The following is a 72,089-nucleotide window of genomic DNA, read 5'->3' as shown; positions in this document are numbered from 1 at the left end:
CCCCTGTCCACCAGTGGCAGCTGTTGAAGGGCTGTTGGAGGACACCCCTGTGGGCTGTTGGGGGGCTGTTGGAGAGGACCCCTGTGGGCCGTTGGGAAGGACTGTTGGGGGGTTGCTGAGGGCTAATGCCTCTCCCTACCCGAGCCAGGCTGCCTGACCTTTGTAGCAGTGGCCTTCACTCAGGATGTACCGACCTCTGACAGGAGGCCGGTCATCACAGCAATAAGCCCTGCAATTGAGAAGTCAAGGGATGTCAGGTTTTGGTGAAAACCATTCAATATTTGGTGAAAACGATTCCATGGTAATGCTAAATAAAGCCAATGGTACATGAATTCATTAATTCCTTTCAACAAATTCTGTAGTACGTGTCTGCATCATGGAGAGATGCTTCAAGCTATGGGAAGTTCAACAAGACATTAATAAAGCAAATACTTAGGTGAAATAATCAGATGGTACTACACACTCACCAAAGTGGATTTTGTAAAGGTAAAACTACTTAGTACTTCAGTATCTTGAAATCATTCTGCTTATAAGTTTTCTTGAGTCCCCTGCGTATACAGATCATATCCTTCAACTTGTTTCTCATTAATCACAATATTATTTCATAATTAAAAGAACAAATTATACTTTTAAGAAATGTATGGATATTTTATCTGACCTACCAGACTGTCAGAAATCTGCAAAGGAAAATAAAAGCCTGCTCAGGACTAGCTCATCCATACTTGATTTGACCATATGTGGCTTTCCCTAAAGATGTAAATGGTGACTAATCCTTTATTTGTTAATCTGAAATGCTTATACTCAAATAAAATATTATTTTTTCAAACACATTAATATTAGTAAGTCTGGCTTGGTGAGTCAGTAACAAGTGTCATACTAAGGGAATGGAATCTCAAGAGATATAAAAAATAATTAAGTACTTGCAGGAGGCTCATCTGTTTTTCCACTTATGCACAGGAGATTTACATGCAAAGCTCCCATTGAAGCCACTTGTAATTAACATTGAGCAATATAAGAATACAGAAAATTGGAATGCTGAAAAAAAGTAGCATTTTCCAGCCATTAAAATGTATGGCTTAATTTGTATCTGCAGATTTTTTTGTTTATAAAGTTTGGGGTTTATGAAAGATTTAGAAAGGATGACTCCTGAGAGCTGAGACTTTCAATATTATCCTATTATTCTAGGACAGGTTCAGCTGAAAAACTTTCACTTTTAATCCAAGAATAAAAAGTTCCTTTCTAAGTGCTGCTACGAATCTGGATGCAATTAATTTGAGAAGCAGTTCCAACTATGTTTGCTGGCTTAAAAAGCAAATGGCTTGCACAAATCTGGTTAATACTTGAAACCAGAAACATTCTATGTGGCTTTGAAATTAACTTCAAGTGTTTTACCTTTTTTTTGTTACATATGACTATATTTACACCTTGTAGATTTACGTAGGGTGATTTTTCTCTTCGCATGGGAATTTTGTGCTGAGATAAATAACATTTCTGCAAAACTGATTGAAGGGTAACATGCTCCTAACCAAATAAAGAAAACAAAATTAAAATGAACACATGTTGACAAATTTACAGTTTGCTAAAGCAAGCATTATACTTTGTTAGGGGATATGAAGTAATGTTTCTACAAGAATTGTGACCCTAAATCATTACAAAACTAATCCAAGGGTATTCAGCGATGACTGGGTAATATTAAGAGGAACCGCGCTTTCCCAGTTTGATTTAGAAGTTCAAATATATTTAAGTAAAAGTCTTTAAATCTTTAAATAGTGCATTCACTGGGTATAATAAAAAATGACTAGAACACGCTAATCAGCAAAGCGACTAGATCCACCTGAATCCTACAGATTTTCACTGAATTATTTTTATCGTAATCACGTGAAGGAATATTTGTAAGAGATGAAGGTTCCACTGTGTTGGGAATCCCAAGAATGACATGGATAAACATCTATGGACTCAGAAGAACTCTTCTGGCAGTTATGAGCCTGCTAGAATAGGAACCAATAGAGAAAAATTTTTACTCACTGGTACAAAATGAAGAAGCCAGAATCAAATGCATTTTTGCAGCAAAACCAGTACCCGATTTGAAGAAAAACAGTATCTTGCCTCATTTGGTGTGGTGCTTAAGTACTAAATTGTGGCCCTATGGCAAAGACTATGCAACTGTATGTCCAACTTCTGTGGCCAAAGCATCCTGACACTCCTGCAGGATCCAGTGGAGAAGAGATTTCTTGAAGAAGCCTTTGTGAGTGTTTTTTGCAGAGATATGGGCAATAACAAGCACCCACTAATTTTCAGGAAAAAATGGTGGAAGCCAGTGTTTCCCTGCAGCCTCTGAGGCTCTCCTTAGCCAAGCCAGCTCAAATGCCCCTCAGGTATCCCTTCGCTGCATGACTGCTCCCATTTGTCTACAAAGCATGCTGAATCTTCACATGCAAAACACAGTGTTGTGTTTTCTGCCTTTGCTTTATTTCAAGTGGTTCTCTTCCTATCATGAGCGCAGCCTGGGACTGCACTCTGAGCCGCTTTCACATTAATTACAGTGACACTGATCAGACTGCATTAACTTGACTGCACCATGGATGTGACATACAGATTGTCCCCCAATGGATTCTCTGTTATACAGCAAACCGAAGTATTTTCTCTTCACGGAAATGACCTAAGGCACATAGGTCATGGTCTGTTTTGATCTCTCAAATTTACAGGACAGGATATGCTGTAAATTAAATTTTATTTTATGAGCTCACTAGAAAGAAAACAAACACAACAAACAAGGGTTCAATTCCCTTTGCATGTGAATTCACACTTAATTTGTGAGCTTTCTAACTCACAAGTTTTCTGTTTCATAACTCGCAACTCGTAACTCTCGCACATGTGAGTGGAACAGTTACCTACCAACGGTGAGAGTGCTCATCTTTCCCATTCTGTCAGGGTGCAGGCATCTCCTGTATCACAATGGGATGCACGGAACCCTCAGCAGCCCAGCTGCTGTTGGATCCGCTTCCAAGACATTTTGGGTATGGATGTAGCCCTGCTGTTGAGAAAACACATCAGTTTCAAGAGAAGAACAAAAAGACTTAGGAACAGGATTATACACATAAATGATAAGATATAAACCAAAAGTAATAATGATGTGTTGTAGAGATATGGAAACTTGTGAACAAAACCTAAACATACTGCATCAGAACTGACACTACTGCAAATCAGACTGTTCCCTGATAAAAAAATCACGGTCCTTATGAAACATTGGCAGGACTGTTCTGCACTCTTTTTCATATGAGCTAAATACTTTTATTATTCCTTTATTAATGCTTTAGTCAAATTTCACTATGTCAGTGTAAAATCCATTTATGGTTCTTTTCTTAATTTGCCAGTACCAACAACAGAGAAAACACCCTCAGGATTGGCCTTAATTGCCAACGTTACAGTCAGCTCAGCTGTTTTCTGACCATTTTCTGCTGGGACCTGGAAGGCAGCCTAAACATTATCCAGAGGTCAGCAACAATTACCATGGAATACAACAACTCTTATAAAAAAAAAAAAAAAAAGACATAAAGCCATGTAGACTGTGTAGACTGGACCCTTATGATATTCAAATAAACATCACCTATTGTTACACATTAAAATTCTCCACTTTGTGAGAGCTAAGCTTTTGCCTGAAGTTCTACAGGCAGAAACTGATTCTTCTAAAATAAACCGACAAGGCTGTTCATGACCCTGCCTTCTGCAGGATTTGTCTTCTCAGTTTCATTTAAGATGTAACAAAAATGCTGACGTGTGTCAGCTCTGCAGACTTAACCGAGACTGAATTCCTAGTGTTATGCAGGGCTAGTCTAGAACCTAATAACGGAAGTCAAAGAATATCCTTCAAAATGTATTAATAAAGAAGAAAGATGGATTTTATCTTCTTTAAAAGCACAGCTTTCACAGCAGTCTACTAGTCAAGCTACTGATGTTTGACTCCACTAAAATGTTCCATGTTCTAATCTTTGAAAAAGCCAGAAGGGAGAAGCACATACTGGCAACAAATACGCAGGCAGGTACCTGCTCCAGCTCTTGTTATTTTTTTAGAAAATGAATGTGTTCCACGTAGCACTCTGAAATTCTTCACAGAAAAATATTTTGCCAACTACGTTGGCAAAACTTTGTTGATACACAGTTTACAATGGCTTCCATTATTCCCTATTACTGAAAAATGTTAAAAGCAGCAAATTTGACTAACTAGCCTGAAAGTAGACAGCTCTCATCCCATAGGATCTCAAGAGGTTTTAAAAAAACAAACCTAGGAAAATATATGAATAGGAAAAAAGGAAAATTTAATAAGTTGTTAGCCAAAGATGTTACCTCAAGAAGTCAGTATTGTCCTTCTCCCACAGAGGGTTATGTATTTGCCTTTATTCCTCAGTCATTGACTGTCAGGAAATGCCCTTTACCATTTGTCATTACAGGTTATTTACAAACTTGATGGAATGCTGAAGAAGGGTCTGGGCAATCAGATGATTAAATATTTTGTGCCTTAAGTAGAAATATTAAGTAATAATTAAAAATGTCATCCATTAATGCATAAATACAAACACACATGCAGATTTTTTTCTCATTTCCATTACAAGATTGCTGAAAAAATATTGAGTTGACAAAGACATATACCACTGACTGATTATTCATGCCCATCAACGTTCTCATTTCTCTAGGCTAGAAGATTCAAGCTGAAAGCCGTATCATGAATGATTTTTATATTCATAAACTGTGTACTCACAATACAGTAAAAGCATTGCTGCTGTTGGTGTAGATCATCCTTAGAAAAAGGGAAAGATCTAAGGGAACATGAAATTTTTTGGTATTAATAATGATGATTATAATGCAGGATTATAGTACCTGTAACACATTGTTTAAAGAAAGATCTTTTCTATTGGGCATCCAGTAAAGAAAAACCTGATGAAGCTGCATACACATTTCCAGTAGAGTGATTTTTAACTCTGTATCAAAAGAAACTTTTGAAACTTCCAGTTTTCTCTGGAAATGTCACACTGGTTTCTACGAGTTAGTCATCAAAACTAATCCAGCATTTTGGAAATGAAACTCCTCAGTGAATCTTTACTTCGTAAGCAAGGTAGCTTGCTCTTAAAAAAGAAAAACAAAGCCTAAGCACTATGTTGCATTTCCATTAATTGTAATAATACCAGGGCATCCTTTCTATTCAGTCAGCAGACCATTAGATCACACACTCTTGTGAGCACAACTCCCACTGTGTCTGAAGGAGGGAAACAGATCTATCAAGGACCCCACTGCACCAACAGAGCTACCATGAGCTTTGTGTTTTGCCTACCTTTGCACTGAAGCTGAGGAGCTGCATCTTTGGTGCGTTTGAAACTGCAGCTGAGCTCGTGTTGGAGACAGAGCGCCCAGTATGGAGTCTCTCCCTCTCTCCACTAACTACAGTCCATCCTTAGAGGGATCAAAATGTCAAACAACAGGACATTATTCAAATAACAGCTGAACATATATAATAATATTTACAGATAAACAGCAGGAAAGATACAGAAACAGCAACGTTTTTTTTACCTGATACGGTCTAGTTTTGGCCAGAACAAACAAGGTATCTTGCTTTTCTTTATCCACATATTTGCCTCAGTACTGCTCCCTCTCACCTCCAGTACTCAGTGGTGTACAGGAAAACTTACCTTACGGTAACCAGGAGATACCAGGAACTGCTCTTCCGTCTTGCTAGTAGGGGATAAACACACACATTATATTTCTCACAGACCATCATCAACTCTTCTCTGCTCTCTTCTCATTAACTGCCTTTGATAGTAAGCAGCACCAAATGCAGAGTAAGGAATTGCAGACCCAGACTCAGTATGAGGAAATGGTTTTTACAGAAGATGACTGATACGTGAAATTCATTTTCAGTTTTCATATTGATGCATCAGGATATTTATTTCTGGTAAAAGAAAAAAAAAAGTTTTATTAAGCCATATAAACATTGTAAATTGATCATGTGCAGTTAGTGTTAGGGATGAAGATACCAAACTATAAGAATAAAAAAACAATTCCAAGTCAGTCCAGGCAAAGAGGAGATAATCCACAAAAAGTATATGAACTCTTTTGAAGAAAAAACATTGGCTTAAAGCAACCACTAGGGACGTAATTCAAGATTTTTAACAAAAGGGAAATCTGGGATGTTAAGGCTCAAGAAACTAAGAAATGTTAGCATCAAATAACCACAGCTACAAAAAAGCATGAAACCCCTAGAGAGGTGGTTGCTTCCACTGCTCAGTCCCTTCAATTCTCTGAGTAAAATTCAGGCTACGTAGAAGCTAATGTCATAAAAGAAAAAAAAAATTGGAGGGGAATAAAAAAAGCTCAAAAGAAAAAAGTCCTGTGCAGATGAGTTCAGTTCCCTGAACTGCTCTTTTGCCCTAATTTTCCACCTACAGATTTCTCCCTGGCAGGGAAAGAACACGTGAGATGCTTGTACATACACAATTTGTCTATAGCCTCTGAGCTGTTAAATCTGATATCAGAAATACAATCCACAAAGGCTGCAAATCCTACGAGATGCTTTTTGTGCTATTGCGGGTGTTCAGATGCCATGCAACAGCAGCCATACAATTATCTCTGTAAATAGCTCATCAGACCCGTTACGCTTGATAAAAACAAGTCAAAGTTTAAGTCATCACAGAATACTCAGCCCTTTGCTTCAATGCATGAATGAGTTTGAAAGGAGCAGGCTGTTACAATAAAAATAACAGATTTAACTACTAGCTGCTTTTCAGGGAAGAAAACATACGGGAGCAGTGTGGGATTAGAAACTTTGACGGAGTAAAAGGTGAAAAGAAACCAAATGAAGAACAACTTTGGATCTTGTCTTTAGTATCGTGGAATTCATAAGCAAATTTAATTAAATAACAGATACAGAATGATCAGACTTCAGTGACGGCAACAAGCTCATGCAGTGCTTATAATTATCATTTATTCTGTGCCATGAGATAGATCTGATCAGGTAAGTCTGATCAGAAATTGCAATCCACTAGCTTGAGTTCAGGATTGTACTCACCACCATTATTTTGCTCCTGTGCTCTGAGTAATTGCAAGCTTCCCAGTTTCCACACTCGGAATTGTGTTTTCTTCGAACTCAGATGACCAGTAAAAAACACATATGGAAAGACAGAACAAACTTAATTATCATTTTAAATTCCCCTTCCTACTAATCTGTTCTTCTCCATTGTTAAGTGGACTTTTGCCCCTACTCCATCAATTAATTTAGCCTGATATCTGTATTGCCTTCTTTATTCTTTCCTCCTGATTGCAGAGCACAGATCCTGAATTTATACCTTTACCAGCAGGTCCCTTTAGTTCAGTGAGACAATATGAAGACCCACCAAATATTTACAAGTTACACTCAGATATTGTGGTAATATAAAAGTACAACAGCAGCTCTTGGAAGCAGTAACCGCTGACCTTTGCCAGGCAACTCTAAACTCCATGGTATGCAATTTTACATGCCAAGAAATAAATCAACTGTCTGCTGCACATGTTAGTTTGTGTACAGGTTTTTGCTGCTCGCACAAGTATTCTTTCTAGCCCCTTTTTATGCAACAGTTAACTCACCTTCTGTATACATCACATTTACAGAAACTGCACAGTTGCATTTAGATACACACTTAATATGGACCATAAACTAAATTTACAATTCCTATGTGGCATTCCCTAATTAATAAAAAAAAACCCCAAACCTAACGAACTCTTAAGTTTTGTTGAACACGTTTCCTCTGATTTGATTTACACTATAATAAAGCTGTCATGCTTGTGCAGCACTTAAAACGTTTTCCGATCCTTCCTCCTCCCGGAAGTCTCATCATCAGTCTGGAATATGAAGCACAGCATCTGCATTAGCATTCACTGTGTGTGGGGCAACATTGACCCAGTGTCTCAAGTGGCTTTAATATTTTAGAGACACATAGATTAAACTCCATGGGAACAGAGCACATAATAGTGCCAGGGCAATCAGCGATGAAATAAAAAAGATGAAAATTTTAAAAAAATCACATTCCATGTGATCACACATCTACATTTACAATAATTTTACTGTAAAACTATGCAACCAGTAATTAGGCAATTAGTGTCATTATTTAAGTATCTCAGAGAACGTTTGCTATGGTTAGTGGATATCTGATAGGGATATCTTAGAGAACAGCTGATAACTTTGTTTAGTTCCTCCATTACCTGCTGTTTAATCCAAGGAACATCAAATGCCATCACTTCGTGGGATGAATGACCTGGATTACGAGTTCCCACAGTTCTCAAGCAGACAGCAAATGTCTAATTGGCAAGATGGAATTTTTAAAGCAGTTGTAGAGACCTGTTTTGAGGTTCAGACTGCTTGACCTTCACCTCTCTGTCTTCTTGAATTTCCAGCTGTGAAACAAGAAGGGATGATGGAGCTGCTGCAATTTTTTTTGTCTAGCTTTTTTGCAGGTTTTGTGAGGTTTTGCATCATTTTTTTTTCATTTTTAGTAGTTTTAGTGCATTTAGCAGTAGAGAATATTCCTTTTGCCTTTTTCTAAGCCACGGGGTACATCTTAGCAGCAATAAAAACAGCAGGGAAGCAAGTCTGTCCCTTGGCTACCTCAGTTTAATCATCAATTAACTCATTTCTGAAGAGGAACCAGAAGATTTTTTTCCCCAAGATACTACAAAAGAATAGAAAAAAGCTGAGAGCACATTTTAAAGACCAGCATATTTTTAAAATTTATAAACAGAAATGAATATTCTTTTCTTATTTTTCACTCCTTTGCCTCTACTGAATATTAATAAGATTTTCCCTCTTCAAATGACTGGAAGGAATTTGGAAACCAGAAAACCAAATTAGGGCTTAGGCAGAATATTCTCAAATTACAAAATTGCCTGTGAAGAGTTTGTTCTCATTGTGAAACCAAAATTGTTTTCTAAGAACATATAAAAATAAATATACATAAACATAAATATAAAATCAAAGTCGTTTGATCTCTATCACAGCTTGGGCTCAGACAGTAAATTTAATATATAAAATTAGCAGCAATTCTACTCTTACTACAGTGTCAGAGCGTAATATAAGTTACGTTAAAAGTTTGTAGCAGTGGCTTTTAATATGTTTTCTGGTACGGAGTTGGGAAGTGGCCTGGAATTCCTACAATAAATGAAATGCTTTTACAACAACCAGACCCAAACCAACCAACGAATCAACTACATTCTTTACTCCAGGATTTTAAAAAAACCCTAGAAATTCTGGTGTTTGCACATCACTGGTGTGAATGGCCCAGTCCCCACCTTGGGAGCCACCACTCAGAACTTGGAGAACAGAATTGTAACTTCTCCTTAAGAACTTGCCAAGGTTTCAGCCACACTCTGTCATTTTTTGCTTCTAGCTGCCATTTTTTGAGCTGGAAATGGAATGGAATTGCTACACCACTATGCAACCCCAACTTGCCTAATAAATTAAATACTCCAAATGAAAATGAATGCATTTTTGATCCACTATTACAAATTGTTTCTCTAAGTCGGAACTCAACCTGCTAAGAGCAAACATTGCTCTTCGGTAATTGAAATGAGTGATCACTTGTCAGGCACCAACATTAGTTATAAGAGTCTTCATTCTCAGATTCTCAAGTGAATTAACTTCACTGACCCAAAACAGAGAATTACAGTAGTGCTATTTTACAGACTGCTTTAACCATTGTCTCCCACTTCATTTGCTGAATGAGAATAAAACTCAATAATTCTGACAACTGTCAGTCAACTAGGATATCCCTGGCAGCTATAATGCAGTCAGACCCGAAAAAATTTCTATGCCATGTGTTGCAAACCACAGGTCTATGAATTGCTCATGGTGCTAACAAAATGCATTCGATTTCTTACCAACAGGACCTGAGCTGCTGAACTTTTTGGGCTATTATACAGATAAGGACAATTTCTTACAACCAAAGTCATTCAATGATACCATTTTAAAGGCTTCTGTTACCATGGCAACTTCTGTAATATGACATGCAACATATTAACCACTCCAAACCCCTTTATTTCAAGGTACCCAGCATTTGTGAGCTGTGGTATCAATAATATTCTTTTTCTCTCCAATACTTTCCATCTGGAAATTTCCTTATTCATTACAAAATTGGGTATTTCAACATCCATCCAATTTTAGAGAGAGAGGAAAATCAATGCTCTTGAAAATAAAGTGATGCCTCATTGACATAAGTCATTATGGAAGGACAACACAGCAGAGCACAGGAAATCCAGGAAGTTCTTAGAATGTGTCGACGACAACTTTCTTCTGCAAATAATAGAGGAACCAACGAGGAAAGGAGCAGTGCTGGACCTTGTCCTCACCAACAAGGAGGGGCTGGTCGGGAATGTCAAGTTCAAGGGTAGCCTCGGCTGCAGTGACCATGAGATGATAGAATTCAAGATTCATAAGGCAGCAAGGAGGGTGCGCAGCAAGCTGGCTACCCTGGACTTCAAAAGAGCAGACTTTGATCTCCTGAGAGATCTGATTGGTAAGGTAGCGTGGGAAAAAGAACTGGAAGGGAGAGGGGCCCAAAAAAGCTGGGTGGTATTTAAGGATTGCCTCCTCCAAGCTCAGGAGAGGTGCATCCCAAAAAAGAAGAAATCGGGCAAAATAGCCAGTAGGCCGGCGTGGATGAACAAGGAACTGCTGGACAAACTCAGGACCAAAAAGGAGGCCTATAGAGGGTGGAAGCAGGGAAAGGTAGACTGGGAAGAATACAGAGAAGCTGTCCGAGTCACCAGAAACCTGATCAGGCAAGCGAAAGCCCAGGCAGAACTAAATCTAGCCAGGGATGTGAAAAATAACAAGAAGAACTTCTATAGATATATCAGGGATAAAAATAAGACGAGGGAAGCTGTGGGTCCCCTCCGGAAGGAAACGGGAGACCTGGTCACCCAGGATGTGGATAAGGCTGAGCTACTGAATGACTTCTTTGCCTCAGTCTTCACTGGCAAGGGCCCTAACCACACTGCCCAAGTCACGGAGGGCAAGAACAGGGGCTCTGGGAATGAAGAAGCACCCACAGTACAAGAAGACGAGGTTCGAGACCTCTTAAAGAACCTGAAGGTGCATAAGTCCATGGGACCTGATGAAATCCATCCACGGGTCCTGAGAGAACTGGCGGACGAAGTTGCTAAGCCCCTCTCCATCATATTTGAGAAATCGTGGCAGTCTGGTGAAGTTCCCACTGACTGGAAAAAAGGGAACATAACTCCAATATTCAAAAAAGGAAACAAAGAAGACCCGGGAAACTACAGGCCGGTCAGTCTCACCTCTGTGCCTGGCAAGATCATGGAGCAGATCCTCCTGAAATCCTTGCTAAGGCACATGGAGAATAAAGAAGTGATTGGAAACAGCCAACATGGCTTCACCAAGGGCAAATCGTGCCTGACAAATTTGGTGGCCTTTTACAATACTGCCACAGACTTGGTAGACAAGGGCAGAGCGACTGACGTCATTTACCTGGACTTATGCAAAGCATTTGACACTGTCCCGCACGACATCCTGGTCTCAAAATTGGAAACTCATGGATTCGATGGATGGACCACTCGGTGGATAGGGAACTGGCTGGATGGCCGCATCCAAAGGGTTACAATCAATGGCTCAATGTCCAGGTGGCGGCCAGTAACGAGTGGTGTTCCGCAGGGGTCGGTACTGGGACCAGTACTGTTTAACATCTTTGTCGGTGACATGGACAGTGGGATAGAGTGCACCCTCAGCAAGTTTGCTGATGACACCAAGCTCGGTGGCGCAGTTGACACGCTGGAGGGAAGGGATGCCATCCAGAGGGACCTAGACAGGCTGGAGAGGTGGGCTCGTGCAAATTGCATGAAGTTCAACCAAGCCAAGTGCAGGGTCCTGCACCTGGGACGTGGCAACCCCAGGCACAAATACAAGTTGGGTGGAGAATGGCTGGAGAGCAGCCCCGAGGAGAAGGACTTGGGAGTGCTTATGGATGAGAAGCTCAACATGAGCAGGCAGTGTGCACTGGCAGCCCAGAGAGCCAACCGTGTCCTGGGCTGCATCAGGAGAAGTGTGGCCAGCAGGTCTCGCGAGGTGATTCTGCCCCTCTACTCTGCGCTCGTGAGACCCCTCCTGGAGTACTGTGTCCAGCTTTGGAGTCCTCAACACAGAAAGGACATGGACCTGTTGGAACGGGTCCAGCGGAGGGCCACGAGGATGATCAGAGGGATGGAGCACCTCTCCTATGAAGACAGACTGAGAGAGCTGGGGTTGTTCAGCCTGGAGAAGAGAAGGCTCCGGGGAGACCTTATAACAGCCTATCAATACCTGAAGGGAGCCTACAGAAGAGCTGAAGAGGGACTCTTTGTCAGGAAGAGTGGTGACAGGACAAGGGGCAATGGTTTTAAATTGGAAGAGAAGAGATTTAGATTAGATATAAGGAAGAAATTCTTTACAGTGAGGGTGGTGAGGCACTGGAACAGGTTGCCCAGGGAAGTTGTGGATGCCCCATCCCTGGAAGTGTTCAAGGCCAGGCTGGATGGGGCTTTAAGCAACCTGCTCTAGTGAGAGGTGTCCCTGCCCATGGCAGGGGGGTTGGAACTAGATGATCTTTAAGGTCCTTTCCAACTCTAGCCATTCTATGATTCTATGATTCTATGATTCATTAGGATAATCAGAAATAAATCTAGGCTTCTCTGTCATGTATTTAAAATATTAAAATATGCTGCCTCTCTTCACTAGAAAAGGATTTCTTTTGTTACTGAAATGTGTCACACTCAATGTATTCAAATTTCTTTGCAAGCTATAGATAAGCCTTACAATGCAGTGGTGAGACACAATATCTTAATCTCCATTATAAGGGTGAAACAAGTATAGAAATGTTAGGCTGTTTGACCATAGCCATATAGTGAACCTGTGTCAGAACACAGTAATTCATCTGCTTCTCAAATCTGCAGCAACCACACAGAAAATCCACCTCAGAAGGTCTGGTGGGCCTGTTCAGATGACCACCTACCTATAGCATTGATTATTAAAATAAACCAGCCTTCTTGGTTTGGAGAAAGAGAATTGGCTGTTTGGGGAGAACAGATTTTTGCTTTTTTCTGAGTTTTCTCTTCCAGTCCCAGGAACAAGAGAATAAAAAGACGATCCAAATTCTCTGACTCTCCAAAAAGATTCAGTCCAGATTTTAAGGCCAAGGGTAGTTTTAATTTTATCTGAGTGTCTTTTCTCATTCCTATCTAGTACGTAATGCTCTGAAGGCCGGCAAAACAAGTAATTACTTTCCACGGAGGTCTTTAATAACTCCTGTGGGAACTCCAGCAGCGTCACCTGTCACAGTTTCAGATGTTTCTGTTTGTGACCACTCACCCTGCTCCACGCCAGAAGTAGCAGAGGCAGCAGATCCGTGCAGGCTCCCCAGACAACATGGTCTTCAGTACCGTCCTGTGAGTTCAAAGGGCTGGGAAGCGTGAGCTCATACTTTTCACTGAAGTGGGCTAGGGAACACTCACCCAAACCATCTTGTCAGCAGAGGTGCAGAGTTTTGGAGAAACAAAGCTAGAACTGGAGAAACAAAGCTAGAACTGGCATAGCAACCCATCATTTAACACAACAAGAAAGCTGATCTCAGCATGGGGCAGTTAATAGCAGTTCCAAAGGAGCCACTCCAGGAATCAACAAGGCAGGATGGAGTCCTCCCAAGAGCTCATCGCTCCTGATTATTGGCAAGGACCTGGCAAAGCAGCTCTACTCCATTTGGGCTTTGCAAGGCATCAAGAATCTTCTGTTGACCAGTTGCTCTGTCTTTATGAAAACCTTGAAACAAGGCAGCCATGCAGAGATGCCTTCATACAGGCAAGAAACTATATCCAGAGTTTCTGCAAATCAGAAAGTTCCAGGGGAAATTTTTAAAAGGGCAGGTTATTTTTGTAGCCAATATTGGTGACTGCAAAGGTTGCGCTAACAGTAAACAAATTTCCAGGTCTCTGAGTTCTCAGCGCTTGCATGCAGTAGTTCAGACTCTAGCCTCTAGCGGGGTGAGGCACAAAAACAAGCTGAAAAATCAAGAAACGACAAAAGTAATGTCCTTATGTGAGAACACACTATTTGTCTCTCATAAAATTTGTACCAAGCTCTGGGAACAAAATATCTGGTGGAAATAGAAGTGCATTTCATGGATGTTAAAAAAAGCTGCAGAGAGAAAACAGAGCCCTATGACTGCATGAAAAAAGCATCACCAATTCATAATCATTCCCAGTGCACCAGGGTAAGAGATTGTCTCTAGATACGGTCAATGGATTTATTACACTTACAACAACAATATTTTTTAAAAAATAATAAATCTTTAAAAGGATCCCTGGATCCCTAGAGTCTGACAGCTTTTATTGGGATTTCTCTGGGAAATATCCTTCTAATGTTTCCTACATAGGTTTTCACGTACACTAGAAACACAGGAACGACTTTCTAATCCAATGATGTATCAGTGCTCAGCACCGGTCTGAGTGCTTATAGAGAAAAAAAATAGATACAGTTATAAATTGTTTCTGAACTTCTTTGAAGCTTATAAAACTGCTATTACAATCTGAAGGAAGCTTGACAAGGTTCATAAAAGATTCATTGCTTGTTGTTGTAGACTTCAAATGATGAATGAGAGAAGGTACATTAAAATTCTGCTGCTGCCGCTACCTCCTCAGGAAGCTTTTGGAGGACAAATACAGCTTCTACTGAAAGGCAACAGGTTTTGAAAGAGTGATTCACCTTTTCCAATACAATTTAACAATCTTATTTAATAATTAACTTAAAGGGACATTGTCTGCTCTCATAAGGCAAAGCCACGATAGAAAATACAACCACTTCCTTCACAGATATTCAAACCAAAGCATCCTTCACAGATATTCAAACCAAAGCACTGGCAGCTATTGTAAGAATGACAGTGCTCTGGGTGACAGGCAGGACTTATCAGCTTTAATTTTTCTCCTGCAGACCTTGCTAACCGCATTTAGGTTTTCAAGGCCAAGGTCAAAGACTGATCACATTTGAGAAACGTCTTCAACATCCCTTGAAAAAAGGCTCTCCAAGGCCTGAGGTGGTTTGGCTTACAGTGACCACCCAGCAGCTCCTCTGAACCCGCCAGCAGTGCTTGTCAAAAATGAATTTTAAATAAACTTGTTAGAAAAGCCACCGCAGTCCAGAAATATTTCCTCCTCTTGCTCAGTATAATCCCATAAGTAATATTACTGCTTGGACCTGCAGATACACAGAGATAACAGAAGAACACTTCACTTTGTTCATTACGTTAACAGACAAGAATTTATTTAACTTCTAGACAGCTTGTGTGTGTATGTGCGTATCAAGGAGCATGAAGTTAAATACCGAAGTATTTTAAGGCTTATAAATGGAAAATAAAAGGGATATAGAAAACCCTTGGATTCCTTTATAGTTCATTTCTTGCAATCTCTTAGAAAATATATACTTGCGTATAAAAAACCCTATCTACTTGAGTGTTGAACTCAAGGATCTAGAACTGAAATATTAAGTGGCCCCATTCAAGGATGGCATAAACTGTGGCGGAGGAAACGAGTTAAACATGTACCCGCTTTGTAGAAATTCAGCACTGTTTAATATGCTAACTTCCTGGGTGGTTTTACTTGCCTTCTGGTTATAAACACTGGTCCCATGGTGGAGATAACCTGCGAACAAAAAACCAAAACCACGTGCACTGGCTGGAAGGCCAGTTTCCCACCAGTAACTTGTGTGACCCCGCATCATGAGAGGTTAGAGACTTACACTAGTACCTACAACCATTCCTGCCTGTGAACACACCTCTGCTGTTTTCCAGCTGGGTTATATCTGTAAAAGTGTATCATCCTTTGCCAAATGGAGACAACTTCTGATTTAGTCTAATAACTAATTTGTGCTAATGCAGGTAAATACATTTAAATATCATATTCCTGTACACATGTGGCTTTCTTTGTATTCCAGAATAAAAAGGATTTTTATCCAATTAGCTGATTTCCATTTGTACCTAGTTAAAACCAAAACCACAAGCAGACAAATGGTCGGGATTAGAACCGGTGTCACCATTTTAGTCTGAGGTTGCACTGCGTTTACTCCCAATGCAACACCAAAAGATGAGTAAAACCAGATGTCATTGTGTGCTAGAGGAAGAGGATTTCCCTGAATTTCACTGAATTTTTAGAGTTGGAAGGGACCATAGAGATCATCTAGTCCAAATCCCCTGCTGAAGCAGGATTGCCCAGAGCATGTCAGAGCATGTTACTCAGGACTGCATCCAGGCGGGTCTTGAAAATCTCCAAAGAAGGGGACTCCACAACCTCCCTGGGCAGCCTGTTCCAGGGCTCTGTCACCCTCATCGTGAAGAAGTTTTTTCTCATATTTGAGTGGAACCTCCTATGTTCCAACTTGTGCCCGTTGCCCCTCATCCTCTCACTGGCAACCACTGAAAAGAGTCTGGCTCCCTCCTCCTTCAACCCACCCTTCAGATACTTATAAGCATTGATAAGGTCTCCCCTCAGCCTTCTCTTCTCCAGGCTAAAGAGTCCCAGCTCTCTCAGCCTTTCTTCATAAGGGAGATGCTCCAATCCTTGAATCATCCTCGTTGCCCTTCGCTGGACTCTTTCCAGTAGTTCCCTGTCCCTCTTGAATTGGGGAGCCCAGAACTGGATGCAGTATTCCAGTTGTGGCCTCACCAGTGCAGAGTAGAGGGGGAGAATGACTTCCCTCGACCTACTAGCCACACTCTTCCTTATGCAGCCCAGGATTCTGTTGGCCTTCCTGGCCACAAGAGCACACTGCTTGCTCATTGTCATTTTGCTGTCTACCAGGACCCCCAGATCTTTCTCTTCGGAACTTGACTCCAGCAGGTCCACGCCTAACCTGTATTGGTGCCTCACATTCTTCTTCCCCAGGTGCAGGACCCTACACTTTTCCCTGTTGAACCTCATGAGGTTCTTCCTTGCCCAGCTCTCCAGCCTGTCCAGGTCTCGCTGGATGGCAGCGCAGCCCTCCAGGGTGTCAGCCACCCCTCCCAGTTTGGTATCATCAGCAAACTTGCTAAGGATACACTCTGTCCCCTCATCCAGGTCACTGATGAATATGTTGAACAGGACTGGACCAAGTATTGACCCCTGGGGGACACCACTGGTTACAGGCCTCCAGCTTGAACCTGCTCCATTAATCATTACCCTTTGGGTCCTGTCACACAGCCAGTTATCAATCCATCTCACTGTCCCCTCATCCAGCCCACACTTCCTTAGTTTCCCAATGAGGATGTTATGGGAGACAGTGTCAAAAGCCTTGCTGAAGTCAAGGTAGATGACATCTGCTGCCCTCCCCTCATCCAACCAACCAGTTATAGCATCATAGAAAGCTATCAGATTGGTCAAACATGATTTACCCTTGGTAAACCCATGTTGCCCACTTCCAATAACCCCCCGCTCTTCAACCTGTTTGGAGATGACATCTAGAATGAGTCTCTCCATTACCTTCCCAGGGACGGAGGTGAGACTAACTGGTCTGTAGTTCCCAGGGTCCTCCTTCTTGCCCTTTTTGAAGACTGGAGTGATGTTGGCCTGGATGAAAGGTTAGAGCAAAGAGGAAGTCAAAGGGTGCAAAATACTGAAATGGGGAGGTTTTAGGATGTTTTTATTCTTTGTATTTTAGTGCTTTTTGTCAGCACCAGATTACAGCGTTACATGCATTCAGAGGCTAAAGCATACTTAAGTTTGTCAGCAGGCCCTAAGGCACAGAAACACAACAGGTCAGGTACCCATCCTGGCGACAGTGGAACAAATGCATTTTGACTAATTCCACTGAATTCAGTTGCTTCCTCCCATGAGAAAAAGTATCAAGTATTTATGATTATAATAGCATCTATATGTGTAATTCCCAATTTCTGCTATGCAGTGCCAGTCATTACTCAGAAACAGCTCTATCTCCCAAGGGCTCATGATCTGAAGTGACAAGACAGAGAAAATGAGGGAGAAAGGAAGCGCCATCACTTCCAGTTAGGAGATGGTGAGCTGAGAGATTAAGTGCCTGCCCCAAGTGACAAAGGAAGGCTGTGTAACGGGCAAGAACTGAACTCTCATTTTCTCAGCTCTGATAATTCAACCATGAGACCTTCATTTCTTAAGAGGGATTATCTGGCTTTGCCTTATTTTTATAGCCTTTCTGTTTAGCTGATTAGAGGACATACCCTGCAGCTAACAGAAGTGAGTGGACCATGCTCAAATAATATTTTGAAGTGTCTAAAGTATTTAGGAGTCTAAGGATTCATCTGTAGGGAAAGTGAATCTAAAGAGTAACAAAGGACTGAAGAATACATTCGCTATTCCACATTAAGGATCTCTGTGGGCACTTCCCGTGCAAACTACCTGTGAAACTGCAGACTTGAGCTTTACAAGGCCACAGAGTGCAAACAGAAGCGCCTGGTGAGGAATAGCTACCATGGGGCAAATTCTTACCGGTTTCTCCTGCACACTGAGGTCTTGGTATACGGACAAGTGTTTCATTTCACTTTCAAGAGGTTCTTAGGATCCTCAGCTCTAATAAGTAAATATCCAAATTAGACTTACACTGCAAAATCATTTAGGAAATTTTGAAATTTTTATCCTCAGGGCAAAGAACTTAATAATTTGAAACACAGTTTCAAATTCAGTGGATATGCTGGATTTATGGTCATTTGAGAACAGAGTCTGAGTCCTTGAACAAACACAGCAATGGTCCATATGACTTCAGCTCCCATCTCTGACAGCAGCCACCTCCAGACATTTCAGAACAAAAGTGGAAAATACTGTGTAATAGATAAGCTGGTCATCAGGTAAACAGGCTGCTGTGCTCAAACCACTGGCAACTGGATGGCTCGTGAAAGCTGTAGGTTTCTAACTCTTCTATAGTTTTATTCTTCCAAATGTAACTATGGAAGTGTTTGCTATCTGTATGAGGGTATAGGTTCACATGGAACAATACTGAGCATTTGGTGTCCTGACATTTGTACCTGTTCTGACAATGCATTCGTTGATTAAAATGGGACACATTTCTTTTCATGTTTCACATCTTTGCCTCTCAATTTTCTTTCAGTGCTCCTGTTTTTATAGAATCATAGAATCGTCTGGGTTGGAAGGGACCTTTAGGATCGTCGAGTCCAACCATCAACCTAACACTGCCAAGTCCACCACTAAACCATGTCCCTCAGCACCACATCTGTCCAACTTTTAAATACCTCCAGGGACAGTGACTCAACCACTTCCCTAGGCAGCCCATTCCAGTGCTTAATAACCCTTTCAGTGTAAAAATTTTTCCTAATATCCATCCTAAACCTCCCCTGACACAACTTGAGGCCATTTCCTCTTGTCCTAATTACAATTCATTTATATACTTTATGGCTGGGTGACTACTCAACACTGAAGAGCAGGAATGCTAAAAATCAGACCTGAAGAGAAACCCATTTCAAAGACATGGATTTAGTATACTAAAATGCACCCAATAAAAGGGTGAGGTGGGAGGAAGGCTTCCAAAACTGATGTAGTGATGCTGGTCACTGGGCAGAGGAATAAATCTTCCTTTCAGACAAAAAAGTCCCATCCCAAACCAGTAAAAGCTGAAGCTCAAGAACAGTGAAAATTGCTCTTGCCTGATGGTATTTTTTCAACCTGGAGACAAGTGTGTGCTTGTAAAGACAAGGTATGTCAACATAATCGGCTGCAAAGGGCTAAGAATTTTGCACTGTGATGTTCTTACCTTCTGAAAGGTCAAGTGATTCAAAGTGACAAAGTGGATGTCATCTGCTCTGCAGTAAGTGTGGCTACATGATGAGATGTTTCTGGGCAGTTGGGAAGACATAACCAAGCTTGTATTTGCTCATGTTCTTGTGGTACTGTTGTTGTTGACAATGGCAGCACTGAAGTGGGCTTCAACAGTCTAGAGATCCGCGATAAATGACATCAAACCTAGAAATTACCTTTGAATAACAAGGCTCTCTAGAAATATGCTAAAGAATCTGCCATGTTTGCTATATTTTGTATTCGCATTTCATTTGTGTTTTTTTTGTATTACATTTAAATTTGCTATATACTGAGAGTCAGGTAGGGTCTGAAAATTTTATCCATGTTTTAGAAAGAAACATGGAAAGAAAGAAAGAAAAATCCATGTTTTAGAAAGAAACATGGATTCTTATTCCAAAAGAAGCAAATGTATGTATTTCTAAAGCTGCTATTAACATTACAATTTGCACCTCCAGTAACTCTGAGCTGTCAATAACTCTGCCGGAAACAGCAATTATTTCAAATGTTGAGAAACAACTATGGTCAAACTTTGCATTCCTGTTACCTGCCACAGTCTGATAATCTACTGTCTTGTAATTTATATTGCTTTTTACACCAAAAAAAAAAAATACCGTATTACAAAAAATGCATTACAGATGGAGCAGAAATTCTGGTTTCCTTGTATTATATGACTTGTGCTATATACTACTTGTACTATTACTTGCTCGGTACTCTATATTCCTATGCACAGGTGAGAGCTATTCCATAAGACTGCTGTGTTCCTTAAGACATTTCCATAAATCTTGGTCTGGTTTGTAGGAGCTATGCTTCCCAGTCAGTATTTCAGGCTAATGGTCAGGGCTTGCAAATCTGTGTAACAAGACTGGAACTGTCAGAACAGAGGGACAGTCAGATTCCTTCACATCTGTCAAGAGACTGGTGATACCAGGGATACTTCATGGGGGAAAAAAGGAGCAATATTCAAGCTTTGGATTAAAAAAGAGACTTTGGCTTTTTAACTCTTCACTCCATTTCCATAATATATGACCTACATATAGGGTCTCATTATTAGAAAAAAAAAATAAACCAAAACAATTTAAAAGCACTTTACAACCCTCAAAGCTTTACTGAGAGTTTCACTACCCAGAAAGTCATGGAATTGTGCCACAGAAGTATATTTTCTCTTACATGCAAAGTTGGCCAGAATTTAAAGGCAAGAAAATAACTACTTTAACTGTGTAAGCACTTAAAAATATTTCTAGAACTGCAGCAAACAGTTTCATTCTTAGGTTGAGGTGTACCACTGAAATACATCATTAGAATTTTGTTACAGCATGTTCATAGGTTACCTGGGAGGAAAAAAAAAAGGGAATGCTGTACTTTGGAGCAGCATTTACCCTCCTTCCCACCTACAACTGCATTACTGTGCAGAACAAAAATAAATCAGAGCAATGCGTTCATGAGCAATGAATGATCAAAAAAAACTCACCAGAGCAGGAGTACGGATTCAGATCACCAATGCAAAGTTCAGTGCAGCATCAACGGCAGTCTAGGATTTGTTGCATCCCAAATGAAAAAAACCTTGCTTTATTTCAAGCTTTTTATCTCCAGTTCTGTTTGTAGCAATCCAAGATTTACGTAACATCCAATAACATTATTAATTAACTAAACCTACTGCTTTTGGGTTTTTTTCTGTTTTTATTTTCCATTGACCTCTTGGTGGAAATTGTACAATGCTAACTGAGGCTCACACCACATAAGGGGCAAGATTTCCACTGATTTTCATGAAGTCAGATTTTTGCCATGTTGGTATAAATTTCTTTAACAGTCTGGCATAAGCACTGAAATGCTGCACTTATCCCTCTGAAATGCATGTTCCTCTTTTAATATAATACAGTTAAATGGATGTGATATCAAGATCTAAAGGATGGGATCCCTTCCGGCAAAACTCTAGGGCCTTTCCAGTATGAAACTATTTCCCTTGTAGCTCTAGAGTAACGAACATTAACTGAAGTCTATTGGAAACAACAGAAGATCCATGGCAAATTCAAAGAGTTTGGACCATGCTCTGTAAAAATTTTATTTTACAAAAATATCTGTGTGGAGACAGAATGGAGAAAGGAAAAGTAATAGATTGCTAACACCCATACTAACGTATGAGTAATCATGACCTCAACAGCAGGGCCAGATCAGAACCACCTCAGTGCAGTTCCTGTAAGAAGGTGTAGGCTGAAGAACTTTTTCTTCCACTTCCAGTGTCTTAGTGCAAAAGGAAGAGTACGGCCCAAGGAAACAGATGGAAAAACATTTCTGACAGCTTAAGTGTAGTTAATTATTTGTAGGCGAAGCATTCTGCTATCAGTATTGATTTGCTGTATTTGAAACTGAAACAGTCAGAGCAGCAACAATTTTACTCAGCATCGCTGCAATTACCTGGCTATAAATAGGAGGGGCAGAAGCACAGAGCAACACCTTGCCAACGGGGCTGCCTTTCCATCACTTCCAGAAATGGGCAGCTCATTCAGGCCTCACCCTCTCACATTTTTTACCACCCCCTACCTTTTTCCATTAAGCAGATCCAATAGTTATGAAAAAAAAAAAAAGAGTATTATATGTATGGAAAAACATCACAAGCTATCACCATTCTGACTTTACAGATGGTGCAAATGAGGAAAATGAATACTCATTTAAGTGTGTGTTCCTTGCACACCTGTTCGAAGCGGCAGAAAGAGGTGACGTATTTTCTTATGATTTTTGTGGGATTTATCTGTATCACCAGAGCACATGAGAGAAGGAAACTGCTGGTCCTAAGTAATGGCATTCACCCGTCCAGCAGAAGAGACAGGAAGGGAGCAGGCTTGGGGAGGAAATCTCTAGCCTCAACCAACCAACAAGGAGGAACTGGAAACAAAAGGGATAGCACAAATTATTTCTCCCTTAATAGTGTGACATGGGGAAGAGACTGCCTTGTGACCAAAGATCACAGCATTTCTTCTGTTCTTCATCAACAACTATGCATTTCTTTACTTCCCTTGCTGTATCTTGCTCTGCTGTCAGATTCAATGAAAGGAAAAGTATCCTCGTATTAAACAATTCAATGAAAGGGAAAGTATCCTCATAATAAACAATTTTTCCACTGACTTTAAATTAAGATTTTTCTTGAAGAGAAACAAAATGCTATTGAGATTGGTGGGATTACTGTTTTTGAATAAGGATTATTGGAAAGAACTGAGAATGTTAACTTTCATTGTTCATTCGTAGTAAGGACTATTTAGGGCAATATACTCTCCAGAATACCATGAACAGCAGTGACCATCCACTTTTAAGAAAGATTAATTTGACTGGAAAGACAACAGAGAAATCCTTTAAAGACATGGAGAATGGAGCACTTTTCCGTGGGAGGACGGAAAAAGAGACCGTTCATTTTGAACAGAATGGAAGCTGGAAAGGACTGCTCTCTATACATATCAGGGTTTTAAACATCATGAGATAAGGTGTATTTAGGTTAATGTTGGCTCAGAAGCAAGTGGAATAAATTATCCAAGAATAAGTTTACTCTGGAAATGCAGAAAAACTTTCTAGTACCAGAGCAGTGAGATCCCAGAAACGCTTGCTTATAGCAGTAGTGGGATCAAACAAACTGTTCTGCTTTCAAGTGGAGTTTGATAAGTATAGTGATGAACTTGTCTGAAACAAAGAGCATGTTTCAAATGACCTGGCACATCCATTCACATATTATCTCCTTGAAGTCACCTGATGCTACATTCAGAAGATCTACATATATAAGTGCCGTTTGTGTAAAGTCAAGAATTAGGTGTAATGCCAGTTACAAAAAACTCACAGAGCTTCTGCCCAGCCATGCAGGCAAGCAGCTGACCTGCTGGCAGTCCAGCCCATGCCAGACACATGAAGTCACCCCGGCTCCGACTGGACCTTGCCAGACATGAGATGTCTCCAATTCAGCTATTGCTTCTGCACTGTGCTCTAAAACAAGTATGTTAGCAGAGAGGCAGTGCTGAATGTGATATCACATCAAGTCCTGTGCCCAGACTAAAAAGTCCTCAGAGTTTGGTAAAAGAAGAATCTCTTGGCTCCCAAAAGCCAGACCAAATCTTACAGGGTCAGCAATGAGCTACTGCTAACAAGACCTGGTAGCAAGATCTCCTCCTGGCTCATTCACAATGCAAGACCCAAGAGGCCTCTGTGCACGGACTTGTGTTAGTCTTGATCTTACAGGCTTGTCTACTACCCCAGAGCACCAGTGACCACACGCAAATACCTTAGTGACTTTGAGGGAACCAGCCCTACTCCACTAGGTTCAGCGCTGAAATGTATTTAGCAGCAGTTCTGGACACTTGATGCCTTTGACCTGTCAATCAAACAGATTAAGCTAAAATATAAAGAGATTGTAAGTGTTTATGTAGATGTGTATTTGTATATTCATATATATATATATACACAGCCCATATATATGAATTTAAATGTGAATTATGATAAAATTTAAAAACTTTTAAATTATAAAAAAACTGAACTTCTTTCAATACGAACTTAATACAAGACAAAAACATTTTGTGCATTCATTTCAGCTCAAATTTGACAGCAGAAATAAAGTTGCAAACCAGAATTACAGACCACCATTAGCTGGTCCAGTATTTTGTTATCCAGCATTGTGATGAATATAACACGTCTGTTACAATCCTCCTTAATATATGTAGGTTTTGCCTCTTTTTGCAGTCAGAGGAACTTTGTTCTGATAAGTGTTTGGCATGATTAGGAAGCGCCCGAAGTATTTATACATGTTATTGGTGCATCACAAATGAAGTACAGAAACATACTGGCTGTTCACCTACATACCATTAGAAAACAGCAACTGCAAATTATTTCGTTATTGTCGTTATGGGTGGGGAAAAATCACCGAAGCAATTCTACAAGATCCAACATCCCTGTTTGATTAGTGTCATGTGAATATCCCTGCAGAACAGTCCCATGTTTTATCTGAACTCCAGTCGGTGCTCATCCAGACTATTGTATATCTGTAAGACGATCTTGCCCTCTGCTTCCTCAGTCCAGAACTGTCATTAAGAAAAGAAACTTTGCTCCCTGGAAGACAGTAGGGGCTACAGTTTATAATGAGTCCACTTAACCAAGCAGCATTATCCCTCAAGAGGTTAGTAGTTCTGTAACTTGGCCCACCTTGTTGCATTTTTTTGCTTTGTTTGGGTTTTGAAAGTCATTTACTGCACCACGCTGAGAAAAAGGTGATAAACACAGTTTACTCAGCCATTCTCCAATGGTATTCTGCTTCTTCTTGCTGGGTCTCTCTTTCACGTACTCTACTTACTTCTTGGGTTCAAAGTTTTCATCTCTTTACTTTTCTTTTTTTTTTAAATCATGTATCACTTGGCTCACCCATCCTTACACCTCCAGCCTTTGTTGTTTTCAGTCTTTAATGATGATCTTTCAGTTAAGAGCTCACCAAAGTGTAGATCATGCTGAATGTAAAAGAAAGACAATATGAAAGTATTCTTTTGAAGCATACAGAGCACTTTGATTTTTATAACCCTTTACTGTCTGTTCCTCAGGTCTGACTGTAATGGTCTGTGCTTTCCTTTGCATTTTTTCCATCTCTCTAAAGCATCTTAATTACGGTGTATTCAAGACTGGTATCAAAAAGCACTCAAGAAATAACAAATTCATTATCAACATCCTACTGCACCACAAGCTGTGTCTGAGCTTATTAAAGTGCAGTCTGATGTCTGAATTTGAACAGGGAAGAAACAAAACCATTTTGCTTTAGCGTGTTTGATGTTTAAAACTTCAACTAGCAACTCTCGGCAGGGCAGGCGAGTCCTCCCTTGAAACTGCATTATTTTGTTTCCCTTAGGAAAGACAAAATGCAGGCACCAGCTGGAGTGAATCTGTACATATTAAATGCAATTCTGGAAAGCAAAGAAATCACAGTAGATTGCCATGGGTCCGTTTTGCAGCAATTCTAATTCTGACAATACCCAAGAAACCACATCAAAAGTGAATGTAATTAATATTATTTTATTAATAGTATTAATAAATAAAGAAGCTACTGGATGCTAAAGTCCTGCTTATTTTCTCATGCCCATCCATCTGAGTTAGGCACTGAGCAGCTTCTGGGGGCCTGGACCCTTTGACTTTCTTACTCCCTCTCACGTATGCAGATAAAGGCACATACATGTGCACATATGGGCAGAAAACTTTGTTGTCAATAGTATTTAAAAGTAATATTGAGAAATATCAGCCTGCAACAATGTTCAAGAGATGGGGAACAACAGAACAGATAACAGACCGGTGATCAAAGGAAAAATAACATTTATCTTCTTCCACTAGCATACAAGAGGGATTAGTGCATGCAGGACTGGCTTGAGGAGGCACTGCGTGCAAATACATTACGGAAGAAGGAGTAGAAGGACATCACAAAACAACACCTCAATTTAAAATTTGTTAACCTATATTGTCAAGTAGTTTTATGGCATGATTACAGGGGTGACTAAAAGCACCTTGGATTCTGCCAAGGCTTTACCTTCAATATGATCCTCACGTGTTCTTGCACTGGGCATTTCTGACTGTGCACTAAGGACACCTGACAGCTAAAAGGGGCAGGGAGGACAACACACAACTGGGGAGCGTATCTTCAAGCATGTACTGAAATTAGGGGTTTGGACCACACACAGGCTTACCCTGTCATAAAAGGGAGGTTTTAGGAATGACTACAGCACCCCATGTTCCTGCCCACCGTCTACCCACCCACTTACTTACCATCTTGAGCACCACCTACATTGGCAGCTGTAGTATTTTTCTTACGATTCTCTTGAATCGTAAGAAGAAAATCAGCTGGTATAGCACAGAATAGAATTTATTCCTAAACCTGCACATTATAATTTTTATTTGCTGTAATGCCATTATCATAACATTTGCTATTTCATCCATCCTAAGAGACTACGCAGAGGAGCAAACATTTTTTCCTTGGGCTGGCCCTGAGACCTGGCTCGGGTCTTGATAAATGCTTAATAATCTCTACTGAGGTGTCCGTAGATATAAGTACACACTGCTGTAAGTGGGCATGCTTCCCCGAATTGAGATAAGAAGCAAGTTTTGTAAGACTAAGGAAACAAGCCAGTTGGTTCCAGTCATTCCTAAATACAACTTCACACGTCAAATGAAAAGCAGCTACTACTTCCTTAGTGAAATGACAAGACTTACCAGTACAGATAGTAGAAGAAGGAAAGGAGATAGAAAGCTAGCTTACACCAGGCCTCTTTCTGACAGTAACTCAAGGTATCTGCATTCATGACTGCAGGTGGATCATACGCTAGCTCTGAACTATCTGCTGGGCAACGAAAATACCTGAAAGAGCAGGAGAAGACATCTGGAAAGACTCTGTAACATTCTGTACTAAATATGTGCAGATATACACCCTCCTGATCATCAGCTCAGAACTAAACCCATCTTCCATGATATAGAAGGAATTTTCCTTTCTTTTTCAAACCTTTATTTTCAGACATTAAAATCAGGACACTAGTCTAAGCAGGCCATTCTTATAGAACCAAGAAATTCATGAATATGGGCTTTCTGTGTTCTATTAATTCTTAGATTGAAACACTCTCCCTATGGAGTTTTTTCTGGCTTACTCACTAATAACTTACATATTGTGAGTGACAATACGCGGCGGCTTGTGATCACAGCGTGGGGGAAGAATTACTGGGCTTTAACTGCATCTACAGAACCGATTTCAGAGGTGATGAAAGGTGACAGTCTCAACCAACTGATAGCTCAGTTCCTTCAACTCTGAAAAGTCAATATGGAGTAATATAAGAGCTGGCTGATTAATGTTTTCTATACGTAGCACTGCTCAAAAATTTATCATCCATATAATTTTAATTGGCAAATGTTTTTCTTCTTACATTGGAGAAATTTCTATTTACTCTCAGCAATGACTGGATGTTTGAGAATATCCTGACAAAAGAACTTTTTTTGGCAAAGGAGCTTTTGTCTCAGTTACTTGCAGTAAAAAGCAAAAGCAAACCAAAAAAGAAGTCCTCAACAAAGTTAATGAACTGCTTTAAGATCAGCACAAATCAGATGAAATACCATTATTTCTGTTGCTTTGAAATAGTAACATCACCACTGAAGATTGCTGGGATTGCTGATAGATAGACAGACAGACAGATAGATAGATAGATATAAAATCCATGAACATGTGACCAGCAGCAAACTTTGAAAGTAAATGTTCTCATAATAACTTTGCCTTCCTCCCTTCCAATATTAGTCACATCAACTTACAATCTCTAATAACATTACAAATCCTTTTACAGAGACCACAGCTGAAACCTTGCTTAATTATCTCCATTGGGATTAAGACATTACACAGTATCTTCCCATAGTTTTGTGCAGAACTTCACACAACGAACACAAACCTGTTTGTGGTTAAATGAGCAGAAATGATGGAGTAATTAGAGCAAAGCACATGGAGAACCACGGAAACAAACACAATCAGAAGTTCTCTCCAAAGATTGTTATCATTATTTAGAGTCTAATCATTTTCACTTTGGTCATAAAATACAAATTTTAGCTTTTTAAAAAACTTTTTTAAACCAGTATTAGTGTCACGCTTTGGTTGTTAACCCTTAGTAAAACAGCACCATAAAACATTTTTATTGCACCCAACCAATAGGGAGAAACGCACTTGTAGCTTCACTCCATTTAGCTTTCTGAGAACTATACTGGCACTCTAACTTCTGAATAATATAGTTTATCATATGACTATGTTACTACCAAGCTTTGGCAGAAAATTGTTACTAGGTAACTATTAGATTAGGTTAAAAAAGGGGGTTTTATCTAGCTTGGGTAAAAAAGTTACTACTTTTTAGTTCCTGGTTGAGATAATAGTTTTGCCTTCTTTACAGAATTATCTTTCAACGACAGGAGCTATCTGCCTCTATAAGTATCTTTGTAACACAAAGAGACCCTGACAGACAAAAATCATCTGTGCTTTTACAAACACTATGGAAATGCAAAACTAGTGAAGACTCCAGACTGACAGTCACAAAACCTGCTATCTCTTGGTTGTCTTCAGAGCCCACAGAAGGCTGATCCTCCACTAGGATGCAGAGGAAGGTGCAGCAGCTGCACTGTCCAGGAAACATTAAAGCTGGTCTTACGTGACCAAACCTAAAAACCCCTCAGTGAATATAAACACATTTATACTGTGTTTTCTTTACGCAACCTAAATGTTCATGAAAAGTATTTACTTTTTCTCTGGAAACATAAGTTTCAGCTGCTTATAGGCAAAAGATATTCAGCCATACTCCTATCATTGCGCTTCATAGTTCATATAATCTGCCTGTGTGCTGAGTTGGAAAATAAGGCTAACAAGCAGTCAGCATATAAAAGATGGGCTTACCTCCAGAAGTGATAAAAAAGCAAAGGAACATTTAACCCCAAAGTGAGCCACTCTTGAGCGCACAAAAACATTATGCAGAAGAGACTATGGATAGAGTACTCCGGCAACACCAGCTAAAAAGAAAGGAACAGAAATAACAGATGTCAGTAAAACACTTCTTTGATTTTAGTCACCTAAGCAAACATGTAGAGGATATTACTGCATCCCTCACAGAAGCATTGTGAGACTAAATGAATGTCTGTAAAAGACTTCTTAAAGAACTAAGTGTCATTAGTGGTGCATTCAGAAAGGAGATAATAAAGCTACTACCGAAGCTTCAATTCTATAGTGGAGGAGCATCCTTGAAAAAAGAAAAGGCTGTTTCTACCATTTTGATCTGTTATATACACCCCAAAGCGATCAAATCTATTACTACATCAGCGTTGCGAGTAAAACACACCATGACAGGAAACTCACTTCCTTAGTAAATCCATGCCTTCCCATACTACTTGTTTCAGACCCAAGATGATTCTTTCTATTAAAAGAGAAAGTGAGTGGGCAGCTGGCAGAAGCAGAAATTTATATTATGTTGATTCAGAGTAGTTATTTCTAAAGGCATTTTGCTTTATTTTCACTGCTTTCCCATTTCTTAGCTGGCTTTCTTCTCTTGTTTTCTTCCTTTTCTCAGAAATCTCTGTATCTTTTCTTCATTCAAGTCACAGAAGAAATTCATTTCCAACAGTACATATTTCTCAAAGCTAGACAATCCCAAACACAGTTCATCTGTATCCCTTGTTGCATCTTGGAGCTACATCAACAAAAGTCAAACCACAAAAAGCATTTGAGGGGCTTCTTTTGATGTAAATTCATGTTCATCTGTCAAATAATTAAAGTGAGCCCTATTTTTTGAAACAAAGTAAAGCCTACTGTACAGCTATTCCCAGTTCCTACCTAATCCCATACAGCTGTGCTGCAATGAATTCCATCTTCTTGGTTCTACAAGTCTTTCCACCTCAGATGGAACATATTTTTTTTACTTTCATTTAACTTCAGTACTGGAAGTAGTTAACACATTTCGATATCTGTCTGTCTATGCCTTGAACCTAAACATTCTCAAAAGCTTATCTTATGGGGATGACGAATCATGATACAATTACATAGTTCAGATTCCAGATGGTAGTTATTTATCACTGCTGGATTTTCTTTTTCTTTTTTTTTTTTTCTCATTTTTTAGAATGCTATTTACAACATGACTATAACCTTTCCCCAAAGAATGATTCATCTTCATCACAAATTGCAGACAAGAAAGGTCTTTATGATGTACATCTACCCACTGAACACCACAGTACTTAAAAGCGTATTACATTCATTATCACATATTTGATTTCTGATTCCAACAGAATCCCCAAACTTAGCAATAACACAACCCTGGTGCCTGATCAGTGGGCTGGCTGGTAATAACAGGGAAGGAAGCCCATGGTGAAAAATTATACAGAGCTTAAAAAAAAACAAACAAACAAACAAAAAATCTGCTGTGAAATTAGAAAGGAAACAAAGGAAGCAGTGAAACAGACTCACTTTCTACTCACAGTTCCTGGTGTAAATTAAATCTACCTATACTTTTGACAGAGTAACAAATGGGTCATTTATGTCTCTTCACCTTTTTCTTGGAGTGATATTTTCGTCTGGACATAAATAAACAAAGGATCAGTGCTGATCACAGTTTCTGAAGAGAATGCATGCAAAGAAGCAAACAAAGCCAAGCTGGCAAAACTATCCACAGTTTATATTCAGGTGATTTACTTAAGAGACCAAATCTAAAAGGAGATGAGATAACCGAAAGCATATAGCATAGAAAGGTGCTAACAGTAAGGCTTGTGAAGAAAAGTAAACTGAATAGCTGAATAACTAAATAACTGAAAAATAACACTGCCTCAGTTCTTGGCTGTAAACACCATCCTGCAGTTTGACACAAAGTCCTCTGAAACCAACGGAAACTTTCAATCAGCTTCAGCAAACAGGATTCGGCTTCTGGCGAGAAGAAAGCTGGTGGAGAAACAAGTACCTTTCAGTCTTTACTGCTCCTGCTGAGGTAGTCAACGACAACAGCAACTTCTGCAATACAGAGAGCTGTGCAATAGGAATTAAACTAAGGTCTTTAATTCATTTCTAGGGGAGCGTATACGTCCATCAGATGGTAAATATGTTAGGATATAAACAGTATACTTCTATTTTGAAGTACTTTGATTCAGATAATGACCACTGCTTTCTGACACAGTTCGATATGATGTCTCGAGATGGTTATGGAACACAGATTTGAAGGAGAAATTTGCAAAGCAGCACAATTCTTAAGGGCTATAACCTGGTCCCTTTGAGTCCCAAGCTAATGAATGGCATTAGCAATTTATCACCACAAGTTCCACTTGCTGACATTTCCCTGTGGAAAACCACAGGAAAGACTGAAAATGAAGTCAGCTTGTAGACCAAAAAGCTGCTGATCAGAAACACCTTTTGCTATAACATAAGCAAGGGAAAGAAACTGCTATACCTTTTTAAGTTTTGCTCTGAGGTGTATATTTAAGTAAATATCCACATCAGTAAATATTCAAAATCCTTATTCACAATCCACCATTTGCATTTAAAATGTAAGTTCCTAGGTAGATATCATACTCCTATCATTACCATCTCACCATAAATATTCAATATATCCTCATACAAAGTAGTACACCCATAGATGCACATGTAGATAGACTCTTCCCCATTTTATCTGGGGGAGAGCAATAGTGCACTCATGCAGGACTCAATGTTATGGACCAAATGCACAGCAGAAATAAAAGAAAAGATGTAAGATCTGTGTTTTCACCCCTCCACCTTTCTGGACCACAATGAAGTGAAGCAGGACAAAGCCAATTATTTGTAAAGGAAAATTCATTATTCTAATGCACCATTGGAATTTCTTTTAACAGTATTAAGTGGATGTGAACATAAATCACTCCACAGCACAAATACCAGACAATGAAATGAGTAACACAAAGAACCTAATTATCATTCTCACAAAGCACTCATATCCATCTGTAACACAGTACCAGATCTAATATTAAAACACAGGATTTCTGGATGCTCTTTCCATCTCAGCTACTAAACATGCCTATATTTAGGCCTATCATTTCACTTCTCATTGTCTCATTTTTGCCTCCTGGAACATGGGGATAATTATATTTAAAATCTATAGATGCCACTGGACCTAGTTTATGACTAGAATATTTAAGCGTTGCCATAATACAAATAATAACTTCAACAAGAGTGACAGAGGAAGCTCAGGTCTTTATGGACACTCATCAAGAATATCTATAAATATTTCTGCATTGCAGAGCCTATGGGAGGTCATAACAGCCAACAGGTAAAGAGGTTATGAAACAGATTTTAAAAAAAGACCGCTCTAAGGCCTGCAGGGTACCAGCACAATTCAGAAAGTGCCCTGTCCTTGGAAGGCACATCATTAAGGCAGATGTGCTGTGATCTTCCAAGTGTATCTCCTCTGCTAACTGTTCTTTTCCACTCAGCAGGGACCAGGAGAGATCTTCACAACCTTTCTTTTTTTAGCGTTAATTCAGACCCAGTAACAGAAGCTGGGTTAGCAACCCTGGAGTGCGAACTTCTCTAATTTTCACCACAGCAACACAAAATAGGGTAATAGGCTTTCTTGCGCTACCTCACTATTGTGTTTCAGACACAACCAGCCAGGACACCCCGCAGCTGGGTTATTCCAAGAGCTCGTGCTGGCTTTGTCTGCTCTCCCCCAAACTGGTGAGAATGACAATTAGCACCCCAGCTGTTTGTTAGGATCTGGAAAACCAGCCCCTCATTTCACAGGCAGGTCTATGAATGTGGAAATCTCAGCAATCATTAAAACGAAGTTGAGCCATCTGCATGGCACAGGAAGGGCCCTCAGGCCTTCTCCAGGGGGTCTGCCTGAGACTGACAGTTCCATAAATGCTGAAAACTAAGTGTTCACCAAAGGGCTGTTGCTGTATCCAGCATGTAAAGACTGTCAGTCTGAGGAAGCAGATTTGGTACGGTGCAGGTTAGAATAGGCCCTGCTATTCTAACAGCTTTATTGAAAATATCAGCACCTAAATGCAAGGTAGGACATGTAACTCCCAGCAGAAACAATTTTCATCCATATAACAAGGATGTAAAATTATTGCACTCTATTTTTAGGTATTATATTGCTTTGTGTAATGGCATAGTGGCTTTATAGGGTCTGATGCTGACTTACACCCACAACGAACCTTCTGTTAAACACAATAGTGACTTTTGATTTAACCCTAATTCCTTTAGTTTTATTAAAATGCAAATATTTACTTTATTGCATACCAAATCAGAGTAAATACAGTCCATTAGCAAGTCAAATTTTGCCAATATCTTCCACACAGCTCAGAGGAACAGATGCATAAATTACATTATCTCAAGCAGCTGAGAAGTACACTGCTCTCAGGAGTACGTTACAGGCAACAGTTACTCATACACATTTTTGCTGCATCTTCAGCCTTATTCTGGTGTTATTTGTGATGCTCTGATATCGTGAGGACATATGTTTACAAATCCTCCAAAACAGTACCGGAAGAAGCTGAATTGTAAGGCAAGAGGTCATCTATGACAGGGTGAGACTTTGTTTGCCACTTTAATTATTGAATAAACATTTAAAAGATTAAATTAACAGCAAAATACAGTTGGTTATCCTAAAATAGTTTTATACATAAATATTTTCATGAATACTAATATTATGAATAACCACATGTGTCTCCCTTCAAAGGATATTTCAATTTCCCTCAGGCATCACACAGGCAAATCTTACTTCCTCCCTGGAGTAAAAGGTGGGTAAGGACCAAACCATGACCGAGTCACAAGTTTGAACTCTTCTCTCTTGCAATAGTTTTGGAACTTTTCCCCTTACAATCTACCCCTGCTTTGAACACCTCTGCAGGAACAGCAGGATGTATCTTTTCATTATCCCTAGGTAAGCACACAGACATCCTTAGGTAACGATTGCTAAAAATAACAATTGTTATCTTCTAACTTTTCAAAAGTGCTGAAATCAGGAACTTACAGATTTGACTAAAAATAGTACTGGCACAAGCCACATAATAAATGAGTACCAGTAGTGAATGAATTGCCTGCCAGAAATACCCTACTTTCTCTAAGTTCCTAAGTCCTAATTTAAGGACTTTCTTTCCAGATACAGTCCTTCATACAAGGAAGGGACGAAAGGGTTTATGTTGAGTATTTTTACTGCAATAGTAATACCTTTCTAGTAAATATGAACCCAATATATTTACAATAAAATAAAAAGTGTGAAGAAGAGATGCACTAATCTCTAGTCACGCTACATTTATGGGATTATTTCTGCAGAAAGTATAAATACTGCCAACTCTTTGGTCCCAATTCTACTTTAAGTTCTGCAAAATAGTCACTGTGCCAAGTTCCACTCTTTCTGATGAAATTAAAACTACAGGGGTGCCCAAGAGACTAATTGAACAGGGCACACCCCCATTTTACCCCATTCCACACTTCATAGATAAGAAATGTAACAAAAGAGTAGGCAGAAAAGACTTCAGAGAGGGGAGCTGAGAAGCTTTTAGATGATCTGTTGTGAGTTTCCTCTCAGGGTGCAAAAGAGCAAAAGCAACAATGGTACCAAAGGCCTAAGTTTTATCTATACTGTAAATTTATTGCAAGATTCAGGGAAAATCTTTATGTCCCACATGCAAACAAAATCTCTACCAGGTGTGATACACTATCAATATGTTAACTCCATCCTCTTTTAGGCAAGCTGCAGAAGACAATTAAACCAACATAGGGATAGTGAAAATTATAATACTTCAGTTAAAAATAATTTACTTGCTTTTCCCATATCCCCACTTTCCCTGTCAAGCTACATTCTTCTTTCTTTCACTTGCCCAACCTAAGGACAGCCCTGCCCTTCACACGAGCAGCAGATTTAAAATTTATCTGATGCCTCTTTTGACTAACAAGAGATGCTGTACCAAAATCAGCTACAAAGAACTCCTCCATAAGTCATGATGTACATAAACTAAAAATTGTGTACTAATACATTTTTATCTAACTTCAAATTTTATCCTTAGCGTGTAAAGTTACTCATTCATAATATAAAAATACCTTGTCAGCGCCACTCTGAAGACCAGAAGAAAGTTGGCTTTATCATTTAATAGCAGTATCTTTCAAATAAGTACTGAAATACACACCAGTTTTATGTCTCACACATGCTCAGTCTAACATACTTCTAAAAGTCCTAGGTGACTTCAAACAACAGAGAACTTAAATAAATTTAGTTTTATGAAAGATGTTATAATTACAGTCCAAGTCCTAACTGACAGAATGTGTACAGCATGGCAAGCTTACATCCTACAAAATCTGCAGGTCTAATTAATGCTTTAGAAACAGCAATATCCTTTATTCCAGTGCCTGCATGCAAATTGTAGAATTTCTTCTGAGGCAGCTTAGAGGTAATTATGTTTGCATCTGTATAGCAGAGTGTAGCTCCTACTCACTATGATGTTGACAGAGATCTATCTCATCATATTGTCTATGTTTATTAGTGTTTCTGTAGAGCAAGCATCACAAGTCTCTAAGCGCACCACAAGATAATTTTACTCCCAACAGTCATCAAACGGACAACAGTAGTTTGAGTCTGAGTCCAGACGGGGCTGGATTTGAACAGCTGCTGTAGAGATTAAAGACTACACGCAATTATTAACTCAATGAACCACCAGAGCCCTCAAAATCAGTAAACAAATTTTTAGCTTCAATTAAAAGATTCACACTATGCCTGCTAACGAGAAAACTAAGTAGCTCTCTGAAAACAAGATTTCTATCATCAGATCAGCTGCGCAACCTTTGCTTTCCTGTTCTGTATGTGTTTTGTGAGTGTAAACAAATGCTCTTCATATTTATTAGCATGTGTTTTTTGTAGCACCTGGCACAAGGCTTTATTCTTTACCTGAGTCTGGAAGCGTTGCCGTAACACAAACACTAATGAATACATAATAGAAAAGGAGACCCAAGTCTTGCTGAAAAGAGTCTCTGGCTGAAGCACCACAGGGCCTTTAAAAGATTAAAGTATCCAACTAAGCAAATAAAAAAAAAAAAGCAAAATTCAAAGAATGGCAAAACATAACCTTCTGTATTGCACTGAGTCACAGGGAGACAAAGCACTGAAGAACTACCTGGGTACCTGCGGTATGTTTTCTGTATAGATAATTCTATACTCATTCTACAGAAGTTATCCACATTGTCTCTTGATTAGGGTTTATGCTCCCAGTCACTCAGTAGGGCGACTCTCCTGACAGTTTTCCTGCTGCCCAGATAATTAGTCAGAACTCAGCATTTTCATCATATTGATGAGCTAAGAAAAGAGAAAGCATTAGATACATCAAGAAATACAATATATACTGAGAAACCAGTAACAATGATGAACTCTTTGGTCTCTAAATGAGAATGGACAAAGTTCATGTGCTCCATCATTGTAGCAATCACTGTTAACAGGAAAAATGTCACACAGTGCTTTTTCTGTCAAGTATGACTAAATGAAGAATTAAAACATCTTTACTGAGGTTGTAAAGAATTTATAGCACTACAAAAGATAAAACTAGTGCTGCTAGATCTGCAACAAACTAATCGTCTTACTGCTGTAGCTACTGCCTATGAGATTTTTCAATCCCAAGAAGAAAGTAGGATTCCTTCTTACATATGGATGGAAACACACAACTTCAAAAATTCCTTGTGATTACACATCACATTTGCTAAATTTGCTTATATAACCGTACATGAAACATTTTAATGAACCATGCTATAGGCTTACAGAAGTACTCTGCTAATGACTAGCAGCCTGCAGACTTGCTAAAAGTGTCACACTTCTATAAATCCCTGAATCCATGACGAAGCAACCAACTGACATATGCAGAAACACACACTTAAAATCCATCACATTATCTCTGATTTACTCTTACTTTCATACATGTAAGTAATTTTCACTTTTTTTTTTCCAGAATATTTAAATGTGGAAACATACCAAAACAAAGTTGTGTGCAGACACTCGGGTACCTGGAATTATATATTATGCTCACTAGGTTTTATATTTTATTTACAGTATCTCAGTCTGTATAGAATTTCTATAGTTGCTCTTTAAGGTAACATTGGTTCTGATTATTTACCAAATACGGTAAGACGTAACTGTGCTGTGTATTAGGGCATATCCTGTGGAATATAAATTTAAAAGATACATTTATTTTATTTTTGCAGAGTAGTAAAACTAGAATTGAAACCAGAAAACACCAGAACTATTGAGTACAGAATAAATTTCCACCACTACTCTCACAGATCCAGCTCAACGGGAAGCCACAGTGACAGAAGCACTAGAACAGACCAAGGATTGGCAAACCCCAACCTCCTGACTAAAGCATTAAAACTTGCTTCAGAAAAGATTAGGTGAAGAGGTTTTGTTGTTGTTTGGTTTTTTTCCAAACATCCGAGCTCCTGATTTACAATCTACTGTTGCTACTGCCAGTAGTGGAACCCTGAAGCGGCTACATTTTGTTATTCAAAAGTTGTCCCTGCAGGGTTGTCTGTGTATTTGTTTGTATTTTTCAAGACAGTTCAGGTTCGTCTGGAACATCTCTGGGACTAATGTCACCTTGCCTGTGGTTGGATTTCTTGCTGAATTTGCTCTCTTCCAATCATCCCTTCAGGACTTGAAAAAAATCAAACCAAACCAAAACAAAAAAACAACCAAAAAAACCCCCAGACCAAATTAAATCCAGAAAAACGATTGAGCTCTGGTACAATATTTTCTTATACTCACAGTTTTACAAATTTTATGCCTAGCTTAACTAAACACTCCACTACAGTAGGAAAATGAGTAAAAGTCTGTCATATCCACCTCAATTTCTTCCTAGGTAAGTTCCAGTTCTGCTGTTCATAAATCACTCTCACTTCAGCTTAATGAAGTTTAAAAACAAATATTTGCTGATAATTTGAGAAAGGTCACTTATATTGTTCAGCAGTGCTTGGCATGAGCGAACTGAAGTTTGAAATATGTTTGCTGAGCAGGAAGCCAGTTCAATCGGTTCTCCTCCTTAGTAATGATTTATCAAACTAATTAAAAAATTATGATGCATAACTTGATTTAAATTTCCTCAAAGGTAAAGTAATAATATTACAGTGGTTGATTAATGAAATAGACCATGTTTTAACTAAGAAATTCCTAATTGTCCCTAATGCTAAAATAAGCAAATCCAACAGGAATCAATCAGGTAGGTATATTTCTTGAAATACAACTGCAATTGCAATTATATAATATCACTGTCATCATTAACTGAATATATTCCCCCCACCAAAATATTTAATCATAAAAATCACGGTAGACTTATATGGCACACCTCAACAGGTTACAGCACACACACGAACACAGATCTATACTATGAAGTATAGCCCTCTGAAATAAAATGAGATGCCCGTATCCTGAGAGAACCTCGCTTTGTGCTGGCTTCAGAAAATAAGTCCTTCCTTGCCTTTACTTCAGACTAGAAGAGATTTGTCCATGGCTATACAAAGTTCTTTATACATAATCAATCATTCTCCAGTAACCAGGAAACTTACACTGACCTATTTCTAATTCTATAGCACCAGAAAGCATGGACCACATGTACATGCACGTACACGTGCCAGCACCATATATATACATGCTTCACATGATCCCTACTTTTCTTAATGATATAGAAAGATTTTCCCCAAACCAAACGTCAGAAAATGCCTGGATGCAGAACAATTACATCTTCAGTTCTATTTTGGAAAATGTAAATAACTGGTGACATATCACATACCTGATCACTGTTTGTTAATAATCTTCTTCAAGTATTTTGGAGATAAAACTGAAAATCCACCCTTAAGAAACTCTTTGCCCGCTGGGATCAGATTTATAGGACATATTGTATGTCCATGTAATAATACTCAAGAACCAGCACACAATGAAACTGAATATAATTTTATAACCTAGCTATAATCTCTTTAAAAAACAGATTTACAGCAGATCTTAGTTCTAATGTCATAAATAGCAAGATATCACCATTTTCAAAGCCTTTTAAAAGAATTATCTGAGTTCAAGACATAGGAAAACAGATATGTTGTTGTTCCATAGAAACAGACCTAAAGCCACACGATGTTATAATGAGGGATATATTTACTGTTTGTTGAAAACGTCCTAACTGCTATTTTCCTGTATCTATATAGCTGGAACTCAGCTCTTCACTGTATTTCCAGAATTTTCCCCAACAGTGAATCCTTTATACTAAATAAACTACAGCTTTTTTTAGTGATTGTCAGATTTGAAGACTACAAATCTCTGTAGCTATTGCACCTTCCTCTTCTTGCATATAATCTCTCAATTAAAACAAATGTTTCCCCAAAGAACTTTGAAGAAGAGGCTAAATTAACAAACTGTTGAAGTGAACCAGAAGCGAGCCAGTCCCTTATGAATAGAGAGTCTGTAATTAGCCAAAATGCTCCATTTTTCTGTTCACACTGAGGCTCAATAAAAATTAAACACTGTTGCAGGCAAGGCATTCCCATGGGGCTCACGTTTATTAATACATTACCACTCACCAGTTGCTTCACATCAAATAAACTGGAACACAGCTTGAAACTGGCTGACTGCCTATTTGATATCATGGAAAGCTACTGATGATAAGTATTTTCTCCAATTTTCATATCCCTAATGTCGTAAACAGGCTGAATATGTACTTAAATGTGGCTCCTAACAGTCAACATGCTCATAATGGTGCCAAACAGACACGACTCAGGTTCTGACTGACCAGAGAACAACACTTCAGAGATTCTGCACAGAGTCACAGTCACACCTTTAGATCACCCCAAACCAATAATCCCTAGCACGGGCTTTCCCAAAATCTCTAAAAAAACATCAGTTTCTCAAAACCATATCTGAATTTAGTTCTTAGCTTGAGGATGCAGTCAGCAGCCCATACTTCAGGGATGACCTTTTTAAGCAGAAGTGCAGAATAATTTAGGTGGCTCCATTACTACTCTGAGGAAGGCAACTCATAGAAACAAACACATAGAATAAAATAGTTTGGAATTATGATTATTTTGGCTTCAATGGGACAGAGTCAGGAGAATAACGAGTGTTTATAAAAACTCTCTTTCAAGCTACAGATAAGTAACCCATGAATGCATCAATCCTACAGTTTATGAGCTTTCTCAAATTCCTCAGAAACTGAGGCTCTCAGCATCCCTCTTGTATCAAGTTAAAATAAATACTCTATCAACTTTTCTATTCACCCGATTAAAAAACTTAAACGTTAAATATGTAGCTCATAAAATATTTAGTTTATCAAATAGTAAGCCACTGTTCAAAAAAGGGTATTTCTAAAGCCTGTACTACAACAATATTATCAGTTGATAGGGCTTTATAGTTTTTTTAAATAGCTTTTTTTTTTTAATAGGTGCTTTTATAAGCACTGCAAGCTGCAACTGCAAAATGATTCACTGCCTTCAAAAAGAATGTTTCAAAACGAATGGGCTGATGTTCTGAAATTTCAGTTCTTATCCAGAAATCCTCTATTATGTCTTGCTTTGTCCTTCCAAGGTCATCATGACTTCTACACACTGCCACTGGATGGCTTTAATTCTCACCAGCTTCACAAATCCTGGGCTAGTTTATGCTCACCTTTCGCAGGAGGAAGCAAATACGCTCAATATTTCTCAGCCGCTCTCTCTGTCAAGAAAAAGTGGGAAAAAGGTAGGAGATTAGCTGATTTTATAAATTAAAGACAATATTTAAGAATTAATATATATAAATATATATATATAAATATAAATAAAAATAAGAAATAAAGACAAAAGCTATTACGATTAAAATGGGTCAAGATCATAATTAATGGCTGCAGGAAAGCAACACATGTTATTAATCTGAAATTATAGTATTCACTTATTACCTACTGCTTGCAAGCTAAATGATTTACCCATTTCAAAGTCCCAATAAGTTATTTTTTAATCTGTTACTGGGTGTAACAATACGAACTGGGGATTCAAGTCTGTGTTAGCCTTGAGCCAGAGGCTGCAACTTCTTTTTTTAAGTCAGCATTTATGACTCTATCCAATAGTGCCAATCTTTACCAAAAAGACAAAATATGGGCACACACAACTATGCACAGGGAAAAAAGAAAATACACTTGACCAAAGATATTTCTTATATCTGCTAAAAATCTTCCTTTTACGTCAATATAAAAGGCATCAACATATATACTATGCAGAAGAAAGAAATCTGAGATTATTGCTTGTGTTATCACAGAAAGTTTCATAGAAGAGCATCAAAAATGTCAACTTATCACAGAACACTTTGCTGCATTTTACTGCAAATTCTACTATTAACTTTTTGATCATACCACTAATATGATTGAAACAGGGACTTACTAACTTTTTTTTATCCTGGAGACCAATTCCATTACCATTTTAAAATATGAGGAAATTATCTCCATGGAACATCTTGCAAGTTTTAGGAAGAGAACAAATGACTAGAATTTGGTACATATAAATACACATTCCTTGTGTGCAGTTCTCAAGATGCGAAATAAAAACAGATAAAGTGAAGTCAAAATCAGATTACTTCCAGTAAATTCAAAACCAGATTACTCTCATTGAAGTTCTCTATAGGATTTCTTCATAAAATTTTTCTTCTCTTCTCATTCTTTGCTTATGTGTTAGTGAACAGTGAACAAGTCTTCTTATTCAAAGATTCACGTAAAGATTATGCTTAAAATCATCACTGGTCTAAGCAGTACCGCAAATCCTCTGCAGAGTTATGAAACAAGATTAAATGGCGAAGTACTAGCTACTCCATCTGGTTATCATTTGTAGGCAATTCAATAATTGATACTCTGCAGAGATCAAATTCAGCACCTGCCATAATCATTGCAATTCCCAGTGAGGTGACGGGGAGCCAAGTTTTGCTCTCAGTTCTGGTGGTACAAATCGGATGCATGTTTAGCTGTAGTTTGCAAAATCACCCTAGATTACAGCTGTAATTAACAGAAGAATTTTCATATGCTAAAATCTGGGTTGCGTTTTGGTTCATTAGGTAAAACTGAGTTTACAGTCCCAGGGTGATATTTAACCTTTTCCATAGCAGATGCAGCAGAATGTGTTATTCACTCTTAAAGCACAGGAGAATCTATATCCCCACGATGGGATAGAGAGGGCTAGAAACACACCTCTTATCAAATCCCTACAAGCTTTTGACTCATTGAATCAGACAGCATGGGAGAAGGTGGTCATCCCACAGTTGAATGAAGAGAAAGTAAATTATTTCAATACGGAAAACTTGTGCCACAGAATGAAAAGATAAAAAGAAAGCATTAGCATCACATTATATATCCTTCAGTTTTCGAACTTCCAAATTATTTTCCTGTCTCCCTCAGCAAAAAAGAAAACTATTAGCATAAGGACTGGCCATCTGGCTTCCTAACACTGGCCCAATAAATCAATGTTGCAGACTACAGTTGACTTCACAATGGACTTTACATTCGTTTCCACGCTCATACTTTCACTGGCAGCTCACAGCATCTCCCTTTCCTTGGTAGCTGTTGTTTAGCGAGGCATGGGTGGTACTCACTGCGTGGACTGGGTTACACTGATCTATCGGGCTTTTGAAGTCTGTCCGAAGTTCATCAAAGGCGATTATCTGAAAAACATATTTTTTTTTTTCAAATATTGTAATGAATGCTCATTCAAACACTTATTTTCCCTTTAGGGACCAGTTAGCTGCATAACCTTCCATCCTCCCTTCCAGAGAAAATATGGGATAGTAGCTTCCTCATCATGCTCCATTCGGAACTAACCAGTTAAAACAAGACATGGAATACTCTTATATATGACAACTAGAATCCATAAATCTGTCACTTTGTAAAATCATATCTAAAGCCTTTTCAGTATTGTTGCTTTCCAGACTTCCTCCCTCTTATCAGCTAGAATTCTTTTCTCAAACTTCCACATGACATCAAACTATTTCACAAACAAAAACATCTCCAGACTTGATGAAAAAAAGTCATTAAGCTGCCTAAAACACAGAGATGCATCAGATATGCTATTCCAGGTTTAATACATATATAACAGCACCTTTTCATTAGTTGTTAAACCTACTTCAGCTATTAATTCCGAATTAATATCAACTAAGCTGCTATTCACTATCAAGCAAACGCCTAAAAAGGTAAACCACTCTAGAGCAAAACATGCCCTTCCTAAATTCCGGAAGGTTTTAGAACCTTACTTCAGACCTCATTAATGGAGAGATATCTTTTACTCATGTCCTTTAGTTTCCTCCATTACCTGATGGATTGAGACACACTGGGATCTACTGCCTCCTTTAAAAGTACAGCAGATAAAAGTGCCCATAAAAACAATAATGATTGATAATGTTTTCTTGGAAAGAAAACAGCTGTAATAACCCCCAGCATATTTCATTCAAAGATCTCAAAGCACGCTCTAAAGTCTATTTTATGTTTGTATTGTAGTAATAGCTTTTCTTCTGCTTGCTTCATCCAAGGAATGAAAGCACTCTATGACAGGCACCACATAAATAGATGTTAAAACAATGATTCCTTTTTAGTCAATTTACAAGCTAGGAAAGTATTTGTTCTCAAGAAAAAGATGATGGAAGTACAAGGTAGCAGTTGGGTAATTAGCATATGAGCGCAACATATAGCATGTTACAGCATGCCTGCTGCCTACCTGTTCAAAAAGTAACCAACTGGGTGACAACACAGAGCTGCTGTATTGGTAAAACATGTTAATTTTACAGATATGGAATGCAAGAGGAGAAATGCTGAAAATGGTCTATCCATGATTCATATAGTAATCTGGTGAGAGGCTTAAGAACAAAACCTAGAGCTACAATCCACAAATCCAGGCACTACTGCGCATCTCACCCTAATGCTGTATTCATCACACTGAGGCACATTTAAAATCAAAAGTGTGGCATTTTACAAGAGCACTCTACAGAACTCAATTTATTCAACTATGACAAGTCAAAGTGCCAGAATAAACCACAAAGGGAACTATAAAACATGATTATAAGGGAAGCATTTCTCCCCATGGATGCAGTACCTCTACAAGTCAGGAACTAGATCTGCAGCAGATTGTTTAAACTAAAGTAAAAGAGCAAATACCAGAAACTGTGAGAGGGTCAGAGTACAACTGTGAAGAATAAGGCTCACGACACCTCTATATTTAATACTTCTTGAACGGATTGTCGTATTCTCAAACAGGGCCAACTGTTAAGAGGGTAACAACCACATGAATCGGACGCACAGATTTCTGTTTGTTATTGGGTATCACAGAATCACATGGGGTTGGAAGGGACCTCTGGAGATCATCTAGTCCAACCCCCCCTGCCAGAGCAGGTCCACCCAGAGCAGGAACGTGTCCAGGTGGGTTTTGAATGTCTCCAGGGAAGGAGACTCCACCACCTCCCTAGGGAGCCTATTCCAGTGCTCTGCCACCCTCAAAAGAAAGAAGTTCCTCCTCATGTTTAGATGGAACTTCTTATATTCAAGTTTGTGCCCATTTCCTCTTGTCCTGTCCCTGGGCACCACTGAAAAAAGACTGGCCCCCTCTTCTTGACACCCACCCTTTAAGTATTTATAAGCATTGATCAGATCCCCCCTCAGCCTTCTCTTCTCTAGACTAAAAAGACTCAAGTGCCTCAGCCTCTCCTCGTAAGGGAGATGCTCCAGGCCCCTCATCATCTTTGTAGCCCTCTGCTCTACCCTCTCCAGCAGTTGCCTGTCCTTCTTGAACTGGGGAGCCCAGAACTAGACACAGTATTCCAGATGGGGCCTCACCAAGGCAGAGTAGAGGGGCAGGATAACCTCCCTCGACCTGCTGGTCACACTCTTCTTGATGCACCCCAGGATGCCATTGGCCTTCTTGGCCACAAGGGCACATTGCTGGCTCATGGTCATCCTATTATCCACCACGACTCCTAGGTCCTTCTCCACAGAGGTGCTCTCCAGCAAGTCAGTCCCCAACCTGTACTGGTGCATGGGGTTATTTCTCCCCAGGTGCAGCACCCTACACTTGGCTTTATTGAAGTTCATCAGGTTCCTCTCTGCCCAGCTCTTCAGCCTGTCCAGGTCTCACTGTATGGCAGCACAGCCCTCCGTTGTGTCAATGACCCCTCCCAGTTTTGTATCGTCAGCAAACTTGCTGAGGGTACACTCCATCCCCTCATCCAGGTCATTGATGAACATGTTGAAGAGGACGGGACCCAGTACTGACCCCTGGGGGACTCCACTTGTTACAGACCTCCAACTAGATTTTATGCCCCTAATAACAACCCTCTGAGCTCTGTCTTTCAGCCAGTTTTCAATCCATCTCACTGTCCATTCCTCTAATCCACACTTCCTAAGCTTACCTATAAGGATGCTGTGGGAGACTGTGTCAAAAGCGTTGCTGAAGTCAAGGTAGGCAACATCCAACAACAGCAACAACATCAAACATCAGTACTGAGAGCATCGACAGACAGGGAAAGGCTGGCCCTGAAACAGGGAAGTGAGCTGCCTCTACTCATTCCTGTGCTACTGATTTAATTCAGGATCCTGGGCGTCTCCCGTAAATCAGTAGTGCGCCACCGCACTGAAACTTACAAATGTAGCTTTAAGATAGAAAACTGTTACAAGCTTTTCGACAACTGTTTTTAATAATATAACAGCTTTTCTTCTGTTGTAAATGCAGAAATGAGATTAAATTGCCTTAAAAAAACCCCCACAAACCCCACAGAGTGAATGTGCTGTGCTCTTCCTCTTGGTAGCCAGTAACAGCAACCAGGCGTGTGACAATCACGAAGTGACAGCCAGCACAAGATCCAGCTCCTGCTGTGGGGAAAGACTGGTGTGAGACAACACCACGAGGAACCTGAACACTAAAATCATACGATGGACCCCCTTCCAAGAAGTCTAGGAAAGCCTCTAAAGATCCACTGAACACAGAGGTGGGATGAGAACCCTAAAGTGTGTTTAGATGAAGAAGAACTAGGTCGCTCTGAAAAACAGAGCCATTAAGGCAGGGCTCTGTTGAGCTCACCTTAACTAATGCAGTAAGTGCTGAAGAAATTCTAAATGACAGTTCGGCAAAGATATTAGCCTCAAATATACTACCCATTTCGATTTCCTCATTTTTTGCTTTCTTTTTTTTCTTTTACCAGCATTCCCAACTCTGTAGTCAAAATCCTACTCTATTTGCTGGCACGCAATTTATTTTATATTATGTTCCACTGAAAGAAACCTGACAGTATTAAGTACGTTGTTTTCGTGGAACCAGTAAGTGTAAATACAATAGTCTCACAGACAAATGTTTTGGGACAATGCTAAGACATATTCCTTCTACACCCACAAGAAACAGATTGAGGTCTGGTATCAAGCCCACAGGACTGGAGGAAAGTTTCTGCGGTAAAAGTTTCAGGGTCCCTGTGGAAGGAGGCTGACAGAAATAAATCCCCCTCAACTCTTAGAATTTTATTTCATCACAATTCCATAATAGTTTATATTTTGTTAAATCCTCAGGAACAGAAATCCAGTGATGACATGATGATATCTATTTTAATTTATGGAAAAAGCACATTCCTATTTCTCAGTCACAGGAAAAGCTTGAAAGTGTAACATTAGGCAGGCTCACAATTAGAAGGAATATAAAGAAACTCCCAAAGTTTGGGGGTTTTTTGGGGGCGGCATGGTTTTTTTGTGTTTGGTTTTTTTTTTCCTTTTTTTTAATCTCAAAATGCTGTGTGTCCTAATTCTAAAACTGTAAATGAGAAATGATGCAAACAAAGCTGTAGGTTCTTATGATTTGCAGTCGCTCACAATACACTACGTAACCATGCAACAAATTATTTTGTATTAGTGAAAATAAGAATAATGCTGGGTTGTGCTGCAGTGTGGTTTAAATAATTAATTAGGAAACATCTTCCTCTTCCAATTATAACTAGCCTTGCGTAGTAGCACCCTACAGCATGTGTGGTCAGAGTTGCCTTTTTCCCCTACAAAAACCAAATAACTAACTACTTGCCTCCACAAAGTATTTCACAACACTTCCGCAGGAGGTGCAGTGTTCTGGCCATACTCAATCTTCTGCCCATTTACATTTAATTTACATTTTCAAGCTACCTGCTTCCCATACATCAGTCGACAGGAGCTGCTGGATGCTCTGGGACGGCATCCAGGAGCGCTCAAGCTCTGCTTCACCTCCAAAATTTTCACAATTATCAGCATCTTGACAGAGCGGTTCATGTGGAGGCAAACACTGTAACAGACCCCAGTCAGGGCACTTCACCATATGAACTGCCATCATTTCACCTTTGTAAATGAATGTATTTTATAAAACGTTCCATATCTTTTAGTTATCCAATCTAATTTGATCCAGGGTGGCAATTAAGACAACAAAACACACATACATATGGACATCAGTGACCCCATCTCTCCAAAGGTGACACAAAAACCAGACCATTCCAAAGAAAAATGACTAGTCTCTGGTCACAAAGCTCAACAGAGAGCTAAGCGGAGAGCATTCTGGAAACACATGCCAGAGACTGATCTTACACAGATATATTAGTAAATATTAATGTTGTACACAGCTTCATAGAAAGAGAATAAGGACCATTTGGTATTTATTTAGGAACTCCAAGAAAAAAAACCCCCAAAGTTATCTGTTTATTTGCAAAGCTGTATCAGGAAAAAAAAAAAAGAAGCATCGCGTTTAGCAACAATTTTTATCATTACTGCAGAAAAGGGCCAGGGACTGAGGGACTGTATAGGCAATGGATATTGAACTACCTTCTGACTTGGAAAATTTTCCCTGTGATTCCACACGGCAAAACACTGCATGAAACTTGTTCTGCTGCTGCCCTAGCTGTGCTTTTTTCCTGTTGAGAGAAGTGTGCTTGTGGGTGTTATCCACCTAATAAAACCAAAGGTTTATAAAAATACTGGTCGCACTCTCTGGTGATTCACACCATCTGCAAATCTTGTAACTCCAAGTGTAAGTCAGCAAGGAGTTTGCCCCAGTTTAAACACATACTGAACAGATGAGATTGTGATGACAATGTATGTTTCAGAACAGCTACAATTGCAATGATATTTATAAAATTTTTTTTCATTACCTGCACTCTCAGTACTCATCTCCAGACAATAACAGCTTTGAATAATGAAGTATTTGCGTAAGATTGAACCTGAATTTTGTTTTCTTCGTAGGCTTATGCATCCATTGAACTGAAAATTTCACCTATTAATCATAGGAATGAATATATGATATCCCATTTTTAGGGAAGGTGCTTTTTTTTTTTTTAATGACTGAGCTCTTAAGCTCTTACAGAAATATATTTTAATTGAGAATGATGTTTTAGGATTGTAGTGGAGTTGGTGCGGGTGTGAATTCAGTGACAGCAAAGAAGTTGAATATTATTGCTTATTGGCATCTCAGAAAAGTTAAGATAAACCAGAACTTGGTAACAACCACACTAACTACAGAACAGAACAGTAACACTGAACATATGCTTCCTTGCCACCACCCTGTCAATGTACCACAATCCCATCTTGAAGAAACTGTCTTTAATGGTTTATTTAAACAATTTCTCTACCCTACCACTCTCACACACAGCTTTCACAGCACCCATACCGCCAGTTCAGAGGCCGCCTGCAAGTCAGTTGATGGACAGGAGGTGGGCAGGTTGAGGTGCATGCTAAGCTCCTAAATTTCATGCCTGCCCATCAACTGCTGTATAGACATATTTGTTGTGTTTGGGAAATAGTGCTGAACGTTTATCATGTTTGAACCATACTGATGCAAGCTGGGGGAGTTATTTTCTTGGATTTTGTTGAGCAGAAACAGAGAAAATGTGTGAGAGACAGTCAGTCAGGTAAAAATGCAAAAGGACCCAAAACGTAATATAAGTCACTTTCTTGACACGATGGAGTACGGGGTGCCCATAGAGATATGCAGAGAAGAGTTACATCAACAAAGTGACAGATTGAGAGAACAATTTTTGCTACTCAATTTTTATCATGATATGAAATGCCCCTTCCCTGGAGGTGTTCAAGGCCAGGTTGGATAGGGCTTTGAACAACCTGGTCTAGTGGCAGGGGGGTTGGAACAAGATGATCTTTAAGGTCTCTTCCAACCTAAACCATTCTATGAAATGAATCTGAGCAAGAAATTTATCTATGTGGTTGGTGAACATATGTTCAAGACGGTTGTCCCTCTTCCCTCTTTCTCTTCTGGTTGAACTGATCAGGTTCGTGCTACCAAGCAATGTAAATGCAGCCAGGAAAACCCCTTCCCCTTTGTAAGGGTTCCTCTGAGTCGACACCTCCACTGCCATCTCCAGTGAGAACACCCATTTGAACCTAAGCAGCTGTTGGTCACAATCCTTTCAATATTTTTGTAATGCCCTAGTAATCTGCAGAATAATTTTATTAATGTTATAGTCTCTGACCATATACCATGCATCAGGTAATGTAGATGTGAGATTTAAACTGCTTTTTAAGTACTATCTTCCTCCCCCTCACCAGGACCACTTTTTGTTAAATTCAGTACTCACAGCATCACGGAAGACTGAAATCAGGTCTGAACCAACCTGACAATCTTCTTTTAAGAACACCATAAAGTTCTGATATTAAGCTAGGAGAAAAAAAAATGAAATCAAATCCCTGGGAAAAAATTCTGCTAGTGATACTAACAAATCCTGTTATACAATACTAAACTATACATGACTACACCAGAGAGTAATTTGGCCTACTTTGGTTCATTAGTGCAGGAAAAGGATGGGATGCAGGTTGTGCTATGACAGGTAATATCTTTTTTTTTTACTTCCCAGTGCTTGAGTTGTTTTTACTAAACATCTGATGGCCTGGGGTTTTTAAGGACCTAAAACCAAGAGCTTATTGTATTGTAATAAATAAATGTCTTCCTACAACATCTTGATTGCCACTGAGCTGCACAGCACAGCTTTCACAGCCTCTGAAGGCAGAAAAGACAGAACTTCTGCTGCAAAAACCACAGCCTACTGTCGCACTCTATCATCTACCTGCAGCGTCTTAAAAAAGGGCATTAAATAAAAACATAGAGGTACCATGATGGGAAAACATCCAGAATGTGTGCATATGCACTTTATAAACATTCTATAATTATCACTTATATATAATTATCACTTATTATAACAGAAAATTAACTTCATGGAAAGGACAGGCTCAGTTAAGAATATGCACAAAGCTTTTAGACTGTATCCATACTTCTTTGTAACAGAGGGGTTATCAGCTGATTCACTTTTTAAAACACTTGGAGTAGGGAGACATGCAGCAAATGAGTAGTTCCCAGATTCCCTTCACAAGTCACTTTATGTCTTCAGAAGAGGGGACAAAGTAGGCTGTTACCATTAACTCAAGTTAATTCAGAAGAAATGAAATAGGCTAAACAGAGGCCAACACTGCACAGCATCACCCTATATGCTGACAAGAACCTGAGAAACAATCTTTGTTCTAAGTCTTGTGGTTAACTTTCAAATCCATCAGAAAAAACTCCAGATCAGTATAACTCTCTGCTTTTTACTTCTTAAAGAGGGAATTTTTTTATTCTTATTTTGTACTTACTTAATAAGATCAGCGTTTATGGTGCTACTCACTTATGTTCTTAACACTAGTGGACTGTATCCAGTATTGGATCTGTATTTAACACAGCTCATGAAGGTTTTCTAAGGAGCGTCAGAGCTGCTTCACGTTCAGGTTCACAAATTCAATCTATGACCCACTGAAAGAGCACAAAATTACTCATTATGGTTACAATCGTAACTATAGTAAATTCAGTATTATAGCAAGCTAGGTATTGCCTTTAAAATCGGAGCTGTGCAATATTACAAGTTTACAACGCTGTTCTCACTCATGCCCCTAATGACTATATTTTTGGGTGTAAAAAGATCTCCAATAAAGCACTCACTGGTTCTTCATAAAACAAACTGCTTCAATTTACCAGAGATCCAAAATGTGTTATGGTACAGATTCACTAATATTTAGTTGCTCAGGGGCTGGGGGGCATACAGTTGCTCTGTACTATGTCAACAGTTCAGAGAAAGAAATGAAGAAATTTAAGGCAGCAAGAAGTAAAACTTAAGCTACAGTTTGACCTAGTCATGGAAGTAAAAAAAACATACAAACTTTCAAGGAAATGTTTTAGGTCTATTTTAGCCTCATATTTCATCCAGAAAGAATAGCTACCAATGATCCTGCACATTAGCATTTTGATAACTAGCACAAGCAATCAGATCCTCATTTACAGTAAGGGGAGGATTAGGTGTACGTATCAGAGTTTTCAAAATAACGTATTTTCTCTGAGTCAGAAGAACAAGTTTTTCCAACATTTCCAATAAACTGATTCTGACAGAATTTCCACATTTAAGACAAAAAGCAAAATTTTGTTCCAACACTACATTTTTGCTTTGGATTCATTATGGTTTTAAAAACCAGATTATATGACATAGGTTCAATACTTCACTGTATTTATTTTAAAGAAAACACACTGCTTAGTAGAGATTGACATTTTCTCTTACTTTCTAGATCAAAGTATTTCTTGTTTGTCCTATAATGAAACAGTAATGCCAGTAAATGTTATTAATTTATTGTCACTTAATTATCAAAACAGAATCCAGGAAAGAGAACTGGATGGGACTTCCTGGGTGGTCAGCTTCAGCCCCCAATCTCTGCAGACACCACACCAGAAGATCCAAGTGGTAAAAACACCGACCTTATTTTTAAAACAGAGAGGAGGCATATGATTTCCTTTTTCACTGCTCCATTTGGAACACAGCACAAACCTGCTGTGAAAGTTGGGAGCCTTCTCCTAACTTCTAAATTTGTTCAGAGATAACACAAACCAAGTCTATCACTGCCAAGACTGCTTCATTACCACAGCTACTTAGTAAAATGAGAAAGTTTTATTTTGCGGGAACTTGCATCCAAATTGGCACAACTCCAAAACAATTTGTCTTCAATTCAGCAGAAACTCCATCCCAGCTCATGCTAATTGACATTCATACAAACCCACACATACACACACAAATCTTATGCATTATAGCCCTTGTATGTGAATTAATAACAGAGCTAAATGATGCTGGCACTAAATCTTTACTTCATTTTCTTCCTAAAATAGTGGATTAACTCTTGGGTGTCTGGAGCCTTTTATATCGATACCTGCCAAAAGAAACTATATCTAACCAATCCCTGACCTGAAAATGCCAAACCCCTTTTCTTGCCGAATTTAAGAGCCTTTATACATAAGTTATATGTAACAAATTATCCCTGCATTATTAACCCGTCACTTCTAGCAGTAGGGAGTAAAAGGAAAATCCTTATGAAGATGAGGAAAGGGCCATAGATAATGTGACAGCACAAAAATGAGTGGCAGAGAAATAAAAAAATGGTGAAATAAGGTTCCTTTTTCAGGCCTCACCTGGCCATCCAGAAGGCTCAGCTCTCTGTGGCCGAGGGGACACCACAGTCTCCCCTTGCTGATCTAAGCAGGGACCAAGTCCAAAAAGAACTGCATCCCAGGGAAGAGGTGTCTTCCAGGAATTTCCTCTGAAGACAACTCCGAAGACGGAGAAATCTACTCAGTCAAGCTGTGGCCAAAGAAATAAGAAAAGCCGCTTGCACCACTACCCATATGGCTGCATTTTAATAGCTTTGGTTTGATTAGGAAGTGTTTGAGCAGAGAGACCTGACACTGCTCTCCTCTCCACCCCTGCATCAAAGCCATGCTGCAGGAATTCATATATGGCAGGTGTAGGAACTGCCTCCACTCAGGAGCTTCCAAATTAGTACTGGAATTCAGTACATTATCTAGAAACTGGAAGGAGTTTCATACTGGCAGATATCACCACTGCTATTTATGGACTTCAATATCCCTTATTTGAAAAGACAACTCAAAGGGACTAAAATCTCCTTCTTTAGAAAGCAGCTCAGATTCAGGAGAATGGTGTTAGAAAGCCCTGTAGCCCAAATATGGGTTTGTACTTCAGATAAGGAAGCTATTAACAGCATCAACAAATATTGACTGCCTGGTTCACATCACAAGCTTTCAGGATACAGTCTTAGCTCCCAATGACATGCACAAACAATGCACTACCTCTGTCTCTTTGTAGCAAGCAAAATACATGCAATTTAAAATGTACATGCCCTGAAAAAGTACTAGATAAAGTCAGAAAGACAAAAACCATCATTCAGCTTAAACATTACTTATCTTGTAAATTTACATGTACATTTTATCCTAATAGGTGAAATACACAACTCCATGTTGCATGTTAGTATCAAAGAATAAACCTTTAATCCTCACTTATCCTTGACAAAGTTCCTTCTCTGATCCCTTTATTTGCCTGTTTTTAACTGCTTATCTCTGAAACCCAGCAAGTGCTCTAATATTTGTAACCACATTTTCCCATTAGCCAGATGGGTGTATCACTCAATGTCTCAGTGTTATCTCATATGACTTATTATTTCTCTACCTCTCTCCATATGATCTCAGCTACAAACCTGCCTGGTACTTCAAGTTGCCATATTGGGACACATTTGCATCCTAATTATATTTAAAGTGAGGCTTGAATCCCTCTCCAAGTTGCAGTTACATGATCAATGAAGCAAGCAAAATAATTTGGAGTGATCTTTGCATTGTCAAGTGTAATTCTTTTGGAAATCACCCATCCTAACTTTCTGTTAGTATGAAGAGCTCTTCTCTCCTCTATTACAGGATGATAGACAGCAGTTGCTTCGAAAGATAATTCAAAATTGCATGAATGGACGGGCAACCTGCCTCAAAAGCCAGAGAATTTTATCATTTTTGTCATATTTTATTCCTTTTGTTAAACATCTCCTATTAAAAAAGAAAAAAAGGCTCAAATCTTGGTTTTCATTGTACCTGCCCACATAACTCGGTAGCTTCCCCAACCAGTGCACATCTGAAATGATGGTTTTTATGAGAACCTTAACACTACAGCCAAATAAAACACAGAAAGGAAAGTGAGATGAAAGGTATTCCTTTCTTCTCTTATCTCTCCCCAATGTATTTACTTTTCCGAATATTACACTTATTAATTCACCACATATTAATAAAAGTAAACAATAATAACTAACAATGCCTTGCAGTTATAAATCTGAAACCAGAACACTCTTCAAGGCAATGAAGGCCTTAACAAATACAAGGGAAATATCACTTTCATTTTTTATACAAGCTCAGAGAAATGAAATGATTTACAGAATCAGCGGCAGAAGAACAAAAGCTTCTGGATTGCTGAACTATATAAAATGTTAGGGAAAACAAAGAATCCTGTCAGTAGACTAGTAACATATGAGAAGCGAAACTCTGCATTTCTGTCTGATTATTGTACTTTTGTTCTTCTCTAGAGCAGAGCATTGCTTTAAGTAGTGCCTTTTTGGATTAAGACTGCAAATGCTTTTAAATCACTCAAGGGTAGGAAATTGTTCTATTTGTCAGATTTCACACTAACAATTGCATGGCATTTCCTTGCTCTACTTAACTTGAATGTTATATGCTGCCTCTATTAAACAGTTCTCCATGCAGAAATCTGAATGTGTTGCTAATGCAAACAAATCTTTTGTGGCTTCTTCCAGGGCTGCACAAACATACACCCGAGCATCTAGTCTTCATGTTTTATTGAAGTTCTTTAGGCTGTAAAAGGATGCTACATTTAGGCCAACACAATTTAAACTTTTTAGGCTCTAACTGGAAGCTTAAACTACCTTAACAGTCATGAAAATCTTCTCGAAATCTCTCAAGAATTTAAGCCAGATCCTAAGACTTTTCCAATAGAAACTCCAATATGAAAAATTAAAAATGCATAATCTCCATTCTGCAAACATGATTCAGAAGGTTCTCCTATGGAAATGTAGAGGTATAATTATATTACTATAATTAAATATTTATGAAAATCCATAGAGGAAGGCTCTATTGGTAAGAGTACATGTGCACAAACATACCAGTCTGCATTGGTATAGTTACACCACTGTATGCCCCTGCATAAACAAAAACTGAAAATAAATAAAAAAACAACACAAAAAATATACAGATGGACAAAGGCAGTATTACTGGTTCAGCTATGGCAAATCAGACTTCCAAGTCTGCAGAGAGGTGCAGTAGAAACTGCAAAGAATAATTATTTGGCAGTCACCTGAAACAGTCCACCTATTAGTACAAGAACAAAAAACTCCACCCATGTTGGGAAAAAGACAGAAATTTATCTTCAGGAATTCAACCGTACCATACAGAGCTTTGAGTGCTTTGAATGGGAAGTTACTATCTCCATGAGTTACTGGTTATTACTGCAACATTGCAGACAACCTGAAAAAGCAACGCGACTTCTGAATGTGAAGAATTCACTTGTTAGTTTTGACAAAACCATTTGGAGGCTGCAAAATTTTGTTGTGAACACAACATTCTCAGAAGTTGTGACAAGGATCCATTGACAGATTTCTACAACTGCTATGAAATGGGGTCTTTAAAATAATTTCACCCAACTGCAAGGAGAAACAGTTTTACTGGCTAACAACAGGATTCCGGACACAGATTTAACTTGCTCACCACTGACACAGTTATCCTGAAAGTGAGAGATGTCAACTCTCTCCTTCAGGAGAGAGCCAAATGTCCCACCTCTTCCCCAAGTACAGAGTTCAAAGACTACCTATGCTCGTACCACAACTTTATACCCACTCACTGCCTTCCAGTCTAGACCAGCTGAAATCCAGCCAGGCAAAAATCAGCTGTGCACATATAAACTGCAGTTCATTAAGAGCAGGGAGACAGGCAAGCGAGCTGTGCAGGAGGGATGATGCTAATATAGCTGTACAGAGCCTGCTTCTAAATAGGCTAATAGTTTTGCTCCCTGCAGCTAGAACACATTTCAAAACAGACCTCAAGCGGAGGAGGAATTTTTAAGGTAAGTCCAGACTGCCATGCTTTCCTCCCGCCCCAAAGGATTTCATAATTTTGTTGTCACAATTATCTTTTTTTTTTTAAACACAACTCCCCCCACACCCAGCACAGGGAAACAGTTCAGAAAGTAGCAGTATTCTGTGAATCAGACACACCTCTCAACACCTTTTTTTAAAGGAACACAAACAGTTGTTACCAATATTAAGAAAACCCCCACATTTTCAATTAGCAACAAAACTAGTGACTACACCACGTTGTTCCGAACAGAAAAAAGCTTGCATGTACATGGAGATGCATTACTTAAGTTTAATTACATTCAGTGTGGCAGAAACAATTCTTCTGCCTCAGTTGACTTAACAAATCATGTCTTCTGTCTCTCACAAGAGAACCTGAATCATCAGGCTACTCATTTTTTTAAAATATGGATAGCAGTGTCAGTTCCATTGCTGGTATCATGCTACCATGCATAAATATTTATTTCACTGAAGTGATTACAGAGGCAAGAGACCTACTCTTATTTCTCTGGGTAAGAATTTTATACAATGTGAGACCATTCCACTTAGCAGGACTCCAGACCTGTGGCTGAGGACTCTGTGGGTTGATGGTGAAGCCAATGTCAGGGTCCGAATCAAAGTCAGCAGACATGAAGTTGGCACTCCCAAACGCTAGTACGTGTGCTCTTCTCCTTCTACCAATAAAATCTTACAGAGGATTTGACAGCATTTCCCACCAGCCCCAAAGGCCCCACATCTATGCACCTTTGCAGGCTACAGGAAATACAGGTTGAATCTCTGCAGCAATAGGGAACTTAGTATAAATCTCCCACACTCCCGGTACTTTTGTCACAAACATGCTGCCAATATTCTGCCCTGCATATGGTCTCCTCCTCCTACATGCAATGGAGTATTTTATCTGGATTCTTTCTAAAACAAACAGGTTTTTCCATTTAGATAACAAGATCAAAACCTTTTAAATATTTCAGTATCTAACCACTCCTGATTTCTTCAGTTCAGCACCAAAACCCCAAGAAGAGTTACCCATAGAGCACCGGTGACAACAACTGACATGTCGTATCAGGAATGCCGTCGCTTGTTAGTTAGGTACTAACTTGATCTGATGGTCAGGACTGTCCTGAAAAGCAAACAATCTGTTACAGGGTGGATTCCCAATCACAGCCACACATTCAGCAAGCTGAGAAAGGGCATCCTAGCCAAGGTCATACAGACTCTTGCACCAGCTTCTTCTGTCCTGGAAAGGATGCAAACAAAGACAGTATCTGCAGATAAATTGAACAAGGAGAGGTATAAACTTAGGCCAAAGCTTTACCCCTAGTCTTGATCTCTTCAATGGGTCAAGGGCAAATTATGGGAGCCTGGATCCAAGCTTTACAGCTGAGGTGTTGACCTCAGATTTGTGGCTCTGATTCTATACTGGCCATTGTAATGGCTAGTGCAGACAAACTGGTTTGCAGACCTCTCAACCAACCAGGGTGAGAAGAAAACAACCAGGAGCTGCTGGGGAACTCCGCTTTCAGTGCAAAAGAGAGCACTGCTTTGCTTTGCTTCTCTTTATCCTAAACTCCATACAAACTAAGAAAGCACAGTAAAAAATGAAATAGCTGAGATTTTATTTCTCACTACCTCTGTATCACAAATTCATTGCTACAGATCCGTAGATCTTCTACTTGAATAGGCCAAGTTCTTCACTACACAGCTTCTTCCACACGAAACAGGCTAGACATGAGTTGGTGCAAAACCAAATACAAAAGGCTGGCCAGATGTGGAAGGGAGGAGGAAGGATGGTAGTCTGGTCATATTGGACCAATAGGCTAATTTTGGCTGGAGGCAATATAACTGAATACCTATAGATGTGAGAGGGTATATTCTCCTGTCCTTGTTTTTCCTCAAAATCACAAATAATTTCCAATTTATCCCACCTTAAATGCAGTGTGCTCCTATGCAACACTTCTACTTGTCTTTTCCTTCTCATCAAACCTACAGTATGGAGGATATGCAAGGAGAAAGACACAGACACATTAAAGGCACAAAGCTCCATCTTCACAAATTATTCTCAAAATGAACTGAAGCACTTTTTCTATTAGTTAACAGCACAAAGCTGATAAACCCAAAACTAGGAACAAACAGGGTATTTCTGCAGAATAAATTCTGGGAAAGAGTAGTAAACAGATGGGGAAATGTACCAGAATAGATACAACTAGAAAAAATATTTGGTCCAAAGAAGGAAGCAAGAGAATGAGATCAAAAGAGAAGATTTTTTTTTTCAGTATCAGTAAAAGTCATGGATGACAAACTGGCCAGTTGGCTAGTGCTTTCTCTAAGCAAGTTTCCAATCTTAACACCACACCACAATTTATTCTACTTCTGAGCTTTTAAAGATTCCTACATACTGTTACAAATTATTTTGACATTGTTAATTTCTGTTACACTGATATAGGCTTGGGAGAAGTAATACCTCCCTTTCCCTCACATACTCCTTACATTGAGTTCTCTTCCATTTCCTCATGGGTTTCACATTGCTGCTGCTCCTTCTTTTCCCCTCTCTTGTGTTCCCCATTCGTACCAGCAGTGATTTATGCACATTCACCAAAATTCAGGGAACACATATGGGCATCTGGATTCTGTCACTAAAAAAATCTGTTGAAGCATGTCACACATTACACCATACCCACACAGAAGACTCATTGCACAGGCTGTCCAAAAATGTCCACCACCTGAATTCAACCATACCTTCTGGATTCAGTCAGCCTTTTAGTCTCAAATAACTGTCTCCCAAACAAGAATTCTGTGTTCTCAATCTTCCCTCTTGTTGGGCCCTTACTCATACGTGTATTTTCTTTCTCTCCTTTGCTTTTTCCTTCACGTCTTTCTCTCTGAATTCTTCTCTCCCGCAGTCCCATTTCCCCCACCCCTTCCCACACCTTTTTTATTTCCTATTACCCACTCAACATTAGGATCCTACCAATGCTGCCTCGGAAAGGAGCCCACTTTGGGAAATGCTGCCGCATGTGCATTCCCTGCCTCCCAGTAACATGGCAGGAGCCCAGCTGGACCAGCAAGAGGCAGGACAAGGGAACAGGGGCTCTTCTAACACAGGCATCAGGCAGGGATGACCAGACTCAAGATCTTCCCAAGTTTTCTTTCTTTCTCAAAAAGAAGCCAGGCAGAACTGGGAGGAAACTCCTCCAAGGTCACGACACACACACATAAACAAAACAGCCATCAGCCACACAGCCATGTTTGCAGAGATAAGGCAAGGTGAAGCAACACAGCAGCAATGCAGCTGCAGAAATAGGGCAAAGGATACTGCAGCCTGTAAAAAATGATCAAATGTTGGGGGTAAAATAACAGCAGCCCAAAAAGCATCCTCATCTGTTCACATACGTTCTTATGAAACTCCTTAGTTTAATTACAGGAGCATGGTTAAGGCTAAGGATACATTTCAGCATAGCTCCAAACAGGCCTGGCATTTAAGTGATCATCAAATCAATTTTCTAGAGGATCTGCTCATAGTGTTTACATAATACTGAGGGAGGAACAACTCTGAAGCTCACACAGTCAAATTGATCTCAGTGGGGCCCTCATTACGCTTGCTAATAAATGCCCATTCTGTAAATGTACGAGGCAGTTTATACTTAGATGGTGATACAATGTGAACTATTTAGCCAGAATTCATAATGCAATAAAATAATAATGCAACAGAAGACTGACTAAACAATCAAACACTTGAAATAGTGACTCACAGCATGAAGATGGTTGGCATTTAAATGCATTCAAAAATCAAATGTCATTCTATTAAAAAAATGGTGCTGGTATCAACAACGCCTGGCACTTTCATAGTATCTCTTATCAGAGAATTGCAAGGACTACAACTTACTGATTCTAACCATTTTACCATAGGTATCATTATTTTTAAACTTTGGTTCCTCCAGTGATGTGCTTAGCTTAGACTTCCAGCTGAATTTAAAAAAGGAAAAAAATAATAATAATAAAAATAAAATAATTTTAAAAAAAAAAAATCTATCTCTGATAGCTAGGATGTGACATGACCCGCACAAACATAGAACTACAAAAGGACCCAAAACCAGCCCAAAGGTTTTTCATGACCTATTGCATTGGTGAGGAGTTAGAAGCAGTGGGACAACTCAATGAAAGCACCATTTCTTCATCTCCCTTATGCTCTGCTTCATGTGCTGACATTATTGAAACCGGAGCTGCAAGTTCAGCACTCCTGCAGTATCTTGCTGAGAAAACCTACTTCTACTGTAAATGTTTTGTGATTTTTCAGTGCCTTCTAATGTAACTTTTCACAATGACATGCCTAAAATAAAACCTTGCTTTATATACTAATACTTTTTCAAGTGGAGAAAAATATGGACTCTCGTCCTGCCTTCACAAAGTGTACTGATGCCCCTCTAAATTTTCCTGGGCACACAATGAAACACTAGGAAAGAGGAAGATGCTGTGTTCCCAGCAGAAAAGTTCTGTACTCAAACTGGGGGGACAGGATGGGCAGACTACAAGGTGAAAAACTGGCTGTACCATCAAACTGAAAGGGTAGTGGCCACTGGTTTGAAGTCTGACAGAGGCTCAGTTAGGAGTGGAGTTCCTCAAGTATCAATACTGGAGCAAGTCTTGATAAACTGGAGGAATTGGCCGGTGAGAGCCTCATGATGGTCAACCAAGACAAGGGCAAAGCCCTGCAGCTGGGACAGATTATCCACACGCAATACTACATGCCTGGGAGCAACACAGCAGAAAAGGACCTGGCCATTCTGGTGGAAAAAAAGAAGTTTGGAGCATACGACATACAAGGAGAGACTGAGGGAAGTGGGTTTAGCTACGGCAGGATGTAATTACTGTGTTCAGTTTCCTGGGACAGGTTAGACAGAAGCCAGCACAAAGGTTTTCTCAGGGGCATGCACCAAAAGGACAAGAGACAAAAGTCAAAAGTTGCACCCACAGAACTCCAGCTGTGAGAGGAGTGAAGTACTGGAACAGGTTCCCAAAGAGGGTGTGGACTCTCCATCCAGGGAGAGTTCATAAGTCATCTGGACAAGGCCCTAAGCAACCTGGCCTCACTTTGAAATTAGGTTCGCCTGGAAGAAGAGATTTGACTAGATGACTTCCTAGGTCCCTTCCAATCAAAATCCTGAAAACCTTTTATTATTTCTTTTAACAGGAACTGGATATTTCTGAAGTTGTAATTATTATCAAGGAACATAGGAACATTTTGTCAATAAAATTGCATCTTGCATTCTGCACAGCATCATGGTCACAAATTGAATTTTTTTGGTGGAATTCCAGTGGAATTTCCAACTGTGAAACACCGGATGTTGATCTAGTAAAACAAGTAGTATTTGACATTCTTCTACCTTTACCTCATCAGCTGACTCTGTCCTGTGACTTTAAGTGACTAACTCTTCTTTGAAGAGTGGAAATAACAGTAATTCTTACCTGTTTCATACAGGAAATATACTTTGCTCCCACAGAAAATGGAAGTGTTTTCCAAACCACCAACTCCAGCAGAATAAGTCTCTAGGTACCCCCAGCATATAACTAAAGTGAGACCTAGTTTCATTGCCCGATAGAACCACCTCCAGCTGTTAGCAGCAACACCGCTTATAGGTGGTTATAAGCACTGACGAAGAGGAACAGGTCAAAAAAGAGGTCTAGTATCTGTAAGGAGAACATTCTTATTCTCTGCTTACCTTCTTCCTCTTTCTGAAAAACATTTTGATAAAAGGATATTTATGTTGGGGTGAGGGGAATCAACTAAGCCAGAGGTCTGTGGGTTGAATTCAATACTTTAACCATGATTTAATGTAGCATGTGGTGGCTGAACAAACAAATACATATAATAGGAGCTATAACCTCCTGCCTCAGACTCAATCTGAGGGTTATACTCAGCAGTCTAATAAAATATGACAGCTATATTGCTTTCCTTATTAACAAGCATAGAAGTTTAAAAAAAGCACTAAAAATACATTATTTACCAATTTGGACATAAAATCCCTTTAGTAAGCAGATTTTCCAACTAATCTGAAGACCTAAAAATATTGGATATGTGACAACCAAGTAACGTTTAAATAGGTCTTTGCATATTTTTGTGGGAGGCACGAGACTCCACAGAGTAATTTATTTTACACAGATAATGGAGTCACTGGGACTTGTAAAGCATCTGGAATTACAGCCGGTGGCAACCACTCACAATCTAAAACCTTTCTCCAAATAAATCTCATCATGACAGTTCGAGCATACACAGAGATCCAATTTAATCTTTCCACAGCATTTAAGTCTGTGGTAGAGCCCGAAGACTTCTATGATTTTTTAATTATTATTTAAGCATGACAAGGTAACTAAACTGAAATATACATATTTTCCAATATATAAAATATACTTTGCTCCACAGCCTGTGCTGCCTGGCCTAATATCTGTCTGTCAGCATTAATGTGACAAAGTTCTGAAAGAAAAGTTGTAAGGGAACTGTCAAGCTATGTTATAGCCAGACCAATCTAGTTTTGCTCTGTCTTTTTAATAAGAGTGGAAATATCAGACTCATTCCTTAAACTGTCATGACTATGAAACCTTCAGGGACAACGTGCTTAGCCGCTTAGAGAAGAAAAAATGTCTTCAAGAAATATGTATAACATACAGCAACAGTATTTCTGCTGCTGTTCATAAAATCTTAATCTGACTTTATTTTAATCACATAATTATCCAATATTCTCAGAGAACTGAATTAATGACTCATTAAAGGACAGCACTGAACTTCAGTATCTGAAAGAAAATTCAAGCTTGACCACAAACCTGTAAGGAAATTTCTTTCTTTTCAAGACAGGCTCTAGAAAGCACTGTAAAGAGGTTAAATTGAGATGACTAGCAGCATTTACTGAAGAGAAGCACAGGTTCAAGAGAGCTCATGGATCTCTTTCCTGGTTTCAGGTAAGGGAGCTATCTATCCTCCAAACCAAGGTTACAAAAAAATAAGACACCGATACACAGAGAACACTGATAGGCCAGCATTTAGTTTGTGATGGAAATGCTTTGCTCAACTGAATTTGCTATCAACCCAAGCTTTAAATGATTCTCTTGTGAACTTTTTATGTATCTTTAAAATTAAGGTTGTACAACTTATCAAAAATGAGGCTAGGAATTTTATCAGGAGGCCTGAGTCAGATACCGAATACTCACCAAATTCCCCATACGTAACTCTTGGAGAGCTTTCGAATTTTTTACCTGAACTACTGCATCTCGAGTACTAATAAAATACAATCCACATCACCAATACAGACAAATAACAGAAGTGGCAACATCTTACATGTACATAGCATTTTCTGTTAGAAAGTAAAGGCATTTTAGGGACAACATGCAATACTTGGAGATCACTTCTATTACCCATGCTTAGTAAATGAGAAAACAAGGCATAATTGTCTGCTAAACATAACACCCAAAGCCAATACAGGAACAGCACTGAATACAGATTCCAAGGGCTTCTTTTACTGGTATTTGCAAAAAAGGATGCTTCATTTTAATACTAAAAGTCAATCTTAGCCTATATTACTCTGTTCAGTCACTGCCTCTCACTGTTTTTAAGTATACCTGTGAACTTGTAATAGCTAAGTCAGGCCAAGGTCATATTAAAGTAGTTTATCAGGATCAATGCTATCCTCACACTTCGAAAGAAAAATATGGGGAAAAAAACCAAAATGCAAACCCAAAAAAGGTCTGCTGCTTTATTCTTCTTATGCTTGGTTTAAGTAATTGTCACAAATTTCAGTGCACATGACTTGCCATACCACAGAGTTGTTCCCAGATTAATTTGAATTCACATTTATATCAGAATAATGCAAAAGTCCACCAAATTTGGTACAACTTCTCAGGCAGGCACCATTCATTTTTTCACTGGCATGATACTCCTAATACTTTCTGACAATCTTTAGGTACTACTGGTTCTGAAGCAGTTGCATTCATTCAAAGATATCCTGGTACGAGTTCAACCAGAGATGGTCCACCACAGAAATTCTTTTTTTAAACAGTAACAGTCTTGGCATTTATTAATTGTCTTACTGTAGTATTAAAAAATAGAGCACTTTGAAAAGCTCTTTTCTTAAAGCTTTCCTAAAAACAACAAGTCTCAAAGCAGGTAATTTCATCCTAAAATATTAAAAGAAGGAAGGAATTGGACTTACCCAAAACCAATATATTTGAAGAGAATAATAATGCTGCAGGACTTTACACAAGTATGTCACATTTTAAGAGATGCCAAATAAACCACAATTTGGTCAGCTTCGGTCAACTTCACTTCAGACACAACTCAGTGCAGCTACACTAGAAATGAATGTGGTATGTCAAGTCTTGTTGGGACTTCAGACTTGACATAGCTCAGAGAAATGTTGACAGGAAGCTAAATCTTAGTTCAAGGTAGTTTAGGAATGGGAGTAAAGCTGTTCGGTAAAAAGGTGTTTCTAAAGACTAACAAGAGCTGAGGACAGCAAAACAAAGTGCCTGAGATCATTAGTAAGACAAGCATTTACTCTGTTCTTGAGCTTACAACATGATCAGATGAGGATATAAAATTATGCAGTTAGTAGACCAAATCCTGCTGTTAGTTGTATCACATAATCCCCCCAAAATATGCTCAGTAGCATTGGTCCAGATGAGAAGACACCTTGGCCAAAACACATTTAAATGACACCTCAGCTGGTAAAGCACCGAAAGCACTAGCATAACTGCATTGCTGCAACAAGACTCACAAGCAGCATATACTCAAATCAACTGGACTGAGATATCTCTACACTACTTTTTTGTCCCACAAGACATTCACTCAACATTTTGACGTTCTCTAACTCCATTTGAAGACAGTCCAATTTGGCTGTTACACATTTGGCTACTGTGGCTTCAAACATAACCAACTTTACCAAGCTCTATACTTACAAGAATTCAAACACAGGGAAAGGTTCTAGGCTATTCTATTTTTCTTGCATACATGTAGTTGGCTGTACACTATATGCATTTACTCTGTGAAAGCTAACTTGTTTGGATTGCTTTAAACTTCAAAGAATTAAAATGATGTGTTTCTATCCAAATGTTGCCTTCTATGCTAAACTGTACACTAATTTTAACCTTTTAATTTTTTTTATTATTGATATATACCAGTGCCTGGACAGTTGAGATTAAAAACAAGCAATCCATTAGGAGATCCCAGTGAATCATTTTATCTTGTGCCATTTTATACTAGCTGAAAATAATGTATCTGTATTGTACCTGTAACATATTCTGTAATATGTGCCTCAGGTGGAAAAGTTTTCCTGAATTTTGAAAGTCATAGTGTCACATAAAGTAGTAGTAGTAGTTGTTTTGAAAGTCGTAGTGTTACATAAAGTTTACTCTGAACACCGAAAGAGTTGTTTGAAGAATCCTGTATAGTTCTACAATGGGAATGTAAGGTTTTATTAAATTCCAGAGGCTGCTTTGAAGAAATCAAGTAGAAAGGTCATCATCCTCAACTAAATTCTTTAGTAGTTTTCCACAACAGTGGCACAAAAACACCCATTTCTACATTATGTTTCTAATATTGTGTCATTACATATAGAGGTCACGTGGTCACTGAACAACCTAAATGCTTAAACAATTCCCATACAACATAAACTGGTATTGGTACTAGGTAGTACATGGAGATTTTGATTTTTCAGCCCTCTTCTTTCATTTAATATGTATGAGTGAAATTCCAGCAATAATACATTAAGATAAGACCAGAAAGCCAACCGCATCCTGGGCTGCATCAAAAGCAGCATGGCCAGCAGGGCAAGGGAGGCGGTTCTGCCCTTCTGCTCCGCTCTGATGAGACCCCACCTGGAGTACTGTGTCCAGCTCTGGAGTCCTCAGCACAGAAAGGACATGGAAGGACCCTGTTGGAACTGGTCCGGAGGAGGCCACGAAGATGGTCAAAGGACTGGAGCCCCTCTGCTGTGAAGACAGGCTGAGAGAGTTGGGGGGGTTGAGCCTGGAGAAGAGAAGGCTACAAGGAGACCTTATAATGGCCTTCCAGTAACTGAAGGGGGACTACAGGAGGGATGGGGAGGGACTCTTGATCAGGGAGTGCAGCGATAGGATGAAAGGGAATGTTTTAAACTGAAAGAGGGGAGATTTACATTTGATATTAAGAAGAAATTCTTTCATGTGAAGGTGGTGAGGCACTGGAACAGGTTGCCCAGAGAAGCTGTGGATGCCCCATCCCTGGAGGTGTTCAAGGCCAGGCTGGATGGGGCTTTGAGCAACCTAGTCTAGTGGGAGGTGTCCCTGCCCATGGCAGGGGGGTTGGAACTTGATAGTCTTTAAGGTCCCTTCCAATCCAAGCCATTCTGTGATTCTATAAATCTTGTGCATAGCTTAAACAAATGTTACTGATAGTATCCAATTTGGTTTTTGTTTTGGGTTTTTTTTTCCATGACAGACACCACTGACAACCTATATGAGAGATTACATGGAGGTAGAAAAAAAAATAAAGTATTACATGTTCCAGATGTGTGAAGGAGTTACTGTATTTTACTTACAATTCCTTTAAGATATTCTGACTAGCTTCATTCTGTCTGCCCCCAGGTAGTACAGAGCACAGGAATGTATAGAGAACATTTAACTTCTTAGAGGAAAGGCATCAGAAACACAGTTTCCAAAAATAAAAATTCTCGTTTTACCCTCTTCTTTTGTTTTGGTTTTGCAGTTTTTCTTGAACCTATTACATCAATACTAATGAAAATTATAATTCAACTGACTTCCCAGCAGGAAGGAAATGAGATTTTATTTGATCCACTGTTAAATCATTCCAGGTAACTGCCAAAACCTCAGCCAGCTTCAGGCTAGAACAATATGAAGTCCAAATGCTACCATTCTTTCCTGTCCTTTGAAATAATTTACAAAATTTAAAGTTCTTGTTCAGTCTTAGAACCTCAGAAATCTTTGAAAGTGATGGGTTGCTCAGATTAATCAAGAACTTACTCTTGGTAACCAAATGTGGTTTTTTTTTTTAAAAAACAAACAAGCAAACAACAAAACACTTAAAAAGCACTTTAACAGGAAAATATAATTATTAAAAACCTCCACTACCCTTATTAAATATTAAATATGTCTACTATCCCTTACAACTATATTTCAATGAACAAAATCAGGTCACAGAGAAGGAGTAGGAGTTTTGTTTCTTGGGAAAATTTTCACAATGAGGTATTTGAGGTAAAAGAAACTCCTATGGCTCAATATTTAAGCTGCACGTTATACCACATTTTAGAAGAAATAAGAAACCAGATTATAACAGTTCTTATAGAAAGGATAACAAAAATCCTTCTGTTTTGTATAAGCTCAAAAGTTTATTCTGGCAGGGTGTCAAATCTGTTATTCTATGACCTTTGCAAACCATGTATTTTAACAGACTTATTATCTATTTATAAGAAAAGAGGGTACCAATTCTTGCTCTATTACAATAGATAAGCATTTCCAGCCATTTTCAATTTCAATTCCTCAACATTTTTTCAACAGACATGAGAAATACGCACCATAAATATAAGAGTATCGACAAAAGGCTTCCTTTCTTAGTTGCCTCTTACGGAGCTCTAGAACTAATGGATTGCTCTCCGTAAGTGTACAGACTGAAAGCTGAAAAGTGTCTCACTAAGAGTAAATTTGCAATAACTGCTCTGATTTATTGAAGAATAATTTTCCCCATTTGCTAGAAGTACTGTATGTCTTCAGACAACAATTTCAGCCCAGGAAAAAGATGACTGGTAAAACATAGTAACAGACATCAAATATATTTAAAAATTATTAAAATTGTGATGGCAATGAAGGAAATAACCATTTAAATTGTAGCAAGAGATTCAGAGTAGAATACACTTTTAATCCTTTGAAGAAGCTGTAGAATTTACACTTTTAGGGACCTAAAGGTTTGGGGGAAAGGAGGGCAGAAAACATAAGTCATCATCTAAATTTTTCTAGTCCTTTTTTCAGAGAACAGAAGTGCTGTAGCTGACTGCTAGAGACCCATTTCAGCCTTGCATTACTTGGCATCACTACAGCATTGGACAGTGGTAACCATCACACTTTTGTGGTTTTATTCATAAGAAAAAACTTGCAACTGCACCATTAACAGTTCAGAACAATCAGATTTCAAAGAATTCTCACAACAGAGTGATCTGTTTCATACTTCCAATATGCCTACATAAAACTAGGCTAGCATCTTTACTCTCGTTTCAGTAAGAATAAATTCTGTACCTCCCCTGCTTGTCAGTCAAAGGAGTCGTTTGGGGGTTTTTTGAATTTTACTCCATCAGCTATCTGTAGCGGCACTCATGAGATTTCCTCTCTTTTTCACCTTACCCTGTTACATACTGAACGTTTATGGCATGAAGTTATTTGTGTAGCACACGCACAGTGTAAATAACTCCAAAATACATAACCGGTTAAAAAGAACTGCAAATTATGCATGAGGATAATTTCACCATCGCAGAAATAAGCACCTTCTAAGTCACATGCTTACGTCTAACCCCAGTCACCTCGTGTATGCTAAGGTACAAAACCCACTACTTCTGAGGGAAATTAATGAAGCTGGACTCAAAACATCCAGTTCATGCATCAGAAGGGTGGAGGAACGTTTCACATTATAATCCGGCTGTGGAAAAAGTTATGAACGTAGTAATTATGGAAGGAAAAACACCCTAACTGCTTTATCGGGTACGGGAACGGCTTCTCCCTCACAATCCTCTATTCTCGGGCAAGAAAAAAACCAGTTTTTCCCTACCTCGAAGATCTCATGTCCCTACCCCAAAGATTTTTACCTCAGCGATGAGCACCTTTTACCTCAGCCGAAGCCAGCAGCCCTGGGAGGTCCCCACAGGCACACAGCCGGGGCAGCAGCCAGGCTGCAAGCCTTATTTAATAAATAAAAATCACCCAGGTAGAGGTTTCACGGCGCCGTCTGTCTGTCCTGTCCCGGGACGCCGCCAGCGGGGGCTTCGCCTCAGCACCCCAGCCCGTCCTGCCGCCCCTCTCCCCTCACGACATGATTCACCCCCCAACGGTGCCCAACGGTTTTTAACGGTCGCCGCGAGCCGCGGAGGGGCCGCGGTAGGGGATCAGGGTACTCACATGCCAGATGGCGAAGAAGATGAGGGCGGCGCAGAGGACCAGTGACAGCATGTAGCAAAAGGCGGCGAAAGTGAAGGCCATGGCGGGGGATAGCCCCCCGCTCCCGCTGGGGAGGGATGCGGGGAGTCCCGGCGGGCGATGGGGAGTCCCGGCGGGGAGAACCACACACAGGCAGAGCCGAGCCCGGACAGGCAGGTCCTCTCACATCCTCTCCCCTCCCTTCCCTCCGCCGAGCCCGTCCCGTCCCGACCCCCGCAGCGCCGTCAGACTCGGGGCGGGGGGGCTGGGCCAGCCCCAGCCCCGCCGCCGTCCCCTCCCCGCCGAGGCGCGGCGGTGGGCGGCCCCGCCGGCAGGGCAGGGCGCCCCCCAGGGGCGGGGCCCCTCCGCGGGGGTGGGCGGCTGCGCGGCGGGGGCCTCAGGGGCCGTTTGTGTCTGGCTGAAGTCCTATCGCGACAACGTGAGAGGAAGGGGCCCCCTGTTTCTGACTGAAGTCCTATCGCGACAACGTGAGAGGAAGGGGCCCCCTGTTTCTGACTGAAGTCCTGTGGCGACGGTGTGAGATCCTGGGCATAGGCTGGGATCAGTTCAGGGCAAATCCTGAGAAAGATAAATATATACCTAAACTTGAAGTAGTTTTGGTGGGTTTTTTTTTGTGTGTTTTGCGTTGGTTTTGTGTTTGTTTTTCCTTTTAGGATCAGGTGAATCTGGTTGTGGGGAAGTAAGGGCAGATGGGGGAGGAGGACTGTAAACACACCCAAATGACTCGCACCTGGGGTGCTGGAAAACACATATATCACACTAATTGTCATTTAGTCTTATGTGCTCGACAAGTAGAACACCTACACTTAAATAACGTTGGCCTGTGATGGACTCAGGGGCACCTTGTCGAACGTGCCCGAGATTCCTGCCCTGCTGTTGAAGAAGATCAAAGCACCACAAAAAACTACACCTGCCTGAATCCTTGAAATACAGACCAGAACCTCTTGCTCTCTCACTAACAAGGACTCTCTTGCTAATAAGGACTCTCTCTCGCTCCATAGTGCCCGTGTCCCCTCCTTGCACGCCTCTGCCTGGGTGCTGCCCAGAGATTCCCCGATCCATAAGGTATCGAGATTGAATTTGTTCTTTGCCTTTCATCTGTGATTTTGTGGTTGTTCCTGCATCTTGCCAGCATTGGCTCACACAAACGTAACTCAATGTCCAGGTGCCTCAGCAAGCCTGTCTTAAATTAAAAGGAGGTTGTAGCGAGGTGGGGGTCGGTCTCTTCTCCCAAGTAACAGGCGGCAGGACAAGAGGAAATGGCCTCCAGGTGCACCAGGGGAGGTTTAGATTGGATATGAGGAAAAAATTATTCACAGAAAAGGTTATCAAGTATTGGAACAAGCTACCCAGCGAAGTGCTAGAGTCGCCATCCCTGGAGGGATTTAAAAGACATGTAGATGTGGTGCTGAGGAACATGGGTTAGTGGTGGTTTTGGCAGTGCTAGGTTAAAAGTTGGACTTGATGATATTAGAGGTCTGTTCCAACCTAAATGATTCTATGATTCTAAATGCCACCTACTGGGAGAGTGCTCTTGATGACTGCCAGCTATAAGCAATATCCAAATTGCTGAAATACATACTTAAAATAAGGAAGGGTAAGCCCCTGCCTTCTTACCCTGCATCCGTAGTATCTCCAGGCATGACTTGGCCGTTCATGCAGGAGATCTGTTTTAGACTTACTATCAAAAGTTCTTCCACCTCTCTGGAGCACATCAGCTGATGCAATGAGTCACCATCCCTGGATGTATTTAAAAGATGTGTAGGCATGGTGCTAAGGAACATGGTTTCGTGGTAACTTGGCAGTGCTGGGTTAAAGGTTGGACTTGATTATCTTAAAGGTCTCTTACAACCAAAACAATCCTATGATTCTATGAATACAGCACGTTTGTAGGCAAAAAGTTTTCAGGAGAAAATATCATAGAAGTCCCATTTAAAAATACTCCAAAACCCATAGATTAAAGCTATATATTTGAAATATCCTTACAAAACTTCTGAAGAATTTCAGTTCACAGCATTTTTTTCTATCCTGTTGTGGCTGGAAGGGGGTTCAGTAACAAAACTACTTAGAAATTTGCCAGTGGTCACCTGTGAAAAGTCAGACTTCATGGTACAAGAGATCGTCATTCCATCAAAGCCAAGTTCAGTACGAGCTTTCTTTTTAAATATTTACACTACATTTTTGTTTTAAAATATGGTGTTATTTTTAACATCATATGCACTTTTAACCTGAGGAAAGAGTGCTGATTTGAATCAAGAGTCAAGGCCAGTAATTAATAAACCAATCAGGAATGAACTGACTGAGGTAACCTTTTATAATCGAGCTGCTCCAGACTGTATATCTGATTTGATGCTTTAATTAAGAAGGACAGAACACGGCAAATAGTAAGGAGCTTTGCTGTCATACAGGGATGCAGCAAACAAATTGTAATTCTCTGACCTTTTAATTCTTTTGTATCTGAAACCCTGCAGTAAGTATGCTTATGAAAGTAAATGGTTTATTCGTAACCACACATTTTGAAGAGAGCTGTAAATGAGATACAGAAGTTGTCTTTGGATTTTTATTTTTTTTTGCACCACAGTTAGTTTAATAACTGTACATATATTACCTGTGTTAAG

The 72,089-nt window shown here is 39.5% G+C and overlaps 2 protein-coding genes across 3 annotated transcripts in view; both read right to left on the bottom strand.

Moving 5' to 3' along the window:
- Nucleotides 1-5,941, bottom strand: part of DNAH14 (dynein axonemal heavy chain 14) — a 15,839-nt gene extending 9,898 nt beyond the window's left edge. Inside the window, exons 1-5 of the mRNA XM_074169155.1 lie at nt 5,682-5,941; nt 5,327-5,445; nt 4,757-4,814; nt 4,345-4,515; nt 2,896-3,031 (exon numbers count right to left, since the gene is read on the bottom strand). The gene's annotated coding sequence lies outside the window, so the exon portion shown is untranslated. The remainder of the gene's footprint in view (nt 1-2,895; nt 3,032-4,344; nt 4,516-4,756; nt 4,815-5,326; nt 5,446-5,681) is intronic.
- Nucleotides 5,942-24,202: 18,261 nt separating this feature from the next.
- Nucleotides 24,203-69,605, bottom strand: CNIH3 (cornichon family AMPA receptor auxiliary protein 3). Of its 2 annotated transcripts, XM_074168394.1 has the most exons (6): nt 69,433-69,605; nt 42,912-42,980; nt 40,968-41,015; nt 29,228-29,340; nt 27,028-27,171; nt 24,203-25,286 (listed from the first exon to the last, which is right to left on the bottom strand). In XM_074168394.1, exons 1-6 carry the CDS (start codon nt 69,511-69,513, stop codon nt 25,259-25,261), a joined length of 483 nt encoding a protein of 160 aa, XP_074024495.1. In that variant the 5' UTR covers nt 69,514-69,605; the 3' UTR covers nt 24,203-25,258. The 2 variants fall into 2 exon arrangements, with proteins under 2 accessions (XP_074024495.1, XP_074024496.1); XM_074168395.1 differs by lacking the exon at nt 40,968-41,015 and having other exon boundaries at nt 69,433-69,513.
- Nucleotides 69,606-72,089: the final 2,484 nt, after the last annotated feature.

The sequence above is a fragment of the Numenius arquata genome, chromosome 2, assembly GCF_964106895.1.
Source record: "Numenius arquata chromosome 2, bNumArq3.hap1.1, whole genome shotgun sequence".
In the NCBI taxonomy this organism is placed as follows: domain Eukaryota; kingdom Metazoa; phylum Chordata; class Aves; order Charadriiformes; family Scolopacidae; genus Numenius; species Numenius arquata.
The sequence above is the reverse complement of the archived record's forward strand: the minus strand, read 5'-3'. Positions and strand labels throughout refer to the sequence as shown.

Excerpts from the sequence above, each read along its gene's own strand:
- CNIH3 (XM_074168394.1), bottom strand. The coding sequence starts at position 69,513 with ATGGCCTTCACTTTCGCCGCCTTTTGCTACATGCTGTCACTGGTCCTC. Across the intron at positions 29,341-40,967 it reads TTTGCTTCCTCCTGCGAAAG|CTGGTGTTGCCGGAGTACTC; the intron begins GTGAGCATAAAC and ends CTTTCTTTTTAG. Across the intron at positions 27,172-29,227 it reads CTTTTTTATCACTTCTGGAG|GTATTTTCGTTGCCCAGCAG; the intron begins GTAAGCCCATCT and ends CTGCTCTTTCAG.